Raw genomic sequence first — 72,089 nt, forward strand, 5'->3', positions numbered from 1 at the left:
AAATGAGCATGATGGGAGAATTGAAATTCTTTCTTGGAATTCAAATCAACCAAAGTAAAGAAGGAGTATATGTTCATCAAACAAAATATACAAAGGAGCTTCTGAAGAAGTTCAAGCTAGAAGATTGTAAAGTGATGAACACTCCAATGCATCCAACCTGCACCTTAAGCAAAGAAGATACTGGAACTGTAGTAGACCAGAAGCTATACAGAGGTATGATTGGTTCTCTGTTATACCTCACTGCATCTAGACCTGATATTTTATTCAGTGTATGCTTGTGTGCAAGATTTCAATCAGATCCTAGAGAATCTCATTTAACTGCAGTTAAGAGAATCTTCAGGTATCTGAAAGGAACAACTAATCTTGGACTCCTGTATAGGAAATCCCTAGATTATAAGTTGGTTGGATTCTGTGATGCTGATTATGCTGGTGACAGGATTGAAAGAAAATCAACCAGTGGAAATTGTCAATTCTTGGGAGAGAATCTGATATCCTGGGCAAGCAAAAGACAAGCCACTATTGCTATGTCTACAGCAGAAGCAGAATACATTTCAGCTGCAAGTTGTTGTACACAACTACTTTGGATGAAACATCAGTTGGAAGATTATCAGATTAATGCTAACAGTATTCCCATTTTTTGTGATAATAATGCTGCTATTTGTTTGTCAAAGAATCCAATTCTACATTCTAGAGCCAAGCATATTGAAATCAAACACCACTTTATCAGAGACTATGTTCAAAAAGGAATTTTAGATATACAATTCATTGATACTAAGCATCAGTGGGCTGATATATTTACAAAGCCTTTATCTGTTGAAAGATTTGATTTTATAAAGAAAAATTTGAACATGCACTTTGTGTCTGATTAAAAAAAAATTTGCTTGTCTCTGAATAAGAAGTTTGGTTCTGAAGTCAATTCAGAAGCATCTGGTCCATCAGAAGCTCTTAACTGAGGTTCTGAGGAAAATGTGCTTCTGAAGATGACGTCAGCACTAAAACTTCAGAAGCGGTATTCTTTGTTTCTGAATAGCAAGGCTAGTGGGATCGTTGGCAGTTACTTTTTGTAACAGCTGTCCCATTATCCAAAGGTTAGTTTTCTGAAAAGTTTCTGACGTGGTCTATTTGTATTGGAGTATAACAAAAAGGGCAATGATGTTTTATATGCTTTTAAACGTACTAACGCGCGCCCCCAATTTGTCATTAATGCTATGTTTGTTTGTCTCTTTTGAATTGCAAACGTTTTGATAAAAACACTTAAACAAACACACACAACTCACTTCATAACTCACACTTTCATTTCATCTTAACCTTCTCTGCTAAGAAACTCTCAAACCCTAGAAACCCTTTTCGTCTTCAATCAATCAAAATGGCTTCATCTAGTTCTGCACCTGGATCATCTTCAAACATGCAACAACAATAGGTTCCTGCCTACGAGATTAAAGGAAGAACCATGTCCTTGGAGGAATGGGAACTGAATATACAGTCAGAATGTCCGGTAGATTTCAACTCATTGGCTGCTCACAACTGTGACGTTGGAAAATTCTATGAAACTCAAGGCCTGGGAAGCTACTTCAACTTTTTGAACGGTCCAACTTATCAAGCACTGGTACGACACTTCTGGGTCAGAGCCAGCATTCATGATAGAGAAGCTGCAAAAATTGAAGAATCTGAGAAAGTGCTCCTCAATCCAGAACTTAAAGGAAAATCCAGAAAGGAAATGGGATTGGAACCTTTCTCTCAAACAGAGATTAGGTCAAGCATCATGGGGATTCCTGTATGCATTACAGAGGAAGTTATAGCTTTTATTCTCAGAAGGCCAGTAAAAGGAGAATACAAAGCTGGTATTACTAAGCCCAAGGATAGCCCCTGGAATGATATTGTGAATCACACACTCTACAACAAGCTCAAAAACTATTCTTATTCTGATATGTCACCTCACACTAAAGTGATGCTGAAGATTCAGAACGAGAATCTGCTACCAAAAGGTGGTGGTAGTGATCAGCCTTCTCTGGAGCACAAGATCCTCCTTCATTACTTCATCACTGGTGTAGAAGCAAATGTGCCCAGATACATTTTTAGGCACATGGTTCAACAGCTTAGAGAGAGCCAGCAGAAGAATAGGTGTTGGGTGCCCTATGGGAGGCTTCTCTCTGAAATCTTCCACCAAGGAGGGATTATCAAATTGCTGAAGGAATTGGACTTCTTCACTGATGAACAGTTGGGAACTGTTAGAGGGAAGATCATAAATGCAGAAACTCTGAGGTCCATGCATCTGATTAAGGCAAAGGATCTTAAGAAGCTGAGCACAGACTTGAAAGAATCTGATGCCAAATCAGCTTTGATGCCTAACTTTCCCCCCATCTGCAAACAAGACCCTCTAGATGTTCAGATGAACTACATCAGGGAGCATTTTGAAAGGACAAAGGAGAAAATCAGCTTGAAGGATGTGCCTGAGCAAATGTATGGAGGAGTTCTTCCTGTTGCCAAGAGCAGGAAAACAAAAAGCAAGGCCCTTTCAAAGGAAGAATACTTGGAAGAAGAAGAAGCTCAAAGAAAACCTTCCAAGAGGTCAAGAAAAGCTGATCAGGTTGAGGTTGCAGCACCAAAACCCAAGAAAGCTAAATCTGCCAAAACTGAAAGCTCAAATGTTCCTGCTTCTAAAGAAGTTGTTCTGAAGAAAAGAAACAAAGAGCCTGAGGTTCAAGCTGATGCTACCAGAAGGGAAGCTGCTCTTGATGCAATCAGAAGCAAAAGAGCAAAGGGAGAGAGAAGCGTTCAGGAGCGTATGAAAGAAGCTGCTGAACAGCTCAGAACTAAGGAAAAGAAACCAAGTCCTAAGAAAGCTAAGAAGGCTAAGAATGATAAGCCCAGTGTAATGCCAATGTTCATACCTACTGAGGAACAACTGCAATATGCTAGGGAGTATTGTGCTTCTGAGTTGGCAAAGAAGAGGTAGATGAGAAAGCAGTTTGAGAAGCAAAGGGATGAACAACTCAAGGCTGCAGGATATGAGCTTGATCCTGAGAAAGCAGCTGTAATTGCTACTCCGGCTTCTGAGATAGTAGAGGAAACTGTCAAGGAAGGAGTCAAGTTGCTTTCACAAGCTTTGAAAGGAAAGCATGCTTTAGGAGCTACTTCATCAGAACCAGCTTCTAAAGCTTCAGAAGCAGCTCATCCAGAAGTACATTCTTCAGGAACTTCCTCAAAAGCTAAGATCAATAATCAGATTCCTGACCTTCCATCTCCACCCTCTTCACCCTCATCATCCTCCACTGAATCAGATAATGTACCTCTGAGTCAGCACCTTGAAAAATTCATCAATGAATTCAAACCTACCAAACTAACAGCTGATGGGAGAATTGATTATGAGCAGACACAAATTGAATTCTCTAAACAGAGGATAGAAATCTGTGAAAGACTCAATTTGCCTTCTGATCACTTTTTTCAACCAGCTATTCCAGAAGCTGTTAGTATACAACACCCTGAACCCAACCAAGAATTACAGTTTTTCTCAATGGTTTTCACAAACTCTTTCTTTTGTTTTGTTTACTTTTTGTTGATGACAAAAGGGGGAGTAGTTGTATAGTATTTTTAGGCTCTGAGCCCTATTAAATTAACTTGTTTAAGTTAACTTGTTAATGAGCTTTGCTCTGAACCATTTTTTTGTGCTCTGAACCTTTTGTTAAATACTTCTGATATTTCATTATCTTGTGCGTATTTTTATTGAAATTTAATTAATAAGTATAGAACTCAGGGGGAGCTTACAAACCTCTATCCCAGTAGTCAACTTATTAATTAGATCAACAACAATTGAACATTTTAAATACTATTGTTTTTCATCATCAAAAAAGGGGAGATTGTTGGAACAAAATGTGTTTCACAATGAACCTTAATGAGTTTTGATGATAACAAGGTATTAAAAATTGTCAATTGGTTATTGCTAATAATTGTTCAAGTGTACAGGACCAAAAGCAAGTCAAGTAATTTCAATAGATCTTGGAAGAACAATGGAGAGCAAATGAATTCGAAGCATCTGAAGAAAACTGCGTCTGAAGCTGGAGTGCTTCTGAAGTGATGACGTCATCAGAAGCAGAAGCTCATCAGAAGCAGATGGTCATCAGAAGCAAGGTTTTCATCAGAAGCGAAATCATCACCAGAAGCTACAATTGATCCGTAAATTTAAACTGGAGATTCAAAGTAGCTGTTTAACATTTCAACCTTGTCTAAGAAGAACGAAGAATTGAAAGCGAGACATCAACGGTCATTTGGAGAAAACTAAGTACTTGTCCTTCGTTAACAGAGTTGACAAAGTACAAGTGTACAACCACTACCTCCACTACTCTGTTTTTGTCCACGCTACAAGACAAGAAAAACAGCCATGCCTGCAGAAATGTTCCTTCAAGATGGGAATGAATTTGAAGCTAATTCTTCAAAGGACTACACTCAAATCAGGCAAAGGATTACTGGTGAATGATCAAAGGAACTCAACGACTCTTTAGACGTGCTAATCATCTCAACGTCTCTTTCACGCCTCTATATAAAGGAGTGAAGACTTGAAGATTGTAGATAGAGATACACAAGTTAAAAAAGCGCCAAAACTCTGTCAATTTGATTCTACAAAGCACACTGAATTTCTGCACTGATTTGATACATCTTAGAAATTCAAAAGTCTAGAGTCTTTATTTTATTGTATTGTGAACACCACTGATTGTATATCAAGTGTTCAAGTCAAACTTATTTCTTTGTATTTTTGTTTGATAAGAAGACTCTTGCCTGCGCGCTTGAGCATTAGAAGACTCTTGCTTAGTGCTTGAGCATTGGAAGACTCTTGCGTGTGTGCTTGAGCATTTTTGAGAAGTCTCATACTTAGAGAGTATTGAGCATTTGTAATCTTTGTGATTATAGTGAAATCTCCTTGGAAGTGTAAGGATGACTGGACTACTTCTGTTTTGTGGAAGGAACCAGGATAACTGCTTGTGTCTTGCTTTTCTTTTCTCTGCTTTGATCTTTTCCGCTGCATATCTGATTCTGATCATTTCATCAGAAGCATTCACAAACTGCTTCTGAAGTTTTATCAAAAGAAGTTTTTTTAAGAGAGAAAAAGAAAACACAATTCAACCCCCCCCCCCCCCTTTTCTTGTGTTTTTCTCACCTTCAGAGGGTTTTCAGCGATAGGAGCTTCTCTAGAAGTTATGATAAACTGGTCTGCATCTAGCTCCACTTCCGCATCGCTACCTCCTACAGGTATTTCACCCTGACGATCGTTTGATTCTACCACAATCTGATTAGGAGAAGTGATCTCCACATCAGGAGTAGGAATGCTGGTCTCGACGCCTCCATCCTCTTCAGCAATAGGCGAAGCTTCTACTTGACCAAGTTGGGCATGTTGAGGTATGTCAATTTGGATAGCCTGCAGGAAAAAATACTATTTTGAGAAACGCATTTCACTACTCACAGGTGGAATAAAAACAAGAGGTTTTTGAAAAACACCTTTAGAGCGTTGTCACCAACGCAGGAATGAGCACTGTTGGGATTCGAATCTTTGCGAGTTTTTATCTTTTTTGGGCTAGGTTGGCCTAAAGATTCATCAACTACATCTATTTCGATAGCCAGAGAATCATGTTTCCTCTTCTTGCGGCCCTCTTTCAGTTTGAGAGGTTCAGAGATAGCCGGTCTTTCAGCGGCATTGGGAGAGACTTCAACCTACAAGGAAGTTTAAACTTAAAGATCCCCAACGATAAGCATAGATGAAACAAATCGAGAGTTAACTTACCATATCCTCGACAGTGTGCACTTGCTTTTCCTTGGAAGATTTTTCATAATGCTTCCTTTTTTCTGTCTTTGAAGATTTTTTCCTCTGAGACGTCTTGTCAGATTTTGACTTGGAGGTCTTTCGAGAGCTGTCCTCTTCGGGATATTCTACTTCCCCTGAAGCCAAAGGAAGAGCTACGAGCCAGAAAACATAAAACAGATAAGTAAATTCCCTCTTTTATTTAATATAAGAGATTCGAGGTTTGGGTGAATTCTGCAAAAGAAAATCGAAGGACTTCATACCTAACCCTATTTCGGACAAAATTCGAATGTGAGGATGATTTAAGTGTAGATGACCTCTAAAAGTGTACAAGCTGTGCTTGGTTGCAGTCACTTTGTCCTTGTCCCTCTTTATAAATTTTTGTTTCATTCCCATTAGACTATCACAAAACAACCATTTGGGATAGGGTGGCCTAAAGGCCAATGCCAACTGACTAGTTGGCAAAACGGGAAACTTCGTTTTAAAATGAAGTGAAAAAAGGTATTTACTGGGGGTAAAAGGAGGGAAAGACATTGAGGGAATTTTGTCATGAATTTTATCCCTTAACGTTTTAGCCGCATAATAAACTGTCCTCTTTAGATGAAGAGGGTCATGTACAGTTTGAAAGAAGTTTTGAAAAGCTTGAATTTCTCGAATATGCGTACCTTTGTTTTTCTTCGATTTCCTCTGCACAGTATGAAAAGCAAGAATCAATTCGGGATGCAAAGTATCAGGATCTATACGATCGGCTTGGCGCTTGAAATAGCACTGCCACCATCGATAGAATGTTTCTATGCATGCAAAAGATGAAATATATGGCTTTGGTTCGAAAATAAGCTTTTGCCGCTGAGCCCAACGCAAGGTAGATCTCCATACATGCTCTATGAGAGGTTGCCTCAAGTCATCTAAACACTTGTATAATGAATCTGGCTTAATCTGTACTAAGCCGAATTGTCTGGCTACATGGTTGGGTTGATAGCCATACACTCCATATGGGCTTCCAGCAGTTACTCTATTAGATAGAAAGGTGGGGGTGAGGTAAGCTTCCCAAATAGCATTAACATCTACCTCATCTTCAGTGGAATCAGTTGGAAACTTTGCTGTAAACCACGTAGGCTCGTGAGTCCTAGTGGTAAAAGGAGCCATCGAAGGTGTGAAGGATGTGCAACTTAAAAAAGCATTGTAAGCCACTGCAAATAAATATGGAGAGCTCCTGTTACCATATTGGAGCATGGCCAGACCTAAACCTTCAATGGGTCTATTGTCGTAGGCTTTCGAAAGAGCAGGGGGCAGATGTATTGCTAACTTTGTTCTGAAAGTGGCTAAGAGCCACAGTTGAAATAAACAAATGGGGCCAGGTATAATAAGGCTGCTACCAGGTTGAAAGTCTTTTATACTAGACACTGCTTGGTTCAGACTCTCATATAAAGATCCTAAGATGAGCTTACTTAAGCAGATGTCTCTCCCTTCATGCAATTGAATTGCTAAGGTTGTAAACTTCTTAGGGATTTGAATCGATCTTGAGTAGAAAATATACATGGACAGCCAATAAGTCAAAAAAGCAATATGCTCTTGATCAGACACTTTAGTACTAGAAGTGTTATGATGGTCAATTATGAAATTGCCATAAGCAGGTCTCGAGAAATCGAAAGACCATTCCGATGAATGTGTGTCAGGATCGAAGGTCTGGCCTATAGGTTTTAGACCAACTAGACCAGCAACGTCTAGCAAAGTGGGCGTGAGCATTCCACATTTTAAATGAAGACTATTAGTTGAAGGGTTCTAGAAATGAAGGGCAGCAATGATCATCTCATTATGATATTTGGGTCCCTGACGGGATAGCTGGATGAGATCAAAAATTCCCATTTTCCTCCAAAAGGAACCTTTGATTTTTTCCACTTTATCCAGCCAACCAAGGTATTTCTCATTATTTTCTATCTTAGGTTCGGTTCTAAATTTGGATTTCAAAAAACTTAGGTCATACGAACCTTTTGAAAAAATAAGGGGCGATTGTTCCTCATTACAAGGGAAAACAACATTGAGATTTTCCTGATCATCAGAGTCATCCGGCAAAGGCCCTAGGTATGCATGCGATGAATTTGGGCATGAGATAATTACCTGGGATTTCCAGATTTTGTCTTCAGTTTCTTTGATATCCGATTCTTCCATAAATTGAAGATTTCCGCGAAGGTTGATATCAGTTGGTTCATGTTGTTTTGTTGATTGAGAAGAAGAACCTTCAGCGCGCGTCATGAAGTTACAATTTTTTGGTAGAAAGCGATGAACAGTGTTGTATCGTAAGGAAGAAGGAGGATGCAGTGAAAAGAGTAAAAAATGCTAAAAGGAGGCAAAGTGAGAGTAAAAGTACGACCCAAGGTCATATATAGCCTTTGATATTTGACAGATGTCAACGATCGCATGGAACGGTTGTTTTTGATGGTTCCCAATAACAAACATGGCCCACTAAGCTTTGGTGGGGACAGTTTAAAAATAATAAACCTTTGAAATGCCTTTTCCCAAAGTAATGACGTCATGAGAAGAAGTTGTACTTCATCGGAAGCTTTCAGAAACGTCAAGTTTCTTTTGATCGAAAAAGAGTTTAAACATCACGTTTCTGGGGGGCAATTTGTTAGCCAATATTTGTGAAAAGGCTATCATTTAATGCAGTCAAAGGTTTGACCTAAGAAAGATGGACTTAGCTTTGAAAAAAGGATCTATCGAAGAGGCGCCATCAACTCAGCAGGAATCGAAGATATTAATTTTAGTTCGACGGATAAGGGAAGTTATCGAGGCGCTATCAACGTTGTGGATAAGATCAAAAGGTAGCAACGGCTCTATTCGATATTTAAATCGAATGGCTATGATTAGGCAGTTATAGGTCTATTTGTATAAATAGAAGTTTTTCTTAGGAAAAACGGGTCACAATTCAATCATACTAAAAACTTACACTCAATACTATCCGTATGGAAGCGACAAACGAGTCACAAGTTGCAAAGTATGAATATGTGCACCAATTTTCATTAAGTCTTTACAAATTCAATACATTTCTTTGAACAACTTTGCAATTTACTTAGCTTTTCGAAGTATTTTTCTTTTATTGCTATCTTTACAGGATTTCGATTGGATTCAAATCCATTGAATTCAGTTATTTGCATTTCGTTCTTGTCTTTTACTTTATCAAAATACTTTACGAACAAGTATTACGTTTACATCATACCATAAAAAGCACAATATGCTCTTAAGATTTACTGGTTGATCTTGCAAGTAAACATTATTGAAACCAGCGGTTGTTTACCAAAAATCAGTGTAAACACACGGTTACCATCCACACCTCTATTTTCTTATTCTTTCTAAAACATTATTTCCTCTTACGCTTTAACTGACTAACCAACCGATGCTTTCTCCTTACATATTCTCCAATAAATACAAATAATTAAATTAATTCTATCTAACAATAAATATTAATAAACTAATATTAGAAATTGGGGTGTTACATGCACTAGAGTGGCCATAACTTTACAATTTTAAAGTTTGAACTTCTTCAGAAGCTCCTTTGTATATTTGGATTGATGAACATACACTCCATCTTTGCATTGGTTGATTTGAATCCTAAGAAAGAACTTCAATTCTCCCATCATACTCATTTCAAATTCATCCTGCATCAACTTCGAAAATTCCTTTCAAAAAGTAGCATTAGTAGAACCAAATATGATGTCATAAATAAGATATCTTTCTTAAGTGTCTTCCTGAATAGTGTTACGTCAACTTGTCCTCTTCTAAAACTATTTTCAAGTAAGAAATTACTTGGTCTATCATACCAGGCTCTGGGAACTTGTTTCAGGCCATATAGGCTCTGTTTGGATTAGTGGTTTGAGATGGAATGAAATGGAATGGAATGATATTCCATTGTCTGGATTTTTTAAAAATGGATGGAATGGGATGGAATATGATGGGATCAATACCATTCCATTCCATCCTCTCCTCTTATTTTTCTTCCCCTCCAATTTAGGAGGTATGGGATGGAATCACTCATTGTAATTAGTTTATTACTAATATGTCCTTTCAATTTTTCAATGATCACACATATATCTATTTCTAGCTCGCTGTTCTTTATCATCTTTCCATTGACCTTCACATAACACACTCTTCCCACATTGTCTTGTTGCACATAACGTTCTCATATCATTGATTTACCTTTACTAATTAACGACACTGAAATTTTTAGGATAATAGTAAGGAGAATTTATTTGATGACACTAAACCACTTGCATTGGATTTTTCAATTGCTATTCCGTTTCTTAAAAATATGTGCATGTAAATTGATAGAAAATAATACAAGGTTATCGGTTCTTTTATAATTAAGCAAGTTATTTTTAATTGATAAAAATAATTTATATAATATTAATGTTTTTATGTTGTATTTATCTATTTAAAATAAGGGTAAAATAAAGAATAAACAAGGTATAATTCATTATATTCTATCAATTTCAATGTTAATAACTGAAAGGAGAAGAAATTTAATATAAGGTGAAAAATTAATTATTTTCATAAAAGATAATATGATTTAATTCACCGGGGCAAAAATGGAAAAATAAAAAAGAAGAAGTTATAATTCATTCCATTCCGTTCACTTTTCAAACAATGGAATAAGTAATTTGTTCCATTCCATCGTATAATATCCAAACAATGGAATGAAATATTTATTCCATTCCGTTCCGTTCCGCTCCATTCCACTCTATTCCATTCCGCTCCGCTCCGTTCTGTTCCGTCAATCCAAACAGAGCCATAGTGATTTCTTTAGTTTGAAAACATGATTAGGATATTAATCTATAATATTGACTATACAAAAATTATTGATTGAATCTACACTAAATCAAAACAGATACGACAATTGAAATTGAAGAACCATCAAAACTACATCCCTTAAAACAAACCATTAGAACTGCACAAAAAAGAAAACATCATGCAAAGGCGACAAAAAAATAAACATCGCACAAAATCATAAGAAAATATGCTCTTTGGTGTTAACCCCCTAATTATAAAAAAGTTTCAGAGTTCGGCTGAAAATCTGACAAATTCTTTTTCCATCCAAATCGAACTTAGATTCTCTTAAAAAATTCATCTTGGTGGAGCTTATTAATTTTGGAACCAAATTATTTTTGACAAAAAAAATTACTTAAACGAGTTAGTTATGGTTATCAAATCTAATAAATATATTTTTGGGCATATTTACTTGAAAAAAGGGCGCCAAAAAGAGAGCGAATTCTCCATTACTACCAAACAAACGATTCTTACATTTTTCAAATTCTTTTATTATTGAGAATTAATAATATCTTCAAATCAAATTTCTACTTCAATTCTCATCTTCTTCTTCAACTTGAATCCACCAAAACGACACCGTTTGGATCAATGGTTAAGGGTTTACACAGTCAAAACCTCCCCACCGATGTATCCCAACTCATCGATCAGCTAGAACGCCACTGCTTGGCTCCTGATGGATCTCTCATTTCCAAACCTCTCTACAACGATCTTCAACTCGTATGATTCTTTTTTATCTGTTTCTTCAATTTCCTTACTTAATTCAAACTTTTGATGGCCCATTTTTTGTTGAATTTCTGAAAAATTGAGTAAAATTGTAAAATAGGTGTTTCGTTTTTTCATTAAAAATTCAATTTAGTTGGGTGATGAAATTTTGGTGTTTGATTTGCAGGCTAGAGAGGAAATGTGTAGGGAAAAACTTCGTTATTTGGAAGCCACGGTATGTATGTTTGTGCACTATGATGATGTTATGTTGTGTTTGGATTGTGGATTGGATTTAAAAGATATGCATTATCACTGTAATCCTATGAAGCACGGATACGGACACGGTCACCGGACACGACACGGACACTGACACGCCGACACAGCTAATAATTTTAAAAAATAACATAATTCAGTGTAATTACAATTGTCGGTGTCGTGTCGGTGTCGGACACGACACGTGTCCGGCACCGGGACACGCCTAATCCAAAGAGTGTCCGTGCATCATAGCTGTAATCTAGTTTTACAGTCCTGTTAAGTGTTAGAAGAAAAATCTGTTAATCAAGTCATAGGGCTCAAGTGGTTAATGAGCTCCACTTAAGGATTCTTGTTTGGGATGTAGTAGGGCACCCTTCCCCTAGAAACCATAGAGTTAACACAAAATTAATAAATTGAAGATCTGTTTTGCCACAATACCCTACTTCTGTAACCGTATTTTAGAAATGACAATGACAATATGGAAACATAAAATGAAGGGCACACAATGAATGTCAGTGTAAAACTAATTTATAGCGTTATGTATGCTAATTGAGCTCTCATGATATGTTTGGATGGATGGGAGGACTTTGGAGGATTAAATCTATATCTTTGTATATATTTGAGTTTTCAAAAAATTGAAAGAATAACATGATAGATGATGATCATATACTATTTTAATCACGCATTATGTTTAGAAATTTTCTATAGCTTAATCTAGAAAAGAAAAATAAACCCAACCTTCCTCTACAAAATTATTTATCTAAACATTTGGTTTTTCGTATTGGTCACAGTGTTGTCAAATATCAGCCACGGTGGATTGCGGCGGCGGATTTTTTGACAACCTTCATGGCCAATTTGGGAAGGATTGTGACACCATTTTTAGCTTTCCGCCATCCTCCATCGATAACACTATTTGGTTGTATTAATTAGTTAAGTGTAGTGTGAATGCTATTCTTATTTTAGTGATTTATATTTTTGATGCTGTCGATTTGGTCGCAGGCTATTTATTCTGAGGCTATTGCAATGGTAGAAGAGTATCATCATGCCATTTCTGGCTCTAGCATTGGTGGAATTAGAGATACTGGCGGTCTTTATCCGCAGTTTGGAATAAGGAACTCTCCTCAGGTTTTGAAATATTATTTCTGGAAAGTTAGTTTGATTTTGAAACAAATATGACACCTGTGAGAGAATGTTGTTGGTTTTTTTGGTACTTAATTTGAGTCATGAACATGGAGAGAACAGTTACTCTCTTTACCAAATGCTATATGTGGTGTATTATATGGATCATCTTTCTTCATTTGATACATTAAATCATAGGTTACACGGAGGGACGTGATATTTCTATTTGAACAGGGTAATAATGAAGATATTGATTTTTGAGCGGCAGAATAGCTTGTGTGAGAATCATGTTGATTGTTCTAACTAAGAAAATTGAGTCGTGTACACGGAGAGAACAATTATAGTCTTTACCAAATGCTCTTTGTGGGAATAATGCCGAGATTATTCATTCAGTTTTTTTAACATTTTGTGAATAGAGCAGTGGCTCTGTTGAAAAACATTTAAACGCTTGGAGGAGTGTTTTCTCTCCCATTCTTTCCTATTTTCTTAATAAATGTGTTCTTTCTATTGAATACAAATTCTTGGTTCCTAACAGCGTATGATATGCACTATTATATCTTAAAGGCATACTTACATCATAGGTTACATGTAGGGAAGTGATACTTGAGCTGCATAATAACGAATATAGTGGGTGGATTTTAATTTAGATGTTACAGAATTGCGAAGCAGAAAGATTAATGTAATGGGCGCTTCCTGAAATTAAATTCGCCCGAATCAAGATACTTCCATTTATAATGAGAAACATGTCCTATAGACTAGAGTATATACTCCAATTTTCTTAGCAGAAGTTGGGGAATTCCATTTCCAGAAAAAATGGTACCTATTGATCCTGTTCAGTGTACTATAGGTGGATAGAATTTTCAGAGATTACCTACCTGAGTGCTCAATTGGTCTTAAAAGTTAGGTGTTGGTGTAAACATATTACCTCTACCCAGTTTCGTCTTGACAATTGTGCACTGACTTGGTTTGTTTCAAATATGTTGGAGTCTAATGTGTTGACCTGGTCGTATTCCCTACACTGGAAGGAGTTGGTCCATCCTTGTGCTTACAGAAACTATTCATTGTTATTAGGAGAGGGCTTAACTAAAATAAGGAAAATTTCATGCAGGTCTACATCACTCAGTATTTCAAAAGATCCGTTTCTTAGGTAGTTTTCCTTAGAGAGAGGATTGTGGAAGTATTTCATATAGAATTACATATATCATATTGCTCTATATTTGGTTAGAATATGTTCTGTTATCTCTTTTTTATCTTCTTGATTCTCGACATTTCATGCTTTTCATATTTATACATTGTGCATTATGTGATTAAACACATTTTTGGGTACCGATCGACATTGATTTAAATTAAATGTCTATATCTTGTCAGGTTTATCAGACATTAGAACATCAAATGATTGTTGCTGAAGCGGCTCAACAATTGAGACTGCCTCTCATATCTGAAGATGGAGAAGTTCACGATGATGAAATTGAAAAGCTAAGTGTAGCGTCTCGAAGCTCCCTCGACAGTGCTAGCACCAGTGGCGTGGTCAACTCAAGCATAAACTCCTCTAATTATACCACTCCAAGCAGTTCTGTTAGTGGGGTTAATTCTCTGGCTTCTATGGATCCAGTGGAACCTGGAGTTGGTGGTGTTCCCAATCGTTTTCTTGGAATTACACCGGCTTATTTATGGCAAACTCAGCGTCAGCAAACACCGTTATCTGTGGTATAATTATAATATGTAATTCAGTATATATGAAAGTCAGCGTAGCATATTTTTTCTTATGATAGTTTTTTAATTTTCAAGTGATTAGCTTGGTTATGTTTTTCATTATTGACACAACAATATTGTTAGGATATAACAGAATATCGTATGTCTCTCGCACGTGAGGTAGATGGTCGCTTGAAATTGAAATGTGATAAGTTATCAGATGCCTTTGTATTGGATGACAACGGTAAGTGTGAATTGCATATTTCTGATATAATATGGGGACATAATGGCCAATTGGCGATTTCCTTTGATTTATAATTTGGTTCTACTAGCTGATACCTTGTTTCTTGATTCAGATTCATTTTCATCTGGAAGTCAAAGTTCATCTTCACGGCTTCCAGAAAGGTTTGAGCTTATTCAAGTAGCCTAATTCTTTTTATTTTTTTGAATTTCTCTTTTTTTTCCTGGATAGAATGTTTAGGAAATTCTTATTCATTTGTAATTTGTAACTTAAAGAGATCACTTTTTGTTTTTTCATTGGATGGAAGAGTAAGTATGCTACCTAGGGCTTCTACATAACAATTGCATATATTTAAGCATTAACAGGCTACTGCCTGGTTTTGATTTTTTGTCTTGAAGAGTTGAGACATGTTATTCTCTGGATAGATATCCAACTCAATTTAATGACCGACAAAATGATGTCTATATTTTTTGATGATGTCATATTTTTAGTCATACAATTTTTTATTAGTGTGTATTGATGAAAATGACCAATCCAACTGATGTCACTAATATACTCAACACTTCAATTTTCGTGTTTAAGTTATATGGATCAAGATTTATTCATTTTTTGTATGTCCACAACTGATGTCACTAATGTGTAAAGTGCATGCTTCGGTAATTGTATGTCACACTAGAAATATATCTGCTACTAATGTTTCTTCTCTTATTTCTATTAACTTACCAGGGTGAAGTTGTTAATTGAGGATATCGAAAGAGAAGAAGCAGCGCTGAGAGATGACCTTTATTCTGCTGATAGAAAATTTGCTGAATATTATAATGTAAGTGCATAAGAATTTGGTGAAGCAAACATTTCCTAAAACTGAAACACTGAATCTCTATGTGTGCGCGCGCGTGTGTGTGTGAGAGAGAGAGAGAGAGAGAGAATTTGTGGTTTCTTATGCACATACATCGTATTTCTTTTTCGGTCTCTACGTTATATGGTGGTATAATGTAGATAATAAATGTCAATACTCTTAATCAGGTATTGGAGCAAATACTTGGGGTGCTCATTAAACTTGTCAAAGATTTGAAGTTGGATTGTCAACATAAATATGTGAGTATTTATTTATTATTTACTAAACTCCACTATGTAGATAGGAAAGACACATCTTGACTTGACTTCCCAATGTATTTGTAGGATGAGTTGCAGAAAACATGGCTCTGTAAAAGATGTGATACCATGAGTTTAAAACTGAGGTTTGTTTGTCATCTTATATTTTTCATTGTTCTTCTATATTAAAATATCGTCATCTTTTCAAACTTCAAAATAGTAAGGGTTGATAACACAACCCAGAAGGGTAGATAGACAATTTTGCTTTTAATTTTTCATAGGGTGTTTAAAATTCCAAAATGGACACGCTTTCTACTTAAATGATTAATATATCAGAAAGCAAAAGGGGATTTTGGTTCTAAAATTTATATTGTACTCCCTCCGTTTTTAAATATAAGCAAAATGGAGTATGTTATTTTGGGATTTTATCCATCCTCGGTGTCTTGTTTATGTACCTCCCACTTTGATGCTAAGTGGAAAGCATAATTTGTGTAACTATTGCAAAAATGGTAGTCAGATCATTAGTCTGAATATTTTCTGGTTTACTTCTTACATAATTACGTAACTTATGTACATCAATTATAGTATCATCAATTTCCCAATTTGTTAGTTTTGCCAGGTACTGTTATCTAATAATTTTGATATCTGTAATTGCATGTCAGGGCTTTAGAATATCAGCTCCTCCACGGAACTTACACTAACGAGTCTATACCTGCGCTTCATAAGATTAGGTATGAATGATGAAATGTCTGCAACTCTATACAGTTCCTGATTTAATTTTAATCACCCATTTCCTTTTAATTTTAGGAGGTATCTCGTCGAGGCTACTGAAGAGGCTTCAATTGCATATAATAAAGCGGTATGTTTCCATGTTTCCACATGCATGTTTTTGCATTTGGATGACATAAGACATGAATTAGGCTCTTCACAGGATGAAAATGTGACTGTAGTGAGACATGAGTTGTTGCATTAGCTCAGATCTTTTCATCCCTTTAGAGAGCATCTTGTCATTCATTATCTATTGAATATAATGGATTGATATCTTTTTAGTACAGTCCGTTTCTTTTACAGATTTTCCACCTTGATAAATATGAATAATGGATTGATTCACATGTGTTCAATCTCCAGTCCGACATTTTTGTTTTAATCTAATAGTTAAATGTTATTTATTTATTTATGATATGATGAAGTTGAGAGTATTTTGATGGATATTGCAACAACAGAAGAGATTTGGGAATCAAAATGGGTGAATCATCAACTTAGTCATTGAAAATTTAAAACTATAGATCACTGTCAATTTAGTGTACCTAAAATCATTAATATTTCAAAATATTCACTAACTTGAATTTCTTCGATCATATTAGTTCCTTTAGGATTAGTAAATTTAGTCCTTGATTGAGAATTTTCAAATTCATAGATCATTTTGAAATTTTGTTAACTTCAAGGACCAAGTTAACAATGACCACTATTTCAGGGACTAAATTAGTGATTCACTAATATATAAAGACTGGGGGAACTTTATAAGATGTAAAGTAACAGTACCTGCATCTTATAAATGTGAATTGTTTAGTGCAAAAGATTATTAATATTCTAGTGAGTGCTGTTAATATTTTCTTTTGAATTGTGGAGTCTGTGCCAACTGCCAAAGGTTGGCTGTTGAAGTCTTATCCAAATACCTGAGACATAATCTAGTTTTTTGCTCTAGAATTGAAATAATTTTTTATTTTTTTTTGAAAGAAATTGAAATAATTTTTTGAATATCGTTTTGTTAGTAGTTACATACCAACAGTGTAACACTAATCTATGGTTGATATAATTACAACTGTATCTTACTCCATTATGTTGAAAATTCGTCATGTGTATGTACCAGGCTACTCGTTTGCGTGAGTATCAGGGTGTCGATCCTCACTTTGACGACATTGCAAGACAGTACCACGACGTTGTAAAGGTGACAATAATTTATCAAATATGCACTTCATTCGCACCAAATGTTATAGATAATGTAATCAACTTTGTCTTGAAACTTTATTTGAGATGACATAATCGATGAAATAAGAAAATTAAGGATATAGTAATGGACCAACTTAATTTGAAACTAATTGAATTTAGTGAAGAAAAAAAAATAATACCATGTTTTATTATCATTTCAATATCCTGTAGAAATCATCATTTTGTTTAATGAAATTCTCACGTTGATGAAATTGTGCAGAAATTGGAGAACATGCAATGGACAATCAACCAAGTTGAAGACGATTTAAAACGTATGTGAGATGGTGTGAAAGGCATGACCCCCTCCCATAATCCTGTATTTGTCTTGTTACTTATGATAGATGTATGAAACATCATTCCCTCGCGGTGCATTTGAAGAGTTTTATTGAATTTTCCTAAAACTGTTCTTATTCCTTGATCTCTTACTGATCCATTCTTGTGTAACCAAGGTGGAGAAGAAAATTCTTCTATGATTTCCTTTTTTCCAATTCCCGTATACTACCTTCAACACAAAACACTGACAAATTCACTCAAGTGCTTTGTATTGAATTAGTGATTACGGCGGTCTTTCAGTGATTATGTTTCATGCATGCTATCAATTTTCGGCAAGTTCACACAAGCCACAATGAACTTGTAAAAGTGCGATTCTGCTTTCGGATGAAAAATGAGAGGAATAGAGTATTTTTATAGTTTATTGAGTGAAAAAGAAGAAATATTCATGGAGAAAATCAATGCTAAATTTGAAGGACATATAAAACCCTTTTGAAAAAGATAAATCCTTGAACAAGATTCTTGAGGATTTGAAGGATCGGAAAATTCTTCAAAGAAATTCAAATTTTTGTAGGATTTGTTACAATGATTACAAGAAAGAATTCCCTCAACTATGAATCTTAATACCTAGAATTTCAAAACCTTCAATATCTTGCCAATGAGATAATTTTTGTACCCACAAGAATTCCCTTCAAATATTAATCCTAGTAAAGCTTCAACCAAGCATGAACACTATTGAAGCAGAAAAACCTCTAAATCCCTTAGAGGTGAAAGACAAAAAAAATTCTTCCATGAAATACACAATTAGAATCCGTAGTTTGCAACTTAAAAACACCCAAATATAGCGAAGAGATTATTTGGAATTCTCCTATTCAGTCCTCGATCAAATGTAATATCGATGGAGCGTCCATTGGTAACCCTGGAAATTCTGCTTGTGGAGGGATATTCCAGAATCATGAAGACAATGTCTTATGTTGCTTTCTTGAACCTCTAGGTTATTCTATCTCTTATCAAGCTGAGATTTGTGAAGCTTTAAGAAACATTTGGGATAATATGAAGATTAAGCTTAGACAGATGAATTGTATTATCACTCATATATAAAGAGAAGGAAAGGTAGTTGCAGATTCTTTGGCTAATCATGGTCTTTACTTGTAAGTTTTACCAGTTTGGAATGATGTTCCCAGCTTCAATAGATTTAATTATGTAAAAAAACAAACTAGGGATGCCTTCTTTTAGGTTTATCTCTTTTAAATGGAGTTTTGGTTTAGCCCCTCCATTTTGTACTTTTCATCTATTTTAATATATATTTTGGTAGGTCAGCACCTTAGTTGCCTCCTTTTTGGTTAAAATAAATAAATAAATTCAAACTACATGGTTTAGGAAACAACCAAAACCATTTTTACTAATGCAATTTAAATTACATAATTGGGTTTGAGTTTTTGAATTTATGCTATCTTGTCACATATAACTAAAAGTGTATTTGGATAAGGTAATTGAAAATTTTAGAGAAATAAGAATTCTAAGTGATTAACATGATTCAATTGAATTGTCATTATTTTTAAATATTTTTGTTTGGATTGAGTAATAAATAATTTCATTGTCATTATTTTTGGGTTACTTTTGTAAATTATGGATGTTTTGGCCAACTTTGAAAATTGATAAATTGGGGTCAATTTGAAAAAATCGAAAATGGTGACGACCAAATTGTAATTTTGGAAAATTTTGAGGGATCAATTTGTAAATTTTTAAAATATCAAAGGTCAATTTGCAACTTTTTGATAGGGTCAAATCGAAAATTTTGAGGATCAAAATACGAAATTTGAAAAATATAAGAAGGAAGAAATTTGAAATTCGTATATATTAGGTGTCATTTGAAATTCTCTAAATTTAACTTGTACAAAATAATTCATAGATTTCAATCATTTTAAAATTTCTTAAAGTTATCATCAAAACATTATAATTGTTGTTGAAATATGGCTTAACTCATCTTTACAAAATCGGTTTGTAAGGTAAAGAGTGAATAATATTCATAAACTCTTATCAAGAGTTGTATCTATCCAATATGAAACTTGAGGTTTTTCTAATATATTTGAATTCCCTCGAAACAATCCCAAATTGACCATGATTTTGCTTGATAACAACCACATAATGGACAAATCACTTTCATAAACTCTTTAAACTTTTCCTGGTCTAGGATTTAAAACCTTGACCACAAACTAGAGAATCAAAGAGGTTCCATCTTCATTAGATAATTATATAAAGAGGAACTTATTAGAATCAATCATGATTAATGTACATTGATGTAATATTCATTAGACATTATTAGTTGACTTGTCAAATATGTAATTACATTCATCAGGTTTTATTACAAGTGTCGGATACGGACACGGACACCAGACACGACACAGACATTGACATGCCGACACAACTAATAATTTAAAAAGATAACATAATTCAGTGTAATTACAAGTGTCGGTGTCGTGTCGGTGTCGGACACGACACGTGTCCGACACCGGGACACGCCGAATCCAAGGAATGTCCGTGCATCATAACTCTCCCCTTTTCTTGCTCCAAATATCTCTACTTTGCATAGATCTCTCATGCAGTGCTCCATCAATATCTGGTTTAGTTCTTGCTTTTTATTTAGGAAAATTCTGTTTATTCTTACGAAAACATTGAGCAACGAAACGCAAGAACGACTGTGGCCGTTGATTTGCACACCATATGCGGCCTGATTTCCACCAAAGATAGATATAAACCGTTTTGGATTATTTTAAATGATACATGCAACACGTTCTTGCTTTTCTTACACACAACTCCTCCTAAACAAATAGCAATGCTCTTTTATTTATTAGAATCTGGATAAAAGGGCAACCCGATAGCTCCCGCATACGCAGAGTCCGGGAAGGGGTCCCACCATTTGGATAATGTTAGAAAAATAAAATTCCTCTATTATGGTTACGAAAAAGAAATGCTTAAATCTGCTCACAAAAGCATAATTTCCATTATACTGGTACAAATGTTCAGCTCACACTATAGACATAAGACCAACAAAATAAACTGCCAGATCAAATTAAGTTGAAACTGCCTTCATTTCCATTATACCGGTACAAATGCGTACAAAAGACGATACCAATAAAATAAACTAAAAATGTAGAAAATCCCGCAGATATAGTAATGACAGAGCTGAAATATCACAAAATAGAACATAAAACATCACCATCATAGCAACAAGTTTACCATGTAGAAGCAAATAACTAAATAGAAATTTGTATAAATTGGGTTGTTTTCTTGGACTTGTCTTTTGAAAGCACTTGTAACTGATGAGTGAAAGTATAATTCTTCTTTGCAGAGTGACTAATTTCCATTTTGTAGTCGCCGTGAAAAAGGGAGGCCTTAAGGAACCCATTTTTGTCTGTTGTCCCTGATAATATTTTTCTCCCCCACTCATAAATCAGTTTGTCGACAACATCGCCTGTAGGTAAATTCTTGAAATTGTTATCTGTCAAGCACATTCTAAAACAACCTTGTGGCGACCATGCTGTCCACATTACAATGCCTCGAATCCCTGGGTGAGAGTGTGCCTCTCTAAGAACTTGCTCTAAGTACCCTGCCTACACAAATCATTAGTGGAAAACCTAAATTATTTAATGCATAAATGTGAGAATATGATTTCATTCAACAACACATTTTATTTTAAATAGAAAAAATATGTTATAAATGTGTATAATCGTAGATTGCATAACATATTTTACTAATCGTTGTAGCATGAGAAATGATAAGCATAATTGGTGTTATCGACTTTACCTGATTTGGCTGGCTTGCAACATCTAATTCAGTGATCCATATTGGCAAACCAGTGGCAGCAAGGATATCAAGGGAGGCTCTCATGTAAGGCAAGTTAGGAGGAAAATTAGGAAAATGAGACTCGAGTCCAATTCCAAGAGGCAATTGCTTATTCCAACTTTGGATCTCTCTTATCTTCTGGATATATTTTGGCGGGGTTGATAAACCATCTCTACTATCCTCAATAGTATTATAATCATTCATGAACAAAGTGGTGTTTCCATCAACGTTGTGAACTTCATTAAACATCCTCGATGTAAAATTTTGTCCTAGTTTACTTTCAAAGAATGAGGAATGCAGATTTTCATTAATAACATCCCAACCAATTAGCTGGTCCTTGTATCTTGACACAACAGAATTTATCCTCTTTTCGACTGCATTGTTAAGTTGGTCTGCTGAGAGCGAAGGTACCCAAGAAGGTTGGTATTGAGGATCCTCCCAAAATATATTGTGGCCTCTAACAGCAATACCGTGTTTTTTTGCATACCGTAGCATCACATCGGCTTCAAAGTAGTTATCCTTGCCTTGTGTATATTCATTCGTGTACCACTTCATTTCATTTTCAAATGCGGTTACCGTGAACCTAGATGCGAACCAATAATGATATGCAGTATTGCTCAGGATGTATTTGTTCATGGCACTTCCAAATGGAAAACCATACCTCTTCATCGTAATAGATATTCTTGCATTTGGTAAAGGGCGTCCTTGTTCATCAAGTGCTTGTACTACTACGTTCTTCTTGCGGGTCTGCAAAGTCAGAATTAAACTTCTAATGCACTTTACCCTTTTTATTTAATTTACAAATACGATACCTTACCCAATCGTTGGATCAATCCAATGACCGATAAATAGGATTTATCCAATAATTGAGGTTCAACTGGACCTATCGAAGGTTGCTAATAATTAAATAATGTTTACCTTTTCAATATTTTGTTCTTGATGAGACGTCCATTGTTTTTTTGTGAAAGGTTGCAAGGAAATGTTGTCGATCCAAATTTCAACAGAAGTATTATTGCTCTACAAAATTCAGTATTTTGAAGAAGTAAAGAGAAATTTGGAAATTAGTGTCATATGAATAAATGCTACAAAAATAGAGCTATACTACAAAATCATAACTATGAAGAAGAGTGACAAGAATTGTACCTCAAAATAGAGCTCAGCTACTTCTGTTGCGTCCGCTGTGAGACCACCCTTAAGCATAGACCAACAATTCGGCTCAGCATAAATGGCACCACCAAATTTAAATCCTTCAGTTGTTTTGACCATTGCTGTTACCAGGACATTCGCCTCACTCACTTGTATCCAAGCTGCATAATTTTAACCCATAGTTCAATCGAATTCTTTAACAACAAACTTAGAGAATGAATTCTTCAGACAAAGATGAGTTAAAACAAAAACTGGCAATGAATAGAGAGAACAATCTCCGGCAGAATTATGGAAGATTAAAAAGATAAAGAAAATGATTAAAACTAAGGAAGATTAAAAGATAGTCTCAAAATTGCGATTTAGTGTTGCATGGTCACAAGACCAATTGCACAATACTTAGGCGCACACGTAAAAGAAACACTTTTTCTAATAATAAATAAGTTGATATTACTCTTTGTCGTGTTTGTTCTTTTGTGTGTACTTAAGCACTATAATTTGGTCTTTCGGAAGTGCTATATGGTGCGACATATAGCACCCACGAATCGCACGACAGCGTACCCATCACGTGCACTTTCCATTTTTATCTGTTATTTTTTATTTTATTTTTACTCAATCAACAATAAAATAAACAATAAATATTGAAATAAAAAAATGCTAAGGAGAAAGCATTTATAAGTCCTTGTCTCTATCGCATCACCGCTTGGCATAGCAGAGCTTTGTGGATACAATCTCACAACTTATTTTTACTGCTGTCTTCACCATTGTTGTTGTCGCCCTTGTCTTCATTTCTGCCATTGTTGATGTCTTCATCAAAGATACCAAATAGAACTACTACTCCATACTCTCATATTACAGCAAGTTTCATTTTGTAATAAGATTCTAAATCATCACATCACTTTGCCTTTGATTATATAAAAAGTATTTTCTCACGATCAAAAAAAATATAATAAGTATTTTCTGCGACATTTAAAATGGCTGAGTTTTGCCGCACTGACGTTGAGTCACACAGTTGGTACAAAAGAATCTAAGGACAAACTGGACATTTTGTATGAAATATAAGGGCCTCATCAAGACGCCAGATCTTTCGCGGGATATGCACGACATTTGTGCCGTGCTATTCATCATTTTCCCTGGTCTTTTGACGATGCGAGTATGAGAGGAATTATTCTTAGCCTTACTTAGATCAAATTTTCGATCGTGAAGACTAGAATAAAATGTCGCGTGACCATCTATGGTTTTATGGTCCAGATCTACTCCTCTCACACTCTCATATTATACACTCTAGTATTAAGTAAATCTAGTTAGGTGCAAGGAACAATGCAGAATTTATTTATGGTATTTGAGTAAAAATTTTACCTGATAAAGAATAATGCAATCCATTTTGTAGGTAAATTTTCTGTGCGACACTATCATGTGGTTGATTTCTGTTATTGGCTACCACATATTTGTTACCCAATGATTCTCTATGTTCTATTCTTGCATTCCCAAATGCTGTCCATCCTTGTAGTCCATCATTCAGTTCTGGATTTTTAATGATTCCACCATTATACTGAGGCTTTTGCGGGTGTGCCAAACACTGTGGATGATACCAACAATTTGAATAAAATTTTATTTTCTGCAGTTTGTTACACTCCAAAATGTAAATGTTAGTGAGAGAGCTTACTTCAATGCTGGCACTATGATCATAGGATAATGCTTCAGCTTCAAAACCTGTGGTAGCATACTAATATTATGCTTGCATTCATAAAATCATAAGTAAAACTAAAATACAACACTGTAATATAATGCTCACACGAAATCGAACCCTCGCAGAACACAAACATACTTTACGTAACACTTGAAAATGATCACGGTTTGTTGTTAGTCTCTACATCTTCATTTAACACACGAATATGTAGTCATTGTTATTTTATATATATGCATGTGATATATTTATATGTAAATGTACTAAACTCGAATCAGATGTAAATGTAGAGCTAAATTGTAATTCAAAAACATATCAGAATCGCTAATTAAAGATAAATCCTAACAATATTCTCGACAGAATTGTTAATTTGGTTAAATTTTTAAAATATCGATTCAAATTGTCAATTGAAACTAGATAATTAAAAAAAAAAAAAGAAGATTTTTTATTGAAAAATATTTTTTTTAGTACAAAACAACTTAGCAATTTTGTTAGCTTAGCAACTATTGATTTTACTATTTGGTGTACATTAAGAAATCATAACCTTGGTGGTTACAAACCTGCAAGTAGGATGACACACAGCAGAAGGAAAATATTCATGTTTGTGTCTATAAAAACAAAAATTATGGGAGTTATAAGATTTTTGAAAGTGATATTATAAGTTAGGGTGAACCATCGTTTATATAAGGCATTATGTATATGGAACCATCGTTTTTATAATAATGATGATGATGATGATATGTGTCCAACTAGTCACAAATTGCTGCACTTAATTTTATTTAAACGATCCTTATATTCAATGCATTGATATTTTTTTTGGTAAAAATTCAATGCATGTTTGTAACTGCTATAGTTAATTTCCATCCCAATTTGGCAATAATTTATACTTGGAAATTTGTTTTGATTTCTTTAAAGCGAATATTTAGCCGTTAATTCGTTATGGCGAATAACTTCCATTGATTTGATTTTAACACCTACCATTAAATATAAACATATTATATTTTTCTTTTCTTCGTTCTCGGCTGATACAAAGAAAATAACGATTTGTAATTAACTACATTGATTTAGTACCATTAAATTTTTTTGACAAGCCAAGATAAAACTTATATGGGTCCTGCTAACCGGTGTCTCCGGGGTACTGGTTAAGCATACCATAAATGAGAATTATTAACTTAAAATGAAACTGTTTTTGACTTTATTATAAATTAATTACACAATTTCAATGCATTAACTACTATATAATTTCCTTTTTTATATCCTTAACCGATGCCCGGGGACACCGGTTAGCATTTCCCAACTTATATTAACAAAATGCTCTTTCTAACTAGCACAAGAGTGACGGAACAGAAAGCAAACAATGTTTATAGAGTTCATCTGCAAATTACAAGTGCTGGAAAACAAAATTACATGGCAATGTCCAGATTCATTTACGAGTTTACTAGATCGATAATTTTCATTTTTTTATGTTCAAAAATTACTATAGATACAATGTCACATTCAGTAAAGATTTAAGATACATGTATAGGTACTCAATGTGTCCGAGCTTGTCCCACAGATGTATTAGAAATGATACATTGGGATGGATGTAAAGCTAAGCAAATAGCTTCTGCCCCAAGAACATAGGACTGTGTTGGTTGTAAGAGGTGTGAGTCCGCTTGTCCGACGGATTTCTTAAGTCAAGCCAAGGGATTAAGCCGCCAACAATGATAGCGAAAAGCAAAAATTACATGTTTCGCCTTCAGCCACCAAAAAGAAAGTAGCTTCACCTTATCCACTAATTTATCAATCGATAATGCCTTGTCGTTAAAAATTTTGTTATTACGTTCTTTCCATAACACCCAAGTGCACGTTAGCCAAATTAAAATAAGAATCGATTAAGGCATCTGTGATTGCCTCCCAATTGACCAAACTGCAAAAAATGCTAAGACAAAAACATAGGATCGACCCCTGAGTGTAACCAATGATGCAACTGATACCAAATGGTGCCAAAAATAGGACAAGAAAGAAATAAATGATATGTCGTTTCCTCCATCCTGCATCCACCCACGCATCTCTGATTATCATGATGAAGAATGTCGCGCCAAAGAAGATTGTCCTTTGCAGGAAGCTTTCACGAAGAATACGCCAAGCAAAAACCGTAACTTTCAAAGGCACCTCCTTATGCCAAATCGAATTTTGTGTAAAGCCATGTTTTAACATCATAACAATGACTTGAAAAAAGCATGAAAAAATTCATTATCTAGATCAACCTTTGGACCACACCTATATTATAGGGTTAAAAATCTGAAGAATTTCAAATTACAGAGTTATAATATCTATTTTTTATTTTACAGGGTCATTTTTCAGACATTGTGTATTTTTCAGGGTCAATTTGAATAAACCCTTTTTAGTATGATCGTACAATACCTATTCATTCAGTCTTTTTCTGCACCCGCAATATTATGTTGTGTGCCAAGTTCAAAGTATTTTGATCTAAATTAGACAAACATGGCAAATTACCACAGCTATAGAGGCATGATCAAGAAAATAAATTACCTGATTAAACTGAAACTTAAAGCCTTTATTTTTCCATTATATTGAAACCAAAAATTGTAGAAAATCTCACACTTATGACAAAGAATAAAAGTGAAGCATCACAAAATAGAACATAAAATGTCACCATTGTAAGCAACAATTTTAACATGCAGGAGCGAATAATAACTAAATTCAAAGATCTATAATCTGTCTTGTTTTCCTGGACTAGATAGAAAGTTGTAAAAACTAAACATAGTTGCAGCTACCGCCAAAGATAAGAGTTTTTTTTTTTTTTTTTGAAGAAGCTAAACTAACCCCTCAAATTGGCACTAGAGAAAATCGAACTTGAGACTTTAAGGAGGAGCACACTCCCAGGTCCCAAGCCAATACCACTAGGCCAACCCAAGTGGGTTGCCAAAGATAAGAGTTATTTCATTGACCTGAGTAAAAAAACTCGATCAAATCCAGCTCTTTCTTAACATCAACTCCAAGCATAGTATCTTCAACAATTTGCATATCATCTAGCAGAGAATCAATACTACACCCATCTTGAAACAAATTATCATCGAAACAAATATCTAGGATATCGTCTTCAAAATCACCGCTTGATAGCAAACACTGACTGTCATTGGCTTTCTGAGACTGAGCTGATATTGTGCTTTGGTTGGTTAGCAAATACTCACTGTCACTGGCTTTAGTTGAAGATTTTCTTGTATACTCTTTTGGGGGATTTTTGTCTAAGTTCAAGCTCTTGATATATTCTTGTAGAAGAGTACTTCCACTAGGGTAATTTCTTTTTGAATATTCTCTTCTCTTTGTTGCATACCAATGGTTTTTAATTGAGTTTTCAGTTCTCCCAGGTAACCTTTTGGCAATCTTTACCCATTTGTTTCCCAATTCTTCATGAGCTTTCATCAATATTTTTTCTTCTTCCTCACTCCATATGTCCTTCTGCAATAAGCCACAAGAGGATAGTTAGAAAAATTAAATTTATATTCTCTAATATTCATTAGTTGAAGTGAAAATGAAAACATATAACATGTGAAATAAATGTATGCCAGATATCTAACTCAACAATAGTATTTGAAACACCCCAAATATCACACATTCATTCAACACTTCATTTTCTCTCTATCTTTTTTCCTTTTATCTGATCATCAATATATTACGTCACGCTCTCTTATCTCTCTCAAGAGGATACACCATTGACATGTCTACCAAACATTTTTAGCTAAAATGCACTTTTGGCCCCCTATGTTTGGCCCCGTAGCAATTTTGGGCCCCTGTTAAAAAAACTAACTTTTCAGCCCCCCAATTTCACCCCCTTTTGCAACTCAGTGGCCCCTTTCTATTTTGAACGGGTCAATGGAGTTCGTTTGAGAGAGAGAGGGAGACTAGAAGATAAGATGAAGATAGGGGGGAAATATGTAACCCTAACTTTTCACCTTCTATTTGTATCTAAGTAAGTGGCCAAATGGGCATTGACCCAGTCAAAATAGAAGGGGGTCAGTGAGTTGCAAAAGGGATGAAGTTGGGGGGCTGGAAAGTTAATTTTTTTCTTAACAGGGGACCAAAATTGCTACGGTGCCAAACATAGACGGCCAAAAGTGCATTTTAACCAACATTTTTCTATGTAATACTATGTGTGTATTTGCATGGCAGACCCAAAGGTAAGGATAGTGCCACTAAAATCCTCACTTTAGATCCATCATTACAAATTTATTTTTTAATAAATTTTACAAAAAAAAGACGTAATATTTATTCAAATAAAAAAATCGCATATATTCAGCTTTCATTTAGGTCTCACTTACTAGTAAAGGTTATTAGGCCATCCTTGTCTATTTGCATAGAAATTCTACATCATTATTTGTATTTTTTATACCTATAAAAATTCTAGATTAAGGGAGACATACACCATGCTAGGTTAGAGAAAACGACCAATTTTAAGATGGTATTTTTATTTATTTTATTATAGCCTACAAGAATTTCAAGATTGAACCTAGGTCACTAGCTAATGTACAATCGGAAAATCTAATCATATAAGTTTTTTTTATTAAGGTCTAAAAAATTCAATAAAAGGTCTAAACACAAGTACACATGAGAAATACTAAAAAAAGGAATCAGGGGGGTCTAAATATGAACCTTAATATCTGGCCTTAGATGATTAATCCATCGCTCTCTACACTGTTTTCCCATTCTACCAGGCAATTTCTGAGCAATATCAGTCCATTTTCTCAATCCATATTGTTCAACCAAATTTATCAACAACCTGTTTTTACATACAGAGACATATATAACCTTCTTAGATCAAAATTCCAAATTGGTAAAAAATATAAAACAGCGACAGAAAAAGTAAAATGAAATTTTTATATGTACCTATCTTCTTCTAGTGTCCATTGTCCTTTTACAATGTTGGACTTATTGTTTCTGGTCATGCCCACTCTTTTGCAATAACTCATTTAAGCAATGATCTCCAAATCTGAAATTTTCCATAACATAAGCATCACCATTACCAATATCTACATTATAAACAAATGAATACCCTTCTACTGTAATATTTTAGGCAATTTGATCACGTCATTTAAGTCTTGTTTCTATTTTTATTTTATTTTTACGATTTTGTCTTTGACCCAAAATCACATTTAATTTACTTCCAAAATCACATTTTGTTTTGCATCTGATCCCTGCACCAAAAATATAGTTTTACAGGAAGGAATGACATTTCAAGTTTATTTATGGAAATTGATATAATTTTTTTTTCTCAAAATAATAAAGTTTATTAGTGGAAAAATCAATGCCAATATTCCATTGACGTGGTTAATGAATTTATTTGTTGAAAAAACTTTCTGTAACTAAACAAAGTTATTATAATTAATGAATTGTTAGACAGTATATTCCTATAATCCACACTACTTTGAACTCTCAATTATTTATCAATAAAAATTATATATACATTTGTATAAATAAAAAGATTAATTAATTAAGTGAAGGGTTAATTAACCTTTTTGCTACAAAAATAAAAGTTAATTAATTAAGTAATTGGTCCCTATAAATATCAACAAATTCATTTTTAGTCCCTACAAAAAAAATGTTACTTTTTAATACCTATAACATTTTCCTTTGGCATTTTAGTCCCTATAAAAAAATTCCTTCAACAAATTTTGTCCTTAAATTGCTAGTAAAATTTTTTATGGGGATTAAAAAGTGTCAATTTTTTGTGTAGGAACTAAAAACAAATTTATGGACATTTAATATTTATAGGAATCATTTATTTAATCAATCTTTTTATTTGTACAAATGTATATACAGATTTTATTGATTAATAAATGAGATATCAAAATAGTGTGTATTGAAATTAGGAATATACGTTTAAAATTTTGGTTTAGTTCATGGTGGTCAAGGCCCTTGTTTAAAACGCTAACTTTATTTTCTGATTTAGTTCGTGGTGGTGGTGGTGGTGGTGGTGAAGCCCCTTGTTTTATTTGAGCATTGGCTAATTGCTTATGTAACATTGATAAATTGTAATTATTAGAGGTCTCCTTGGTACACTTGTGCTTGAAAGATTTCATAAATCTATATACCATTTTTTATTGTTGAAAAAAAAAGGAATATACGTTTAACAATTAATGGATTATAATATTTTTTTTAAGGAATTGATCAATATAACTCTGTTTAGTTACAAAAAAAAAATTCCACAAATAAATTCATTAATCACGTCAATTGAATATTGACATTGATTTTCCACAAATAAATTTGTTTTTTAAGGAAAAAAAACTTATATCAATTTCCATAAATAAACTTGTAATGTCATTCCTTTCTGTCAAAGAATTTTTTTTTAGCAAAATCAATGCAATGATCAGATGCAAAACAAAATCTGATTTTGATAGTAAATTAAATGTGATTTTGCGTCAAAGATTAAATCGTAAAAAAAAATAAAAAAATTAAATGACGTGATCAAATTGCCTAAAAAATTATGGGGCAATTATTAATAGTAGTAGATTAGGCACACGGAAGATACCACCAAAGAAAAAGAGAACACCTTTCTTCCAAAAAAATAAAAAGAGAACATCTCCAAAAAGAGACACGGGGGAGAACATTTTACATGTAAAAATATATATAAGAAAATTATATTATATAAACTACACGAATGAATCTTTAAATATTTATCAGATGTACTAGAGATTGTTTATGTTATGTCTTGAAACTGATTTTAAGGGTGGTATTTATAGCTTATTATGAGCTTCTTTAAGCGTAACTTATGCCCTAAGTAAGTTGGGCTTTAGGTCTCTTACCTGACTTCTAGAAACATCTTGAAACCAGCTAAGGCTTTAAGATGTATTTTATTAAATGACTATTTTTATTATTTAATAGAATAACTAGGAATTAGAATTTATTTGGAGTTTTGGGGTTAATTAAGAATTAAGTGAATTAAATGGGAGTTAATTAGATATTGGGAGGTTATGTTTACTGAGAAAATTAGAACCTAGGAGTTAGAAGCAGTTTTCACGTACAAACAGAGTTTTTGGAGAAAAACCAAGAGAAGAGCCAAGTGGGGAGAATCAGATTCTATAGAGTTTTGTTCATCAATCTAAGGTAAGGGTGAGGCTAACTCTCAATGGTTATAGTCTATATAATTCTGATTTTGTTTTAGCAAGGGGTTCTGGTTAAATTGGGAATTGGGTTTAGGTTTTGATCATTGATTTTTGAATTGAAAAGTGTAGAAACCATGACAATTGTGTTAGATTGTGTTCAGGTCATAGGCAGAAACTTATAACACTTCTGTAATCAGTTTTGGGGATTGAATCGGGGAAAATTGGGACTTTTGGTGAAAAACTGTAGAATTCACGTAATCAGACCTGACACAACTCGCAATGGCGAATAAGCTGACTTGCCTGGCGAGTAAGCCAATCCATCGCTCGCCTAGCGAGCAAGATCGCTCGCCATAGCGAGTACCTGAGGGAGAAAATGTGATTTTTCAAAATGTCGTTATAGGACGTGGGTTGGATGGTTTTGAGTGCCTGGATATGTATAGAGAGGATTGGGCAAGTTTTTGGATGAAAAAGGGGACTAGGGAGCTTAAAAATGAGGATTTAGTGTGAAAAATGTCAAAACTCCTGAGAGTAGCTATTTTCTGCTCGCCACGGCGAATGATGTAATGCCCTATTTTAATATTTATTTATTTTATTGAGTTTAGAGTCTATTTTTATGACTTATGCGATTTATATGATTTTTGTGATGTGTTATTGATTTATTAAGTGGCTTATTTTATTATTTAATAGAATAAGATTTGAAAATAAAATAATATTGAGATGTGGGGCTGTTTTGGAATTTAGAAGAGTTTAGTGGAAATAGAGGAAATAAGATAAAGTTGATTGAGGAGAGATATAAGGAGAACACTAGGTTTAGAAAAGTTTTTTTACGTGAAACTGCTTTTTGGAGAAAAAGGGAGAAAACAAGAAAAGAAGAGAACCAAGAGGGAGAGAGACCGCTGATCATCAATACTAAGGTAAGGGTGGGACTAACCTTCAGTAATTCTGAGTACGTAATTCTGAAACTGGATTTAACAGGTTGTAGTTTTGAGAATTTGGGAATTAGGGTTTGAATTGCAATTTGATTGTTGAGAGATTATAATTTGAGAGAAATAACCTAGGGTAAAGTGAACCATAGAATTGAAAGGTGAAAAGAGTGGTTAATCAGGTAGGGTAGTGATGGATTAACGTTTTAATGATAGGGTAATCATATGGTGATGATTATGGACGATTTTGGAGAGTTTAGAGTCAAGAAACAGAGCCAAGGAGGCTCCCATGGTAGAAAATCGCAGAAAAATCTGTGATTTCAGCATGTATGATGCTGTCGAAATCGTGAGGCGATTTTGACAGAAAATCTGTAATTTCAGTATGTCTGATGCATACCCAGTTGCATGTTCTTGCGTCTTTTTCACACGTTTCTGTTTTGAATTGACCTTTGGTGTAAACATGAAAGTTTTAGATAATTGTGTTAGCTTTCTAGTGGTATTGGTTTGACTTGAAAATGATTTTGGTTTTTAAGATATGATGAAAATACTCCAAGTAGGTCTTAGTGAAATCTTAGGAAAATTCAGTCTAACCATTTCTAAGTTAATCCAAAACTTATGGGATAATTTCAAACCTCAAAACTAGAAGTACTACGAGTTCAATTAAGGTGTTTAAAGAGTATTTAACCCATGTTGTGAGTCGACCCTTGAGTTAGGAATGAATTTGCTAATGATGATAATGAGGTTCAGAGAGGATGAATAAGATGATTAATATTGATGTTTTAGTTTGATGATTAAATGTGAAAATATTTATATATTGTGAAAGACGTTGACATAAAGTTGTAATTGTTATATATGATGATTATTATTGATGGTGACTTGCTGCATATGTTTAAATGATGTTGTCTTGCTGTTGTGATGAATTAATACCATTTAAGATGTCTAAGTTGTTAAGTTGTAAGATGTTGATCCAAATTATTGGAGTCATATGAGATGTCTAAGTTGTTAAGTCGTAAGATGTTGAGTCCATTGCATACTCATTTAAGTTGAGGGCTTGATACCCTGTAATGTATATTTATATATATTATGTTGAGGGCTTGATGCCCTGTAAGTTGACGGCTTGATGCCCTGTGAGCTTATTTACGCTTATACGTTGAGGGCTTGATGCCCTCGATTGGTACCACATGCATGATTAAGAAGTTGAAGTTGCATATGTTGAGTTTAAGTTGTAGAAGTCACATTGTCGTGGTCGTTAAGTTGTTATTTGTCAATGAGTTGTTAATAGAGAACTAGGTGAAGTATTAATATTTATTAATCGTTGTTGTTTATGTCGTTATGAGATGATGTTTATGATGTGTTTTTTATGTTGTTATAAGATGATGTTTATGATGTGATGATTTATGATGTTATATGATGATGATTATGATTTGATTATTATGTGCTATATGATGATGTATATAGTGCGATGAATATGAAATTAATAATGATTAGAGGTTGATTGAGTTATTAATGAAGCATTATAAGAAGAGTTAATGTTATTAATTGATATGAAGTTTAAGTTGTTAAATGCATTTGATGAATTATATGCTTATTATTATTGAATGTGAAATTTCACCCCTTCTGCTTGGAAATGTTGCTCTTCGTATGGGTAACTTGCAGGTAATCAAGTCTAGCTGTGAAGTGAGTAGATTCTCTCACGTGTCTCTTAGGTGCTCTGATACGTAACGGGATGTGAATTTTGTTGTTGCTTTCTATTCCTTACGTATTATTTTATGAACTTTCATGAACATGTTGTTGGAATAACTTTAAGAGATTTTATGTTGATGCCTTGGTGCCAAAGATGTTTAAAAGTTGAATAAATTCTGCTGCGATGTAATAAATGATATGTTGTTGAATTTGAAGGATAAATAGTTATTTTATTCTGTTTATGATTTTATGAAAAGAAGTGTGACATTCCGTTTATGTTGAAATACTCTGATTTATATGTGAAATTTTTAAGTTGGAAAAACGGGGTGTTACAATTGGTATCAGAGCAGGTCGGTCCGTCCGGCCAAGAAGTTGAGTCGTTTGTGTCGTGTCACAGTTGAATACTGTCGTTGTGTTTTTCTAATTAATGGCTATGTTTTATTATGTGATCATGTTTGACTGACTAACTTTAATGTGGTTTATGTGTATTGTTTGAAGTTTCTATTTTATTATATATAGTTATCATATTTAAGCAATAATTGAATTCATTTTCTTTTGTGCTTTGAATTTCGAGGACGAAATTCTTTTAAGGGGGTAGAGTTGTAACGCCCTATTTTAATATTTATTTATTTTATTGAGTTTATAGTCTATTTTTATGACTTATGCGATTTATATGATTTTTGTGATGTGTTATTGATTTATTAAGTGACTTATTTTATTATTTAATAGAATAAGATTTGAAAATAAAATAATATTGAGATGTGGGGCTGTTTTGAAATTTAGAAGAGTTTAGTAGAAATAGAGGAAATAAGATAAAGTGGATTGAGAAGAGATATAAGGAGGAAACTAGGTTTAGAAAAGTTTTTTACGTGAACTGCTTTTTGGAGAAAAAGGGAGAAAACAAGAAAAAAAGAGAACCAAGAGGGAGAGAGACCGCCGATCATCAATACTAAGGTAAGGGTGAGACTAACCTTCAGTAATTCTGAATATGTAATTCTGAAACTAGATTTATCAGGTTGTAGGTTGTAGTTTTGGGAATTAGGGTTTGAATTGCAATTTGATTGTTGAGAGATTATAATTTGAGAGAAATAACCTAGGGTAAAGTGAACCATAGAATTGAACGGTGAAAAGAGTGTTTAATCAGGTAGGGTAGTGATGGATTGACGTTTTAATGATAGGGTAATCATATGGTGATGATTATGGACGATTTTGGAGAGTTTAGGGTCAAGAAACGGAGCCAAGGAGGCTCCCATGGTAGAAAATCGCAGAAAAATCTGTGATTTCAGCATGTATGATGCTGTCGAAATCGTGAGGCGATTCCAGTGATCGTGAGGCGATTTTGACAGAAAATCTGTAATTTCAGTATGTCTGATGCATACCATGTTTCATGTTCTTGCATATTTTTCACACGTTTCTGTTTTGAATTGACCTTTGGTGTAAACATGAAAGTTTTAGATAATTGTGTTAGCTTTCTAGTGGTATTGGTTTGACTTGAAAATGATTTTTGGCTTTTAAGATATGATGAAAATACTCCAAGGATGTCTTAGTGAAATCTTACGAAAATTCAGTATAACCATTTCTAAGTTAATCCAAAACTTATGGGATAATTCCAAACCTAAAAACTAGAAGTACTATAAGTTCAATTAAGGTGTTTAAAGAGTATTTAAACTATGTTGTGAGTCGACCCTTGGGGTAGGAATGAATTTGTTAATGATTATAATGAGGTTCAGAGAGGATGAATAAGATGATTAATATTGATGTTTTAGTTTGATGATTAAATGTGAAAATATTTATATATTGTGAAAGACGTTGATATGAAGTTGTAATTGTTATATATGATGATTATTATTGATAGTGACTTGCTGCATATGTTTAAATGATGTTGTCTTGCTGTTATGATGAATTAATACCATTAAGATGTCTAAGTTGTTAAGTTGTAAGATGTTGATCCAAATTATTGGAGTCATATGAGATGTCCAACTTGTTAAGTCGTTAGATGTTGAGTCCATTGCATACTCATTTAAGTTGAGGGCTTGATGCCCTGTAATGTATATTTATACATATTATGTTGAGGGCTTGATGCCCTGTAAGTTGAGGGCTTGATGCCCTGTGAGCCTATTTACCCTTATACGTTGGGGGCTTGATGCACTAGATTGGTACCACATGCATGATTAAGAAGTTGAAGTTGCATATGTTGAGTTTAAGTTGTAGAAGTCGCATTGTCGTTGTCGTTTAGTTGGCATTTGTCAATGAGTTGTTAATAGATAATTAAGTGAAGTATTAATATTTATCAATCGTTGTTGTTTATGTCGTTATGAGATGATGTTTCTGATATGTTTTTTCTGTTGTTATAAGATGATGTTTATGATGTGGTGATTTATGATGTTATATGATGATGGTTATGATTTGATTATTATGTGCTATATAATGATGTATATAATGCGACGAATATGAAGTTAATAATGATTAGAAGTTGATTGAGTTATTAATGAAGCATAATAAGAAGAGGTAATGTTATTAATTGATGAAGTTTAAGTTGTTAAATGCATTTGATGAATTATATGCTTATTTTTATTGAATGTGAAATATCACCTCTTCTGCTTGAAAATGTTGCTCTTCGTATGGGTAACTTGCAGGTAATCAAGTTTAGCTGTGAAATGAGTCAATTCTCCACGTGTGTCTTAGGTGCTCTTATACGTAACGGGATGTGAATTTTGTTGTTGCTTTCTATTCCTTACGTATTATTTTATGAACTTTCATGAACATGTTGTTGGAATAACTTTAAGAGATTTTATGTTGAGGCCTTGGTGCCAAAGATGTTTAAATGTTGAATAAATTCCGCTGCGATGTAATAAATGATATGTTGTTGAATTTGAAGGATAAATAGTTATTTTATTCAGTTTATGATTTTATGAAAAAAAGTGTGACATTCCGTTTATGTTGAAATACTCTGATTTATATGTGAAATTTTCAAGTTGGGAAAACGGGGTGTTACAAATGACTTACTCGCCATAGCAAGTAGCCATTTCTTTGAGCTCGCCCTAGAGAGCAGTGCACTCGCCTGGCGAAGTTGCACAGTGGCTGATGTCACATTGTGTTTTTCGCGTATTTGTTTGCATACATTGTTTTTGTTGGACTTTTGCGTAGAATAAATAATTATGATTAATTATGTTATTTTTACCAGAGCTGTTGATTTGAATATGATTGATTGTTGAGTTATGTGTAATTGCATTTAAATAAAATATACAAAGTTGTTGAATGCCATTGTCAAAAGTTGTTGTGTCACAAGTTGCCCATGTTGAGGTATAAGTCATATTTAAATATGCACTATTGTGTAGTAGATGTCGTTGTCCATGTTGTCATTGTTGTAGATGAGTTGTATGTTGATATACACAAAGTTGAGTCCATTGCATACTCATAAATTATTGAGGGCTTTTGCCTTGTGAATGCCTTGTCGTTCAAACTGTTGAGGGCTCATGCCCTGTGAATGCTTAATCATTCAAACTGTTGAGGGCTCATGCCCTGTGAATGCTAGTTCATTCAAATTGTTGAGGGCTTATGCCCTGTGAATGCTCGTTCATTCAAACGCGTAAAAATGGCACCACATGCATGTGCATTGTCGCATTTGTCGTTGTTTTGTCGTTGTGTCATTGCGTAGTCGTTGTGTCGTTGCATAGTCGTTGTTGTTGGTTGAGTTGTTGTTGTTGTTGTTGGTTGAATTTGTAGATGTTGTTAATGATGATAAAGTAAGAAATATGACTGTAGAAATATCTGCTGTTTACTAGATTGTTAAATACAGTTGATTAATTATATACCTATTATTATTGTTGTTTGTGAATCTCACCCCTTCTGCTTGGAAATGTTGCCCTTCGTATGGGTAACTTGCAGGAGATCCAGAATAGTTGTTGTTAGTTGCTGTTGTGAGTGGACTTTTCCTCACATGTGTCTTAGGTGCTCTAATACGTAACAGGATGAGAAATATTGTCGTTGTATTCATCATTTCTTATGTATCATTATGAACCTGCTGGTGTTGGATTAAATCTTTAAAGATAAATATGTTGAGGCCATGTGCCAGATTTATTGAAAGTTGTTTAATGTTGAAAATAATTTCGCTGCAATGAGTTGATATGTTTTACCAAAGCTATTATTTAATAACTAGTATTTTATTCTATTTATGAATTTTTGAAAAGCAGTGTGACATTCCTTTTGTGGATTAACTCTTATTTTATTTAATATTTATGTTGTTGGGTTAACGGGGTGTTACAATTGGTATCAGAGCAGGTCGGTCTGTCCGGCCAAGTAGTGAGTCGTGTGTCAGTTTATACTGCCTTGTTGTTGTCCTGATTGTTGTTTGTTGTGTAGAGTTTTGAGATGGCTGGAAGAAACGATGTTGCTATTGCTGCTGCACTTGAAGCTGTAGCTCAAGTTGTGGGACAACAGCCGAATGCTGGTGCTGGTGTAAATGATGGAGCCAGGATGTTGGAAACTTTTTTGAGAAATCATCCACCAACTTTCAAAGGAAGGTACGATCCTGATGGAGCTCAAAGGTGGCTCAAAGAGGTTGAGAGAATCTTCAGGGTCATGCAATGCAGTGAGGTTCATAATGTGTGTTTAGGTACCCACATGTTGGCCGAAGAGGCAGACTGGTGGGTGGGTGAGCTTCCTATCCTTGAGAACGGAGGAGAAGTTGTGACATGGGCTGTGTTTAGGAGGGAGTTCCTGAAAAAGTACTTTCCAGAAGATGTCCATGGAAAGAAAGAGATCGAGTTTCTTGAATTGAAACAGGGAGATATGTCAGTAACTGAGTATGCTGCAAAGTTTGTGGATCTTGCTAAATTTTATCCACATTACACTGCCGAGACTGCTGAGTTCTCCAAGTGCATAAAGTTTGAGAATGGTCTGCGTGCTGATATTAAGCGGGCCATTGGTTATCAAAAGATCAGGTAATTTTCTAAATTGGTGAGCAGCTGTAGAATTTATGAGGAGGATACGAAAGCCCGTTATAAGGTTATGAGTGAGAGGAGGAACAAAGGTCAGCAAGGTCGTCCGAAGCCCTACAGTGCTACTGCTGACAAAGGGAAACAAAGATTGAATGATGAGAGGAGACCTAAGAGAAGAGATGTTCCTGCTGAGATTGTTTGCTTCAAGTGTGGTAAGAAGGGCCACAAGAGTAATGTTAGCAATGGTGTTGAGAAAAAGTGCTTCCGATGTGGGAAGAAAGGGCATACGATAGCGAAATGCAAGTGTGGTGATATTGTTTGCTTCAATTGTGACGAAGAAGGTCATCTTAGTTCGCAGTGCAGGAAGCATAAGAAGGCTTAGGCAGGTGGAAAGGTGTTTGCATTGACTGGTATGCAAACAGTTAATGAGGACCGACTTATCAGAGGTACTTGTTTCTTTAATAGTACTTCTTTAATTGCTATTATTGATACTGGTGCTACACATTGTTTCATTGCTGTTGATTGTGCATATAAGTTAGGTTTGGTTATGTCAAGTATGAGTGGAGAAATGGTTGTTGAAACTCCAGTTAAGGGTTCAGTAACTACTTCTCTCGTTTGTTTGAGTTGTCCATTGTCTATTTGGTAGAGATTTTGAAGTTGATCTAGTATGTTTGCCATTGACGGGTGTGGATGTAATCTTTGGGATGAACTGGTTGGAGTATAACCATGTTCATATCAATTGTTTTAGTAAAACGGTGCATTTTTCTTCTGCTGAGGAAGAGAGTAAAGCTGAGTTCTTGACTACTAAACAGTTGAAGCAATTAGAACCTAATGAGATCTTAATGTTTTCTTTAATGGCATACTTGTCGGTGGAGAATCAAGCTGTGATTGATAGATTACCGGTTGTGAATGAATTTCCAGAAGTTTTTCCTGATGAGATTCCTCATGTGCAGCCAGAGAGGGAAGTTGAATTTTCAATTGATCTTGTTCTGGGTACGAAGCCTGTGTCGATGGAGCCTTACCGTATGTCGGCCTCTGAGGTAGCTGAGTTGAAGAAACAGTTGGAGGATTTACTTGATAAGAAGTTTGTAAGACCAAGTATTTCACCTTGGGGAGCGCAGGTGTTGTTGGTTAAGAAGAAAGATGGTAGCATGAGGTTGTGTATAGATTACCGTCAGTTGAATAAAGTGACGATAAAGAATAGGTATCCACTTCCGAGAATTGATGGTTTAATGGATCAGTTAGTGGTGCACGCGTGTTCAGCAAGATTGATTTGAGGTCGGGTTACCACCAGATTAAAGTGAAAGATGAAGATATGCAGAAAACGGCCTTTAGGACACGATATGGACATTATGAATATAAAGTGATGTCTTTCGGTGTTACTAATGCGTCTGGTGTGTTTATGGAGTACATGAATAGAATTTTCCATGCCTATTTAGATTGGTTTGTAGTTGTGTTTATAGATGACATCCTGATTTATTCTAAGACTGAAGAAGAGCATGCAGAGCATTTAAAAATTGTGTTTCAAGTGTTGAAGGAAAAAAAGCTGTATGCCAAGTTTTCCAAATGTGATATTGCAGTGGACCCGTCAAAAGTTGATGTAGTATCACAATGGGAGACTCCGAAGTCAGTTACAGACATTAGAAGTTTTATCGGTTTGGCTGGTTATTACCGCATATTTATAGAAGGATTTTCGAAGTTGGCACTTCCATTGACTCAGTTGACCTGTAAAGGTAAAGCTTTTGTGTGGGATGCTCAGTGCGAGAATAGTTTCAATGAGTTGAAGCAAAGGTTGACAACGGCTCCAATTTTAATTTTACCGAAGCCAGATGAACCTTTTGTTGTATATTGTGATGCGTCCAAGTTGGGCTTAGGTGGTGTGCTTATGCAAGATGGCAAGGTGGTAGCTTATGCTTCAAGACAGTTGAGAATTCATGAGCGGAATTATCCTACGCATGATTTGGAGTTGGCTGCTGTGGTTTTTGGTTTGAAAATTTGGAGGCATTATTTGTACGACTCCAGATTTGAGGTGTTTAGCGATCACAAGAGTTTGAAATATTTATTTGATCAAAAGGAATTGAATATGAGGCAGCGAAGGTGGCTTGAACTGTTGAAGGACTATGATTTTAGTTTGAATTATCATCCAGGTAAAGCTAATGTTGTTGCAGATGCTTTGAGCAGGAAGACGTTGCATATGTCTGCTATGATGGTTAAAGAGTTTGAGTTGCTTGAACAGTTTAGAGACCTGAGTCTCGTTTGTGAGTTGTCGCCTTAGAGTGTGAAGTTGGGTATGTTGAAGATCAACAGTGAGTTCTTGAACAGTATCAAAGAAGCACAGAAAGTTGATGTTAAGTTTGTGGACTTGTTGGTTGCTAGTAATCAAACTGAAGATGGTGACTTCAAGGTTGATGATCAACGTGTGTTGAGATTCCGACACATAATTTGTATTCCTTATAATTATGAGTTGAAAAAGTTGATTTTAGAAGAAAGTCACAGAAGTAGCTTAAGTATTCATCCAGGAGCTACAAAGATGTATCATGACTTGAAGAAATTGTTTTGGTGGTCCGGATTGAAACGTGATGTTGCACAGTTTGTATATGCATGTTTGATTTGCCATAAATCTAAAGTTGAACATCAGAAACTTGTTGGGTTGTTGACACCATTGGATGTGCCGGAGTGGAAATGGGATAGCATATCCATGGATTTTGTGACAAGTTTACCGAATACTCCAAGAGGGCACGATGCCATTTGGGTAGTTGTTGATAGATTGACGAAGTCGGCGCATTTTATTCCGATTAATATTAGTTTTCCGGTGGCTCAGTTGGCGGAGATTTATATTCGTGATATTGTGAAGCTGCATGGTGTTCCATCGAGCATTGTGTCGGATAGAGATCCAAGATTTACTTCTAGATTTTGGAAAAGTTTGCAAGAGGCGTTGGGTTCTAAGTTGAGGTTGAGTTCAGCTTATCATCCGCAAACATATGGTCAGTCGGAGAAAGCGATTCAGTCGTTAGAGGATTTGCTGAGAGTGTGTGTACTTGAGCAAGGTGAAGCTTGGGATAGTCATCTACCGTTGATAGAGTTCACGTACAACAACAGTTACCATTCGAGTATTGGTATGACACCGTTCGAAGCTTTGTATGGTCGGAGGTGCAGAACTCCGTTATGTTGGTTTGAGTAAGTGTAGTGTTGGGACTAGATATAGTTCATCAGACTACAGAAAAGGTCAAATTGATAAGAGAGAAGACGAAAGTGTCGCAAAGTCGGCAGAAGAGTTATCATGACAAGCGAAGAAAGGACCTTGAGTTTCAAGAAGGAGACCATGTGTTTCTGAGAGTCACTCATGTGACACGTGTTAGTCGTGCTTTGAAGTCTAAGAATTTGACTCCACGGTTTATTGGTCCATATCAGATATCTGATAGAGTTTGGACAGTGGCATATAGAGTGGGTTTGCCACCACATCTTTCGAATTTGCATGATGTGTTTCATGTGTCGCAACTTCGGAAGTATGCAGCGGATCCTTCGCATGCTATTCCAAGAGATGATGTGCAAGTTAGAGACAACCTTACAGTTGAGAATTGAAGGTCGTGAGGTGAAGAAGTTGAGAGGCAAGGAGATACCTCTAGTAAAAGTCGTTTGGGGAGGAGCGGCTGGTGAAAGTTTGACATGGGAACTGGAGAGTAAGATGCTGGAGTCTTATCCAGAGTTGTTTGCATGAGGTAATATATTCGAGGGCGAAATGTTTTTAAGTTGGGGAGAGTTGTAACGTGTAACACCCCGTTTTCCTAACTTAAAAATTCCAAACATATAATCAGAGTATTCAACACATAACGGAATGCAACACTTCATAAAATCATAAACGAGATAATTAACTAATTATCCTTCGGCATAAATCATCAACATATTAGCAGCGAATTAAATTCTTTATCATAAATAGTCTTGGCACGCAGGCCTCATCAAAACATCTCATAAATTCAGTTAAACAACTTACCATTTAAATTCATAAAACAAATACGTAAAGGAATAAGAAATAGCCACAAAAGATCCCATCCCGTTACGTATCAGAGCACCTAAAAGGACACAGTGAGGGATAACCACTCACGACAGCAACACCAGCTACTTAAACTTGATCACCTGCAAGTTAGTTATACGAAGAGCAACATTTCAAAGCAGAAGGGGTGAAATTTCACAAAACAATAATATTAAGCATATAATTCAACAATTATATTTAACAACAAGAAATCATCATAATATTCATCATAGATAATAATGTATCATTTATCACTTCATACATAGTTCATATAAATAATCACAACTTCACAACTTGTCATCTTTGACTCGACAAATGCAACTATGCAACTTAGACCTCTTATATGCTTGTGGTACCAATCCAGGGCATCAAGCCCTCAACGTAATAAGTATTAATATACTTCTAGGGCATCAAGCCCCCAACGTAATTGAGCTAAAGCTCCAGGGCACCAAGCCCCCAACGTGGTGAGCAAGGGCTCCAGGGCGTCAAGCCCCCAACAATGAATGCTAATGCATGGTCACAACATCTTAACAACTTAGAACGACAACCTCTTAAATAAGTCCAATAATTTGGAACATCATCATCATCAACTTAGACCGACTCATGCAGCTTAGTTAAATAACAAATAGCAACATAGGCAGTATCCAAATCATCATGATATAACAATATCGAATGCAAGTCATCAACATTTCAAATATCAAACATAATTCATGTAATGTATATACAATTATATAACATTATAAACAACATCAATTCATATGCATCAGTCTTACTGGAACAACAACAGCAAGATAAACAACTTAGTTTCTAACCTCTAAGATCAACTCACATCAACTCGTGCGACAAAGATCGCATTTTACATAAACAAGTCATTCTGTAACTAGTTAGCTCACGAGGCGAGAGCCTCTGCTCGCCATGGCGAGTTCAGGTACAATTCACGAAAATTCATTCTAAAATCTTTCCAGGTTCAATCTCATTCTCCAATCTTTCCTAATCATTATTAGACATGTTCAGGCACTCAAAAACATCTAAGGATCAACTCAAAAGTCAAAATTACGAAATCTGGACAGCTCTCTGGTCATGCTCGCTATATGACCTCATTTTCAAAAACAGCTTATTCAAAACAACTTATTTATGCAAAACAGCTTAATACGATCTCATCACATTTTATTCAGGATTGCATTTATTGAAAGTGGGTCGAATTTATAAACATAACAAATGAAAAAACAATCATGGTTTGTTGAAATCTAAACCTAACCGACAAAAAGAATATGGGGTTTAAATCAGAAAAGTGGTTAAAATGGTTTTTTGATCATGTGGGAAACCCTTTCTTTAAATTTCAAACATATCAACATTGATTGATATTTCAAGATTAAAACTTTAAACAAACTAATATGCCTTATAACATAAAACTAACAACAACAAAAAAAGGTTTTTCAAAAGAAATTTTTGGTTGAATTTATGAAAAAAATGCGTTCTTTCATGGTTTTGAATTTATATGGTTTTTTTGATCATGTGGGAAACCCTTTCTTTAAATTTTAAACATATCAACATTGATTGATATTTCAAGATTAAAACTTTAAACAAACTAATATGCCTTATAACATAAAACTAACAAAACAAAAAAAGGTATTTGAATGTAGAAACCGAGACAAAAAGAAATTTTGGTTGAATTTATGAAAAAGATGTGTTCTTTCATGGTTTTGAACTTTTTTTGTTTCTTTGATATTCTTTGAAATTGTGGGATAAGGACGATAAAAGAAAATTATGTAAAGTGAAAGAGGAGAATAATGGAATAGAGAAAGATGAAGAAGAGAGAAATGCTGAGGCAGAGAAAATTTACCTATATTTGCATCTTCTTGATGTACAAATTCTGAAAAAGAATTGCATCCCAGATTGCGTGTAAAGTGGTGCTCCTCTCTTGATCGACAACGCAACAACCAAACGTTTGTTCGGTCACTACGCTCGCATTTTGGTGGACATGGATTTATCTCGCAAGCTCTTTCACAAAATAGTTGTTGAGAGGGAAGGGTTTGCTTTTACGTTGGAAGTAGCATATGAATGGTTACCGGATTTTTGCACTCATTGTCAAGCCATAGGGCACAATGTGACTGCTTGTAGAAGGTTGTACCCTCGTAAGGAAACAATCGCAGCTAAGGAGAAGATTGCACAAGGGAAGAAACCAGTCCCCGTCATGAAGGAAAATTGGGTCCCAGCCCAAGACAACCAGGCAGGTATTGGTTCATCCACTGCCTTTGGAGCAAATAATCAGGAGGATGCAGCAGCGGCAATTCCTCAAAAGACTTTGGAGGTTACTGTTCCTGTTCAGATCATTGACAACCCGACATTCGAAAAAGAAACAGAAACAGAAACATTGCACAAGGAAGCAGGAAAAACAACATTGGACCAGACAGAAACCGCAACATGTGACAGAGAAGAGGAAACCGCCACTATGGACATCCAATTAGAAACCACAACATTGGAGCAGGAAATAGATACAAGTCAGCACAAAGATACAAGTATTCCTCTCCAAATTACCCTTGAAGCCGCAGAAGGGGCAACATTACAAGGTGCAGCAGAAGTTACTAAGAATCGCACAAACTAGCTGCCTAGCACTTTAATACATGTGTTGGAGGAGATAACTGTTGATGAGAATATAGGCAAGGCTGATGGTGGAAATGACTTCGAGCAAGTTACAACTGAAATTGGCCTACAAACCCAACACGCAGCAAACACTGGTACTGATCACGCAGAGGTAAATATATCGTCTCAGGTCCCATATGTTCAGCCTGAAGCACACATCAGTAAAAACATACATAATGGTCTGGATTTATGGGCCAGAATTCGCGAATACGACCAACGAATGGCTGATGAAGGCTTCATGCAAGTCCTCTCAAAGTCACAAAAGCAAGCTCGTAAAAATCAAGTCATTGGCAAGCCGTATTATCAGACTCGTGCAAAGGGAGGTCCTCCTCCATCTTCCCAATGATTATGTTATTTTGGAATGTCCGAGGAAGCCAAAAAGTGAAGATGGATATGCCAATGTTGAGGAAGTACTCTCTAGTTTGTGTTTCTCATCACAACCTCTATGTCTCACTAATTTCTCTGGATTATTCAATGATGATTTGTTGAAAGGATGCTTCTCTCTACAAAGAAATCAAAGAAAGAAGTGTTATCAAAGAAAATGATTTGCTTCAACTATGGTACTATTTGGTTAGACACGCTTTCAGCTGAGTTGTTTATGGATTTCTATTGTGACATAATTGGTCTACCCAATTATAGAGTTCCTTAATCTTTTATTTCTTTTGTTCTGTTTTTTTTTTTTTTTTTTTTAGGGTATTGGCCTAGTCCCCCCTCCTTCTGTAATTAATTTTCCCTTTTTTTAATAAAATTTTTCTTCGAGTTTGGCGACAAAGGATGGCGATGTCTCGGGGTGCCAAACTAGTTGGGATGTCGACGATGTCTCCTGATGCACGTCCTTTCTCCTTGCTTATAAAAAAAAAATATATTTAAAATAATATTTAAAACAACTATTAATTTTTTTTTAAAATCAAAACAACTATTAATTCTTAAAATATTACTTTTTTTGTAAGTACGACCACATAGTACATATTTTATTACCTCTTTTGAACGTGAGATCCGTTAGTTACTTAGGCTTTGTTTGCGAGTTGGGTTTTGGAGGGGAGGGGAAGGGAAGGAAAGGCTTATGGAGTGTAAACCCTTGTTTGTGAGTTTTAAAAAAACAAGGGAAAGGTTTTGGGAGGTTTTGAAGGGCTTCATTTGTCCAATTTTAAAGTTCCCTCAAATTGGAGGGTTTTGGGGGGTTAAACATACAAATTGACAATTTTGCCCTCTTAATAATTCAAAATTCCAATTTTAGACATTACAAAATTTATTACAATCTTTTTTAAAAATAACTTATTCAAAACAACTTATTCATACAAAACAGCTTATTACGACCTCATTTTCAAAAACCGCTTATTCAAAACAACTTATTTATATAAAACAGCTTATCACGACCTCATTTTCAAAAACCGCTTATTCAAAACAACTTATTTATACAAAACAGCTTATTACGACCTCATTTTCAAAAATAGCTTATTCAAAACAACTTATTACGACCTCATTTTCAAAAACCGCTTATTAAAAACAACTTATTTATACAAAACAACTAATTACGACCTCATTTTCAAAAATAGCTTATTCAAAACAACTTATTTATACAAAACAGCTTAATACGATCTCTTTTTCAAAAACAGCTTATTCAAAACAGCTTATTACGACCTCATTTTCAAAAATAGCTTATTCAAAACAACTTATTTATGCAAAACAGCTTAATACGATCTCTTTTTCAAAAACAGCTTATTCAAAAAAGCTTATTTATACAAAACAGCTTAATACGACCTCATTTTCTAAAAGCACTTATTCAAAACAGCTTATTTATACAAAACAGCTTATTACAACCTCTTTTTCAAAAAGAGCATATTCAAAACAGCTTATTTATCCAAAACAGCTTAATCCAATCTCTTTTTCAAAAACAGCTTATTCAAAACAACTTATTTATACAAAACAGCTTAATACAACCTCATATTCAAAAATAGGTTATTTATACAAAACAGCTTAATACGACCTCATTTTCTGAAACCACTTTTTCAAACCAGCTTATTTTTACAAAACAGCTTATTACGACCTCTTTTTCAAAAACAACTTATTCAAAACAGCTTATTTATACAAAACAGCTTATTATGACCTCATTTTCAGAAACCGTTTATTCAAAACAACTGATTTATACAAAACAGCTTATTACGACCTCATTTTCCAAAATCGATAATTCAAAACAGCTTATTTATACAAAACAGCATAATATGACCTCATTATCAAAAACAGCTTATTCAAAACAACTTATTTATGCAAAACAGCTTAATACGATCTCTTTTTAAAAAACAGCTTATTCAAAACAGCTTATTTATACAAAACAGCTTATTACGACCTCTTTTTCAAAAATAGCTTATTCAAAACAGCTTATTTATGCAAAACAGCTTAATACGATCTCTTTTTCAAAAACAGCTTATTCAAAATAACTTATTTATACAAAACAGCTTATTATGATCTCTTTTTTAAAAACAGCTTATTCAAAACAGCTGTTATTAAATAAGCGGTTTTGAATAAGCGATTTTTGAAAATGAGGTCGTAATAAGCTGTTTTATATAAATAAGCAGTTTTGAATAAGCTTTTTTTGAAAAAGAGATCGTATTAAGTTATTTTGCATAAATAAGTTGTTTTGAATAAGTTGTTTTAGAAAATGAGGTCCTATTAAGCTGTTTTGTATAAATAAGTTGTTTTGAATAAGCGGTTTTTGAAAATGAGGTCGTAATAAGCTGTTTTGTATAAATAAGTTGTTTTGAATAAGTTGTTTTTGAAAAAGAGATCGTATTAAGCTGTTTTGCATAAATAAGCTGTTTTTGAAAAAGAGGTCGTAAGAAGCTGTTTTGTAAGAATAAGCTGTTTTGAATAAGCAGTTTTAGAAAATGAGATCATATTAAGCTGTTTTGTATAAATAAGCTGTTTTTGATAATGAGGTCATATTAAGTTGTTTTGTATAAATAAGTTGTTTTGAATAAACGATTTTTGAAAATGAGGTCGTAATAAGCTGTTTTGTATAAATAAGTTGTTTTGAATAAACGGTTTCTGAAAATGAGGTCATAATAAGCTGTTTTGTATAAATATGCTGTTTTTGAAAAAGAGATTGGATTAAGCTGTTTTGCATAAATAAGCTGTTTTGAATAAGCTCTTTTTGAAAACAAAGTTGTAATAAGCTGTTTTGTATAAATAAGTTGTTTTGAATAAGCGCTTTTAGAAAATGAGGTCGTATTAAGCTGTTTTGTATAAATAAGTTGTTTTGAAAAAGAGGTTGTAATAAGCTGTTTTGTATAAATAAGCTGTTTTGAATAAGCGCTTTTAGAAAATAAGGTCGTATTAAGCTGTTTTGTATAAATAAGTTGTTTTGAATAAGTTGTTTTTTAAAAAAAGATCGTAATAATTTTTTTTCTTAAGATAAGCTGTTTTTTAAAAAGAGGTCGCAATAAGTTATTTTGTATAAATAAGTTGTTTTTAAAAAGTGATTGTAATAAGCTTTTTTTTTTTTTCATAAATAAGTTGTTTTGAATAAGTTGTTTTTTAAAAATAGATCGTAATAATTTGTTTTTCATGAGATAACTTTTTTTGAATAAGTTAAAAGTTAAATTACGAAGTATAGCAATTTAAGTTAAAAAAACAACTTATTCAAAATCGCTTATTTATACAAAACAACTTATTATGACCTCTTTTCAAAAAAACAGTTTATTCAAAACAGCTTAATACGATATCTTTTTCAAAAACAACTTATCCAAAACAGCTTATTACAACCTCTTTTCAACAAACAACTTGTTCAAAACAGCTTATTTATACAAAACAGCTTATTATGACCTCTTTTCAAAAAAACAGTTTATTCAAAACAGCTTAATACGATATCTTTTTCAAAAACAACTTATCTGAAACAGCTTATTACAACCTCTTTTCAACAAACAACTTGTTAAAAACAGCTTATTTATACAAAACAACTTATTACAATATCTTTTTCAAAAACAACTTATTCAAAACAGCTTAATACGATCTCTTTTTCAAAAACAGCTTATTCAAAACAGCTTATTTATACAAAACAGCTTATTACGACCTCATTTTTAAAAACCGCTTATTCAAAAAACATATTTATACAAAACAGCTTATTACGACCTCATTTTCAAAAATCGCTCTTTCAAAACAGCTTCATATGACCTCATTTTCAAAAACAGCTTATTCAAAACAACTTATTTATGCAAAACAGCTTAATACGATCTCTTCACATTTTATTCAGGGTTGCATTTATTGAAAGTGGGTTGAATTTATAAACATAACAAATGAAAAAACAATCATGGTTTGTTGAAATCTAAACCTAACCGACAAAAAGAATATGGGGTTTAAATCAGAAAAGTGGTTAAAATGGTTTTTTGATCATGTGGGAAACCCTTTCTTTAAATTTTAAACATATCAACATTGATTGATATTTCAAGATTAAAACTTTAAACAAACTAATATGCCTTATAACATAAAACTAACAAAAAAAAGGTTTTCAAAAGAAATTTTTGGTTGAATTTATGAAAACGATGCGTTCTTTCATGGTTTGGAATTTAAATGGTTTTTTTGATCATGTGGGAAACCCTTTCTTTAAATTTTAAACATATCAACATTGATTGATATTGCAAGATTAAAAATTTAAACAAACTAATATGCCTTATAACATAAAACTAACAAAAAAAAAGGTATTTGAATGTAGAAACCGAGACAAAAATAAATTTTGGTTGAATTTATGAAAAAGATGTGTTCTTTCATGGTTTTGAACTTTTTTTGTTTCTTTGATATTCTTTGAAATTGTGGGATAAGGACGATAAAAGAAAATTATGTAAAGTGAAAGAGGAGAATAATGGAATAGAGAAAGATGAAGAAGAGAGAAATGCTGAGGTAGAGAAAATTTACCTATATTTGCATCTTTTTGATGTACAAATTCTGAAAAAGAATTGCATCCCAGGTTGCGTGTAAAGTGGTGCTGCGGCTTGTCAATCTTGTTTGAATAGCAACAATCAAAGATCGCATACTCTCTTTCTTTGCTCATTGTGTGCAGGTTGAAGAAGAAGTGTGGGTGAAGAAGTGTAGCTTGCGTGGTAAGAAACAGAGTACTAGAGTTTTTGACTTTTTTTTTACCGTTGAACTATTGTGAAGCTTATTAAGTATTAAATTTTGGGCAAGTGTTGTTGGGATTTTTTTTGAAACTTCTTGTTGGAACGAATGATTATTTTTGATTTTTTTTTTTTGTCGATTGAATATCCATATTTAATCTGACTTACAAATTGTAAAATAACTGCTATACTGACCAAAGGGTACAACTGTCATAATCCCAAATAGTTCATTAATAGAAACTCATTAAATGGATCTCACATTACACATCACTTATTTATAATATTTTAATAAAAGTACCTACGGACTCCAATGAAAAGTACTTAAATTGGCCTCATTAACTTTCTATCTTTATTTTTATTTATTAAATTATAAATTATCTCGTAATATTTAATTATAATCCTTTAAAAATTAAATTATAAAATATTTATTTATTCGCATGAACTTAAATTTCTCCCACATTTGCTAGTGATTTGAAAATGGAAAAATTAACATTACAAATTTTACATTCTTTCGTTAAATATAATAATAATAATAATTTGCATGAATTAAATTTTATTTAAAATAATATTTAAAACAACTATTAATTTTTTTTTTTAAAATCAAAACAACTATTAATTCTTAAAATATTACTTTTTTTGTAAGTGCAACCACATAGTACATATTTTATTACTTCTTTTGAACGTGAGATCCCTTAGTTGTTTAGGCTTTGTTTGCGAGTTTTGAGGGGAAGGAAAGGAAAGGCTAAGGAGGGGAAGGGAAGGAAAGGGAGGGAAGGGAGAAAGGAGGGAAAACCTTCCCCTTGTTTGGAAGTTAAAAAAGCCAATAAGGTAAGGAGATGTATGGCTTATGTTATAATTTTACTATTTTAACGTTTTTCCTCTTAAAATCAATACATTGTTATACTTCGTAATTTAAAAAAACTTATCTCATGAAAACCAAATTATTACAATCTATTTTAAAAAAACAACTTATTCAAAACAACTTATTTATAAAAAATAAAAAAAAAAAAAAAAAAAAAAAGCTTATTACAATCACTTTTTAAAAACAACTTATTACGACATCTTTTTAAAAAACAGTTTATCTTACAAAAAACAAATTATTACGATCTTTTTTTAAAAAAACAACTTATTCAAAATAGCTTATTTATACAAAACAACTTATTATGACCTTTTTTTCAAAAAAACAATTTATTCAAAACAGCTTAATACGATATCTTTTTCAAAAACAACTTATCCAAAACAGCTTATTACAACCTCTTTTCAACAAACAACTTGTTCAAAACAGCTTATTTATACAAAACAGCTTATTATGACCTCTTTTCAAAAAAACAGTTTATTCAAAACAGCTTAATACGATATCTTTTTCTTTAACAAGTTATCCAAAATAGCTTATTACAACCTCTTTCCAACAAACAACTTGTTCAAAACAGCTTATTTGTACAAAACAACTTATTACAATATCTTTTTCAAAAACAACTTATTCAAAACAGCTTAATACGATCTCTTTTTCAAAAACAGCTTATTTATACAAAACAGCTTATTACGACCTCATTTTTAAAAACCGCTTATTCAAAAAACATATTTATACAAAACAGCTTATTACGACCTCATTTTCAAAAATCGCTTTTTCAAAACAACTTCATATGACCTCATTTTCAAAAACAACTTATTTATGCAAAACAGCTTAATACGATATCTTCACATTTTATTCAGGGTTGCATTTATTGATAGTGGGTCGAATTTATAAACATAACAAATGAAAAAACAATCATAGTTTGTTGAAATCTAAACCTAACCGACAAAAAGAATATGGGGTTTAAATCAGAAAAGTTGTTAAAATGGTTTTTTGATCATGTGGGAAACCCTTTCTTTAAATTTTAAACATATCAACATTGATTGATATTTCAAGATTAAAACTTTAAACAAACTAATATGCCTTATAACATAAAACTAACAAAAAAAAAAGGTTTTTGAAAAGAAATTTTTGGTTGAATTTATGAATAAGATGCGTTCTTTCATGGTTTTGAATTTAAATGGTTTTTTTGATCATGTGGGAAACACTTTCTTTAAATTTTAAACATATCAACATTGAATGATATTTCAAAATTAAAACTTTAAACAAACTAATATGCCTTATAACATAAAACTAACAAAAAAAAAAGGTATTTGAATGTAGAAACCGAGACAAAAAGAAATTTTGGTTGAATTTATGAAAAAGATGTGTTCTTTCATGGTTTTGAACTTTTTTTGTTTCTTTGATATTCTTTGAAATTGTGGGATAAGGACGATAAAAGAAAATTATGTAAAGTGAAAGAGGAGAATAATGGAATAGAGAAAGATGAAGAAGAGAGAAATGTTGAGGCAGAGAAAATTTACCTATATTTGCATCTTCTTGATGTACAAATGCTAAAAAAGAATTGCATCCCAGATTGCGTGTAAAGTGGTGTTGCGGCTTGTCAATCTTGTTTGAAAAGCAACAATCAAAGATCGCATACTCTCTTTCTTTGCTCATTGTGTGCAGGTTGAAGAAGAAGTGTGGGTGAAGAAGTGTAGCTTGCGTGGTAAGAAACAGAGTACTAGAGTTTTAGATTTTTTTTTTAGCGTTGAACTATTGTGAAGCTTATTTAAAGTATTAAATTTTGGGTAAGTGTTGTTGGACTTTTTTTTGAAACTGTTTGTTGGAACGAATGATTATTTTTTTTTTTTTTTTTGTCGATTGAATATCCATATTTAATCTGACTTTCAAATTGTAAAATAACTGCTATACTGACCAAAGGGTACAACTGTCATAATCCCAAATAGTTCATTAATAGAAACTCATTAAATGGATCCCACATTACACATCACTTATTTATAATATTTTAATAAAAGTACCTACGGACTCCAATGAAAAGTACTTAAATTGGCCTCATTAACTTTCTATCTTTATTTTTTTTTATTAAATTATAAATTATCTCGTAATATTTAATTATAATCCTTTAAAAATTAAATTATAAAATATTTATTTATTGGTATGAACTTAAATTTCTACCACATTTGCTAATGATTTGAAAATGGAAAAATTAACATTACAAATTTTACATTCCGTCGTTAAAAAATAATAATAATAATAATTTGCATGAATTAAATTTTATTTCAAATAATATTTAAAACAACTATTAAATTTTTTTTTAAATCAAAACAACTATTAATTCTTAAAATATTACTTTTTTTGTAAGTGCGACCACATAGTACATATTTTATTACTTCTTTTGAACGTGAGATCCGTTAGTTACTTAGGCTTTGTTTGCGAGTTTTGAGGGGAAGGAAAGGAAAGGCAAAGGAGGGGAAGGGAAAGAAAGGGAGGGAAGGGAGAAAGGAGGGAAAACCTTCCCCTTGTTTGGGAGTTAAAAAAGCCAATAAGGTAAGGAGATGGAGGGCTTATGTTATAATTTTACTATTTTACCCTTTTTCCTCTTAAAATCAATACATTGTTATACTACGTAATTTAACTTTTAATTTATTCAAAAAAACTTATCTCATGAAAAACAAATTATTACGATCTATTTTTAAAAAACAACTTATTCAAAACAACTTATTTATAAAAAAAAAAAAAAAAAGCTTATTACAATCACTTTTTAAAAACAACTTACTACGACCTCTTTTTAAAAAACAGTTTATCTTACAAAAAACAAATTATTACGATCTTTTTTTAAAAAAACAACTTATTCAAAATAGCTTATTTATACAAAACAACTTATTATGACCTCTTTTCAAAAAAACAGTTTATTCAAAACAGCTTAATACGATATCTTTTTCAAAAACAACTTATCCAAAACAGCTTATTACAACCTCTTTTCAACAAACAACTTGTTAAAAACAGCTTATTTATACAAAACAGCTTATTATGACCTCTTTTCAAAAAAACAATTTATTCAAAACAGCTTAATACGATATCTTTTTCAAAAACAACTTATCCAAAACAGCTTATTACAACCTCTTTTCAACAAACAACTTGTTAAAAACAGCTTATTTATACAAAACAACTTATTACAATATCTTTTTCAAAAACAACTTATTCAAAACAGCTTAATACGATCTCTTTTTCAAAAACAGCTTATTCAAAACAGCTTATTTATACAAAACAGCTTATTACGACCTCATTTTTAAAAACCACTTATTCAAAAAACATATTTATACAAAACAGCTTATTACGACCTCATTTTCAAAAATCGCTATTTCAAAACAGCTTCATATGACCTCATTTTCAAAAACAGCTTATTCAAAACAACTTATTTATGCAAAACAGCTTAATACGATCTCATCACATTTTATTCATGGTTGCATTTATTGAAAGTGGGTCGAATTTATAAACATAACAAATGAAAAAACAATCATGGTTTGTTGAAATCTAAACCTAACCGACAAAAAGAATATGGGGTTTAAATCATAAAAGTGGTTAAAATGGTTTTTTGATCATGTGGGAAACCCTTTCTTTAAATTTCAAACATATCAACATTGATTGATATTTCAAGATTAAAATTTTAAACAAACTAATATGCCTTATAACATAAAACTAACAAAAAAAAAAAGGTTTTTCAAAAGAAATTTTTGGTTGAATTTATGAAAAAGATGCGTTCTTTCATGGTTTTGAATTTAAATGGTTTTTTTGATCATGCGGGCAACCCTTTCTATAAATTTTAAACATATCAACATTGATTGATATTTCAAGATTAAAACTTTAAACAAACTAATATGCCTTATAACATAAAACTAACAAAAAAAAAAAAAGGTATTTGAATGTAGAAACCGAGACAAAAAGAAATTTTGGTTGAATTTATGAAAAAGATGTGTTCTTTCATGGTTTTGAACTTTTTTTGTTTCTTTGTTATTCTTTGAAATTGTGGGATAAGGACGATAAAATAAAATTATGTAAAGTGAAAGAGGAGAATAATGGAATAGAGAAAGATGAAGAAGAGATAAATGCTGAGGCAGAGAAAATATTCCTATATTTGCATCTTCTTGATGTACAAATTCTGAAAAAGAATTGCATCCCAGATTGCGTGTAAAGTGGTGTTGCGGCTTGTCAATCTTGTTTGAATAGCAACAATCAAAGATCGCGTACTCTCTTTCTTTGCTCATTGTGTGCAGGTTGAAGAAGAAGTGTGGGTGAAGAAGTGTAGCTTGCGTGGTAAGAAACAGAGTACTAGAGTTTTAGACTTTTATTTTACCGTTGAACTATTGTGAAGCTTATTTAAAGTATTAAATTTTGGGCAAGTGTTGTTGGGCTTTTTTTTGAAACTGTTTGTTGGAACGAATGATTATTTTTTTTTTTTTTTTTTATAAATAAGTTGTTTTGAATAAGTTGTTTTTTAAAAATAATCACCTGCAAGTTACTCATACGAAGGGCAATATTTTCAAGCAGAAGGGGTGAGATTCACAAACAACGATAATAGATATAAAATTCATCAATTGAATCTAACACCCTAAATATCAACAATACTTCAAAATAATTAAATATTTCATGATCAACATCATTATCAACATATTCAACTTCAATCAACAACAAGAACTACTACTTGAACAACTTCAACCTTCTGATCTCTGCTTGAACATTCTGATCTTCGAGCAACATTCTGATCTAACATTATGACCTCAGTGTTAGATCATGAATTCAAATGTCCTTTGATCTATTGATTCTTGGTATGATTTAAACCTTGTTCCTGTCTTAGTAAAACACTCAAGAGCACAAGTTAAATACCAATGAATTAATCAAAGTCCATTAATTCTTTAATCATATTTGTTTATTATCTTTAAAATTAATTAAGGGATTTTGCCTCAACATGGAGTTCATTGCATAATCATAACTGTTGAGGGCTCATGCCCTGGAACGCATTGCCGTTCAAATGGAGAGGGCTTATGCCCTGTGAATGCTAGTTCATTCAATTGGTGAGGGCTCATGCCCTATGAATGCTTTAACTGTTCAAATTGTTGAGGGCTCATGCCCTGAAATGCTTTGTCATTCAAACGTGTTAAATGGTAACACATGCATGTGCATTGTCGCATTTTGTTGTTGAGTCATAGTAGTGTTGTCATGTCATTGCATGAGTCGTTGTTGATGGTTGAGTAGTAGTTCCTGTTGTTGATTGAAGTTGAATATGTTGATAATGATGTTGATCATGAAATATTTAATTATTTTGAAGTATTGTTGATATTTAGAGTGTTAGATTCAATTGATGAATTTTATATCTATTATCGTTGTTTGTGAATCTCACCCCTTCTGCTTGAAAATGTTGCCCTTCGTATGGGTAACTTGCAGGTGATCCAGAATAGTAGAAGTGGTGGCTCAAGTGTCATAGGGCTCTGATACGTAACGGGATGGGAAATTGTTGTTTTATTTTCATTCCTTATGCATCAATTTTTGGAACATGTTGTTGGAACCTTTATTGTTGTTGAACAAATTGTTGATCGATAATTATGTTGAGGCCTTTGAGCTAGAATTTATTGATGTTAAGTGATCGAAAAATATTCCGCTGCAAAGTATTGATTTATCTATTAAAGTTGATTTTAATATATAGCATTTTATTCTATTTAAGAAATTTTGAAAAGCAGTGTGACATTCCCGTTTGTTGTTGAACTCTGGTTTATTTTATTTAATATTTAGCTGTTGGGTTAACGGGGTGTTACAGTTTTTAGAGACTTCGGGGTGAATTCGGTTGAAAAGTATGCTGGATTGTGCTGAAATATGCTGGAAATTGGTTGAAATCAAGCTCAAAATCAACAATTACTAAACCAAAACACTAGATATTCAAAATTAACCGAATCAGAATTGAAATTTACGAATTGAATAAACGAATGAAAGAGGAACGAGATCCGTTACCTTCAGCAACTTCGAGCCACAACACCATTGTAACAAAAACTGTTATAAATCATGGAATCCCATGGATAAAGATCATAATGATCAGTAAGAAAGAGAACATAAGAGTATTCATGTGGAAGATACCCATAGAGACTTATAGTGGAATGAACTTTATTTGATAAATGATGAATGGAAGTACAATAGTCGAAAGTTATTTATAAGGGTGAGTTAGTGTAACTAACTCCTAACTACCTAACCAACCAACTAACTATAGTTCTCATATAAACTAACTATGGTTTATTCACTATACTCTAATAGTCCCCCTCAAACTCAAGATTGAGAAATTCACCAATTTGAGTTCCAAACATAAGAATGAAGGAGAAACGATGTACTGCTAACTGAACGGGATTTAACAAAACAACTTGTACCAATCGTGCTTTCAAAAAATGCTTTTCCATAATTTGATGCAAAATAACTGCTTCAAAACATGCTTCTGTGAGGTGAAGCAAGAAAATGCCATAATCTGCAAAACGTGCTTCTTCCAAAAACAGCTTTTCTAAACACTTAATCAGAAGAACTTCTGCATAACGCTGCATAAAGCGCTTCTGAATCGACTTACAAAAGAAACAACATAACCGTAATTTCGTAAAATATGATTCTGCAAAGGATTATGCGAACATGGACCAAAACAGCTTTTCCAAACACGCTATTGAAAGCGCTCTTCTGCAACGCTCTTCTGTAAAAGAAACGCGATTTCATCGAAAACAGCTTTTTCTGGCAATAACTTATGGACCTGTTTAGAATCAGAGAATGGAACAACAAAACAATACAACATGCTGATTTTTCCAGATCGTACTACGATTTTTTCCAAATGGGAACTGCCAGATTTGGTCCGAAAATCGTGCTGCGATTTTAACAAATTCCCAAACATCAATTTTGATTCACTTTCAAAACATTAATAATATACATTCATTTCCTATAGATATATGAAGAATAAGTGGCATAACAATATAGTCGATCACGATGCTTTCGTGATTTTAATATTCACAATATTTAGCATTTTCGTCAATAATTACACGAAATGCACTTCTTCTCCTTCGAACATACAAAAACCTTTCATCCACATTGTACTACTGCTGTTTAGTATTTCTCTTCTGTCATATCAATTTTCTTGTTTTTAATTAATATCCAAGAAAAATAATCTTGAGTATGTTAAGTGGTTCAAAAACATTGTTTTGGAATTCCTTTACTTGTTCTCTTATGGCCATGCCCATGTCTTCATTTTTATTCAAAACTGTGTACTATATAATAAGAGGAAATTGAGGTACTGTAGATCCTCCATTAATCCAAAATTGAACAAGTTCAAAGTTCTAAAGAATAGCATATACAGATTCGAAACTTGATTTGATAAATGATTCATTAAACTTGGTTTATAAATTAAATGAGTTGAACTTGAGCTGAAAATTAAGTTATATAACCAAGACGTAAAAAACAGCTAGACACATGAGCGGAGGAAGAATAAGACATATAAAATAGTTTGGTTTGAATAGTCCCACATCGAAAGTTCTTAACCAACCTAGAGGAAGATTTGGTTATAAAAGCAACTACTCGGTGATGTCCACTTAATTCATAATAATTAAGTTCTATAGAGTAATTTACGGTGCATTGATTTTTGAGCTTTTTTAAATAATTTTTTTCGAAAAACATCCTTTAAAATCAATGTACCCAATAATTAGTAGTATTTTTTTTTTTTCAACTCCGTAACTTGCGTCAGAGTTTGTGGTGTTATTTTTTATGAAATTGTGTTTTCCTATGATACTCTTAGCCATTTATTATTTCACTCTATTATTTCTCTCCACAATATATAGGTAAGAGAATTATTGACAAACCAATATTTAATGTTGCATTTAAACTTAAATGTGACAAGTCAAGTGGAACAAATTAAAGTTAGAGTAAATTACACTCTCATCCCTTCAAAGATGCTTGAATTACACTCCACTCCCCTCTTATGTTAAAATATACACTCTCCTCCCCTCTTATTCAAAACATATTAGAAAATATTTCACTCCCCTCCTTTGAGAGAAGCTTCAATTACATTCCTCTCCCATCTTAAGTTAAAATCTATGCTTTAGTCCCTCAATAATTTTTTTTTTCTTCTAATAATCTAGCAAAAAAATAATCTAGCACACTTTAAAGAAAAATAGCATTGCGGATTCATTTTAATATAATCAAATTTTGAATACATATCTTTCTCTATTTCTTATTTACAATTTCATTAACATATAGTTTTAAACCCTATTACAAAATATGAAACAACCCAAAATAAAATTAAAATATGTGAAAAATTACTAAAGTCGATTAAGTATGGTTATTTAAAAGCGAATTTTGTACTCTAAATTATAAAATTAATTACAAAATATTTAAATTTAATTATCATTGAGATTTAGATTATAAAGAAACGAATTTATATTTTTTAAATGGTGATTCAAAGTTAATATATATTAAAAAAATATTTATTTATGTTAAAATAGATTAAAGTGTTGTTCATATTTAATTATTAAGGGAGGGGGTTATAATTCAAGCATCTTATAGGGGAGGGGGAGTATAAATCTTATTTTTCAAGGGAGGGGAGTGCATATTTTAATATAAGAGGAGAGGGGAATGTAATTCAAGGATCTTTGAAGGGAGGGGAGTGTAATTTACTCTTAAAATTATTCTCCAAAAGCAACAAGTATTGTGAAATGGAGGGGGTATCTTCTTTAACTTATGTATTTTTTTATCAATTTTTTTTTTAATTTATGTAGAGCATAAGCGGCAGAATCTATGACCGACTTTGAAACCACATATTGAGTAAATAGTCAATTTCCCCCCTGAAATTGTAAGTTTCATCAATTACCCCCCTGAAATTAACAAAACTTCAATTATCCCCTGAAATTTCACAACGTTAGTCAATTTACCTCCTCCGTCAAATTTTTCTGTTAGTGAACAAGACGTTTTGCAAATACCCCCCCGAAGTTTTGCACTTATGTGCAAAATGTTCCCCGAACTTAAAAATTTATATTATTTTTTTTCTTAAAAACAAACAATTAATAGTTAAATATTAAAGCTAACGGAGTTTGGAAAAACTACATACATATATACATCAAAATAGGGAAAAATGTGTATTTTTAAAGTGACAATAATCGTTATTTCTAATAGACAAATTATTATTTTTAGAGGTTTATAAACAAATTAATAATCATATTTAAATTTATATTTTCTCCTTCACCATCTTAGTCTTTTAACTCCTCCAACTCCTTCAACAATTTACTTAAACCATTTAAACTACACAATCCCCAATATTAATCCACAAATCATCCCATTTTGGAGCCTATTTTGATGTATATATGCATGTAGTTTTTCCAAATTCCAAAATTAATAGTTAGTTTTAATATTTAACTATTAATTGTTTGTTTTTAAGAAAAAAATAATATAAATTTTTAAGTTTGGGGGGCATTTTGCACATAAGTGCAAAACTTCAGGGGGAGTATTTGCAAAACGTAATGTTCACTAACAGAAAAATTTGACGGAGGGAATAAATTGACTAACGTTGTGAAATTTCAGGGTGTAATTGAAGTTTTATTAATTTCAGAGGGGTAATTGATGAAACTTACAATTTCAGGGGGGAAATTGACTATTTACTCATCACATATTCATCCAAGGAGTCTGGGTATCCTCCATTTACCCCATTTAGGGTCATGGATGAATGACATCTGGTAAATAAAGAATTCAATGGTTCAGATTAAAAATAATGAAAATAAAATTAAAATTAAAAATGTTTGTTAACTAAAAAAAAAAAAACAATTTCTCTTTTCTCTCTTCTCTGATCTCTCATCATCATCTTCCATAGCCACTCCACCGCCGTTGTCACTTCTCTCTCCATCAATGGCAGTGTCTCCCATCTCCCCTCTCTTCCTCTCATCTCCCTCTCGCCACCGCCGTAACCAATTCAACCATTGTTGATATCCACTTTCACACTTGATTCATTCCTTTCCTCTACCGTCGGTCCTTGCCAGTTTTGAAACACTCCGACGATAAATTGGGGCAAATCAGGATGATAAATTTCAGATCTTAAAAGTTATCATGTTAACACACCGGCGATGGAAAAAACAAAATAACAAAAAAGTATTAAACCATAAAAAAAAAAAATAAGGGAAGAAAAACAGTGGAGGGAGGTTATGGATGGTGATGAAAAAACGTGTGTGAAAGGGAAGAGGAAAGGTGAAATATGGAGGATAAATTACATTATTATTTTTTGGATTAACAGTGCTTTACCTCTTGTAATATAGGTTATTTTTTGTTTTCTTCCTGAATTTTTTTATTTTTATTTACCCCTTATTAAATATTTTTTTTTTTGGAATACCCCCTAATAGGTCATAAAAAAACGAAAAAATTTTGAAAAAAAAAAATAAAGTAGTTTTTTTTGCCACGTGTCTTGCATCCAAGATCCTAAATGGGGTAAATGGAGCATATACCTGAACTCTCATCCAAGTCATTCAGTATGTATCATCTTTTTATATATCCAATATTTTCTCCATTTTTAATTGATGTGGAACTTAAACACTCACACTTATAACCAAACAATTATGTTAACAACGACACATGAGTCTACACATTGTTAAAATTGGGGGCCTAACTCAACCTTACAAAACCGGTTTGTAAGGTGAGGATTGCCTCGTCTTTATATTTTATTCTCAAGAGTCTTCTCATCTATCCGATGTGTGACTTGGATTTCCCCAATACACATACCATATTGAGACACAAAATATACTTCATTTGATTATTTCTTTAGCCATAATATTGTGTTCAAAGTCGGTATGTGAACTCTTGTGACCATGTAGAAATTACCCGAAGCAATGATGTTTATTAGAAGAAAGCAACAAAACTGAAGGAGAATTGAGCTTTGCAACTTAGTTTGAGATAGTTTGGGGCACAAGTTACTTCATTTTCATTTGAGTTTCTTGTGCATTTAGATTTCATTTCAGTTGCATTTAGTTTGTTAGAAATTAGTTATGATCAGGTGTTTCAAGCTTCTATATATACCTCAAGTTGTAACAGATTTCATTCAATGAATAATAATCACTTTTTTCCATTTTTTTTTTTACTTTTTCTTGCTTATGGAATTCTCTGAGTGTTCAATTTCCTCATAGTTATCTAGTTCTAAATCCAAAATTGAACAATTATTCTATATGAAACGATGGCCATTTTAACACAAAAATGGAACAAGTTCAAAGTTCTACATAATTCCATTCACAAATTCGACACTTGAACCATTTCAACGATACATTTCAATTAATATTATATACACTACTTCCAAAATATTATTTTTCTTTAATGAAAAACAAACCAATAATTGATTATGATACTTTGGTAAAATAACATCTCTCTTTATTTTAATTAATGCATTTCTTAATATGTGTGTAAAAACTTTAAACGACATTCATTTTAAAACAGATGGAGTAGAAGATTTGCTGCTTGATTAAAATTAATTAACATTATATATTCTCTTTACACAATTTTTTACAACAATTAAAGTTAGAAATAATCCTTTATAATATGAACTTATAAGTTCAATGACGTTGAAAGATATATCAACCTACAATGAACAATGTCGGTAAAGATTGAGAATCTTAACTATTTTTTTGAATTGTCACTACAAGCTAATTTTATATTTAAAACAATATATTTAATCATTAAGATTTAGATTAAATTTTGTTTTAATTTTTCTTTAAACAAATCAACATGTTGAGTTTTATTTTAAAAATAAGGATTCAATTTGTTTGTTAAGTTCACATATTATTAGAGTCAATTCATTTATGGTCTGTGGTAATCTATAATTTTTAAAATGTTTGAAATATATAAGTTTTGATCACCACATGTTAAAGAATATTGAGACATGAATTTTAAATTTTCTTTGAGGATATTGTATTTCTGAGATAGATATCGTCAAAGAATAATTATTAATATTTTGGTTAAGAGTACTGTTTTTGTTCCCAACATGCTTGGTGGGCTGGTCTCTTGTTATATATACATTGCTGCTTCAAAAAACAAAACAAAAAAAACTGTTTTTGTTTCCAATAATATTGAAATATATACTTTTCATTTTAGATTCTTTCACTTTTGCTTTTTCATTAACCTTGTCAGCAGTATCTGCATATGTGACACGCTGACAATACAGTGTAATGTTTCCCTACTTTCATTAGTGTAGATGAATTAAAAAAGCCACTGTTCAATCTAAGTTAAGCTAAGCTTATCGTACTGAATGAACGCATGAGTCATGATATCATGTTTTGATTCATGGGATTAGGTTTTAGCTTCAAAACTGTTGTTTCTAACTTAATATAGGTCCAAATCAATACAACTTTAGAGACTACACAATGTAGATTATATCTCCTTAATCTTACTTTAACTACTGCAATGCGTAAACCATGTTTGCTAATTAACTTACATTTGGTAGCATGTTTCATTAAATGTGAAAGTATACTTTGTTCCTTAAACATGCATTTCAAGGCTAAACTTTTTTTATGCTTTCATATATAGTCGATTGTTCATTTGCCTTTACAATGTTTTAATTTGATTAGCTTAATCAAAATTTGAACAAGTTCAATAGTTTAAAGAATAGCATATACAATAATTCACCACAAGACATATAAAAGAGCTCGAAATATGAGTAGGAGGAAAAACAAGACACCAAAAATAGTTTGGTTTCAGCAGTCCCGCATCGAAGTTGCCGAAACAAGCAAGAGGAATATTACCAACAAAAGATCTTTTAGGGGGTGTTTGTTTGAGGGTTACAAAATTTATTCTTCGGTATCAACTTTCTCAGGAATGTGTTATCAATTTTAGCGGGCGTTTGTTTGGACACAAAGTAACTCTTTTCGAACTGAGTAATTCGGATTATAATAAATTTTGATCCATTGAGTTTTGACTTGATCCAACAACATTAAAAAATTTATTTCAATTAAATTTTTTGGTGTTCGGTTGCAGTAAAATATCAATGTACCTAATATTGCGTCCCTAAATATTTTATATGGTTATTTGGCCTATGTGTCATGATTAAAAACGCTGGAGCCAATTTGATCATAGTTCAGTTAGGTGAATATTTAAAAATCAAAATACCTTCATCTTTAATTTTTTAAATTAAATATTTAAAAAATAAATTAAGCTACGTGTGTACATTACTGGTTTGAAATTAATATAAAAAATAGATTAAATTATGTGTGAACTTGATTAATTTCATAAGCTATTTGTGTACAAAGCAATAATTCCTTTAATAATTTAATTACTTTATCAAAGATTGCTACCATTTATACTATAAAATTAGATTTTTTTCATTTCATACTTTATGTTAAGGTTCTTCGAAGTTTAGTAGCCTTACATAACAAACATTGACACGTAACTACATTTGGCTAACTTTTTTTTTTGGTGGTGTCTGAGGTTTGAATCCCAACCTTGCATATATCATGCATTGTCCCTACGAACTGAACTAAGTTTACGAGGACCTACACTTAACTAACTATAATACAAAGTAAAGATTCCTATCACAATTCTATTATTTTATCAAAGATTATTACCTCTTATACTGCCACTTTATTATTGTGAATGAACAATTTGTCTTTTAGTCAATTGTTCATTTGCATTTACAATGTTTTGGGATGGTTGTTTAGAGAGAGCAGATGAAATGATGAATTGGAAAAATCACCGTTCAATCTAAGCAAAACTAAGATTATAGGCGCACTTTTAAAGAACAATAAAATTATCACCAAATAGATAAAAAAAACACGACAATGGATGCAATGCAGTTATGCCACATAGAAACATGAGCAGGAGGAAGAAAAGACATATAAATTAGTTTGGTGATGATAGTCACACATCGAAGGTTTTCAAAGAATCAAGAGGAAGATTTACCTATAAAACATTCTTGTATACAAAAGGTTGGGACTCAATAACTCACATTTGTTGTCCTCTTAATTGATTAAACGGTTCACTTATATTTTTTGGTTCATTAATTTTTGTGAAGATAAATGGGCTAAAATTAATGTTATTAATTAATTTTTTAGCCGATAAGTTTCTCAAAAATCAATACACCGAAATAACTATAGTCTTTAGAACATTTGAACCTTGCTTTCTATGTAAATGAATGCATGATATGAACTTCATCCAATAGTTCGTTGAATAATTGATTTATTAAATTTGGTTAATAAATTGAATAAATAGGGAATTTATTTTGTTAACTAATTGTGATAAACATGAGTTATATAATTTGATTTGTTTAGTTCATGAACTAACCAAATTATGTATAAACTTTAATTATTTTAAAAAAAGTTAAATACTTTAACTTTTATTTAATTTATTAAATTAAATATTTAAAAAGTTCATTGAACTATATTCTTCATATAATAATTCTTTTGACTTTGTTGTAATTGACTTTTGAATTATACGAATCAAGCAAATAAGTTGAACCTAAACGTTAACTTTCTATTCTCAATTTTTTTTCTCAGTTTCTTTTTCTCTGTCACAATCTATTTTTAACCGAATTTCCTTTGAAACAATTTGATTTGTTTGAGGAATTAAAATTATTTGAAACACGTTGAAGTGATTGAAACATATAAAAAATCTTAGCACCAAGATGCATAAAATAACTAGAGACATGAGCAGTGGAAACAAGACATATAGAATAGTTTTCCCAAACATCCGTTGAACCTTGTTTTCTCTATGAATGATTGCATTATGCAAATTAATTAAATAATAGAATATAGCAATTATCAGCACCAAGAGATAAATAGAACAACTTGAAACATGAGCAAAGGAAGAAAGAAGTAACACCTTGGAAGTTTAGTTCAACAGTCCCACATTGATGGGCTTCAAAGACCAATAGGAAGTTTTACCTATAAAACAACATTTTATACATGTGTGCTAAATAAATTGTTCCAACCTCAATGTTTAATCTAACGGTCCGATTTTTAGCTAGATTTATTTTAATTACTTTTATTATGTGTTTATTCATCATTGGGTGTAATTTCATGGGTTCCCGTGTTAGAAGGGTATTTTAGTCATTTGGACTTAAGGGTATTTTGGTCATTTTGTAAGAACGGGTAAAATTATAATTTTGGTGGGAACTACTTTTAGTGATTAGTGAGAATAGTTATTTTACTAAGTTACTAGAGTAAAATTAAGATTTTACCGTTTAGTGACCGTTAGTGATATTTTACCGTTTTTAGTGAATTACCGGTTGGAGTGTAGAAACATTTTTGGTTTGAATAGAGATGGGATAAGTCCATTAAGTGGAGGGTTAGGCCCAATAAGGAGACTTAATATAAAAACCTACTCTTATGAGAATTTCCTCACACTTTCCTTCATAAGATATTTTTGAGAGTGAATAGAGAGAGAAAGTGGGAGCAAAAGGAGAAAATGGTAAAGAGAAGAGGACTTGAAGAATCAAGGGTTGGGAGAAGAGCTAGGAGCAAAATTGAAGCCTAAACTAGAGAGATTAACCTACTAAGGTAAGGGGGTTAAAATTCATCATAATCACTTATTGCAATTTCAATTATTTGTATGAAAAGTGCTTATTTGGGTGAATTGATTAAGTGTTCATATGTGATGAAATTCGTACTCTAATTATGATGACATGTTTAGATGTATGAAGTTATGAATAATTGAATTGTGTTAGTTGAATTACATGTTTAAAGTGTATGAAAATGGGTATGTATGAAAATATGTTCAATTGGTGAATTATGTATCGTTGTTGATGAATTGTGATATGTTTCATGATCAATTGTTGCTGTTGTTGTTTAGTCATGATGTTGATGATAATTCATGGCTTGGGTTTGTATAATTATTGGTTTGTTGTTGAGAAATGAGATGTTGTTGGTGTTTTGGTGAAAATGATGAATTGGTCCAATTGTCAAGTGTTTTCTGTAACACTCCTATTTCTATTAAAGCAATTAAACATGCGAATAATACATTTATTCAAGAAATAAAGGCTACACCACATTCAAAATTCAAAACCAATAAATATGTATATAAACCACAACAGTTGTTGCGGAATATAAACCAGAGTAATCCAAATAGCAGTTAACATGAATATTTCAATTAATCATCATGCATTTGATCAATAATTACCACACATTAATACTTACATCACACCCCCATATGTAACACTCTAATTTTTATTTAATTATTTTTTTTTATTGTGTGGTGTCTTTTATTTGATTTTGGTGATTTATGTGGTGTATATATAATTATTATATGATTATTTTATTAAATAATTAAAATAGGAGAATAATAGGATTAATTAGAATTTGGGGGTTATGAAATAATTAGTATAGTTAGTAGGGAGTTAATTGCTAATTAAGGAGTGGGGGAGGTTACACTTTGGGAGTTAAGGAAAGAAAAACAGAGAAAACGTTTTACGTGAAAACAGTCAAGTTTTGGGAGAAAAGCTAGTGCAAGGGAGAGGAGCTTAGGAACCATTTTCTGATGTGTTTATTCTGCAATTCCAAGGTAAGGGTGAGGTTTACCGCAATTATATAGATTCTGAATGTTGATTTTGTTCTAACAGGTTTATGTGAGGATTGGGAGAAATTAGGTTTTTGTTGATTAAGGAGTTTTGGGTGTAGGAATCATGGAATTGAGGGTAGAAATGGGTTCTGGGTGCATAAAACCTTTCATTGCATATCTGTAAACTAATTTGGGGAGTGAATTGAGGAAAAATGGGATTTTTGGGAAAAATCTGCATTCTGCCCGTACAGAAGTTCATCTCTCGCCTCGCGAGTAGCCATTGCTCGCCATAGCGAGTGAACAACTTCATCGCTCGCCTCGCGAGTGATACAGCTCGCCATGGCGAGTAGCCTTGTGAAAATCTGGATTTTGAAAATGTTGTTATAAGCCGTATTTTGGGTAGTTTCGTGTACCTAGATGATTTTTAAGAGGACTAGAGCAAGTTTTAAGTTTAAAAGATGATTAGGGAGCTTAGAATTGAGGTTTGAGTGAGAAAAATGTCATTTTTCCCGAGAGCACCATATTTTTGTTCGCCTCGAGTTCGCCTCCAACTCGCCATGGCGAGTACCTGATTTCCTGAGCTCGCCATAGCGAGCAGATGCGCTCGCGAGGCGAGCTGCCCAGTATTTTTGTTTGTTGATTTCTGTTGTTGTTTGGATGGTTTATTTTGTTGAATTATTGCATGGCTTGTATGCTGATATATATTTCCCTGGATGCTTTGGTTGGTTGTGATGAATGGATGCTGACTGAATGTATGTTGTACATAATTAAAATTCCCTTAAAGGTGTAAGTTGGATGATGAATCATATATATGTATATGTCTAGGTTGGTTGGTATGTAGATATACTCAATGGGGATTAGTTGCATAAACATAACAGTGGGAGAGCTTCGGCTCTGGAATGCTTAGTCGTTCAAAGTGGTGGAGTACTAGTTACTCAAAGTGGTGTAGTGGTGAGGACTTATGTCCTGTTGAGAATGCTTTAACCATTCGACAGCGGTGTGGGTCACGGCCCTGATTTTTGGTACCACATGCATGGGTGTTTAGAGGAGTCTTAGTGGAGTGGTGATAAGTTGTATATATTGTTGAGAGGTGTATGAATTAATATTGTGATGAGATGCGAAAATGATGTTATGTAAATGATAATAATGTTGATGATTTATGATAGGGTGTTAGATTCAATTGATGTATTCTTTATCTATATTTTGTTGTGAATCTCACCCCTTCTGCTTGAAAATGTTGCCCTTCCTATGGGTAACTTGCAGGTGATCCTGAGTAGTTGGTGGTGGCTCAAAGTGTCTAGGACTCTGATACGTGGGATGGGATTTATAGTTTAATTTCTACCTATGTATCAAATTTTGGAACAAATTAATGTAGTCCATGTTTTATGTTGAATTTTCATGTTGAGGCTTAATGCCAAGATTATTTTGGATAATGGAGTTTAATTTAAAGAATATTCCGCTGCAGTTTAATGAAGGATGTTGTTAAATAGTTTTAATCTATATAAGAATTTATATTTTGTAGTGTGACATGCCGTTTAATGTGGAACTCTGATTTTATAACTATAATTAAATTGATTTTGGAAAACGGGGTGTTACACCATATCTCACATCAATAATCATCAATCACATGAACAATTATCAATTCACAAATATTCATTCACAATCGCCAATCACAATTATCATGAATAGTTATTAATCACATTTCATGAACAATCACCAGTCACATATATCAAATAAGACTCATGTTATGATATGCACTTATTGACACATAAATGCATGTGATACCAAATCTCCAAAAGGTCGTCACCTTCGATGATAAAAACACATCGTATGTAAGGGTTCACACCCGCCTTACATAATCTCTGAAGTAAAAGAGCTCAACCCTTTTACAACTACACGACTATGATGCATGGACATGTAATAAGACTCGATAATGCGACAACAATCACAATTTTCTCCACAATATATAGGATAACACCCAATTATATTGTTCATCTCCACATCATTTGCATTATCAAGAAAACATGCCCATTCATAATTAAATCATAGTATTCATCATTACACATCAACATGATTATCAATAATCAACGATGTCATTCAACATCAACTATCACATATAGTTTCACCAATTCAAACATTCCTTACATCTTAAGTAAGATAGCATACACTTCTCATGATAATTATCATATCCAAAATACAATCATTCATTCATACAACTTTACTTAGTCATACAAGAATGGTCACAACAATTCATAAGACAATACGACACAAAGATTCACTAGACCCCTTTTTCACAAGGTTAAATCTTTCATAAAAACACCCCTAGATGATTAGGATAAAGTCCCAATACTTAGAAATAAGTTTGGAAAAAATTGGATCAAAGAAAATTGCATTGTTAAGGTTTTTAAAAAGACAGCATCGTGGCACGTTGGTTTCCCATCGTGGCACAATTTTTCCAGCATCAGAAGAACTGAAATTCTGGTCAAAATCGTGGCACGTTGGCCCCGTATCGTGGCACGATTTTGGTTTGACAGACAAAATCAGATTTTCAACCTCCACGTTTTCGCTCATAAAAATCAAACCGTTAATCCGTTTTTGATGTCGTTTTCACCTACTTGTTCACGACACTTAGCCCTATCTTAATGTACAGAAAAAAAATCAAGTTTCAACATTTCCAAATTCATTTTCCAAAGCCTTACACAACACTCATTTTCCAAAACGGTTAACAAATGAATATTTACCCGAAACTCAATTTTCTCAAATGACTCGACTAACACAACTACGACATAAAAACAGAAATTCCAACAAGTTTAACTCATCCAACTACATAGACAACTCAGTCATCAACTTTGTATGTCAAATTTCACTTTGGGTTCTTCACATGAACATCTAGCACAACTTCACCAATACAAAAACTTATTTCATAAAATGGAATACTCATGATATCATTCAACAACAACAAATATCTACTTCAACAACATTTCATTTAGACATGAATTCAACCATAATTCAACAACACAATATCCCAATCTAACAATTGAGCAAAACACATAAGTATCCATTTTCACCAAACCAACAACAACAACTTATTTCACCACAACAAATTATGAATCATGCATACCCAAACCATGAATTAGCATTCATAACATCACTTAACAACAACAACATCTATTGATCATGAAACTTATCACAATTCAACAACAACCATGCATAATTCACCAATTGAGCATAATTTACAAACTACCCATTTTCATACATCATGAACTTGCAATTTCATCATCAACAATTCATTTAACATCAAATTAACATATTCAAACATATCTCTACAACATAAGCACGAATTTCAAAGATTGGGTTCATGATAATCACTTATTCCCATAATCAACTATGCACAGAACAAGAGAAAAAGAATTAACCAAATGATTATGATAAATATTAACCCCCTTACCTTAGATGAAGATTAATCCCAACTTAGACTTCAATTTAGCTCCTAAGCTCACTCCAATCCTTAATTCTTCAAGTTCTTCTCTCTAACCCTTGTTCTTCTCTTCTCCCACTTTCTCTCTATACCTCTCTCTAGAAAATATCTTATGAAATGAATGAAGTGATATTTTTCTAAGAGAACTCCTTA

At 33.0% G+C, this 72,089-nt stretch overlaps 3 protein-coding genes across 4 annotated transcripts; 1 reads left to right on the top strand and 2 right to left on the bottom strand.

The window, feature by feature from the left end:
• The first annotated feature begins 11,132 nt into the window (after nucleotides 1-11,132).
• On the top strand, nucleotides 11,133-18,231 carry LOC25494703 (AUGMIN subunit 4). The gene is made up of 13 exons (XM_013598427.3): nucleotides 11,133-11,329; nucleotides 11,502-11,549; nucleotides 12,569-12,694; nucleotides 14,057-14,395; nucleotides 14,525-14,624; nucleotides 14,737-14,785; nucleotides 15,348-15,441; nucleotides 15,645-15,716; nucleotides 15,801-15,859; nucleotides 16,376-16,444; nucleotides 16,521-16,572; nucleotides 17,584-17,661; nucleotides 17,923-18,231. Exons 1-13 carry the CDS (start codon nucleotides 11,201-11,203, stop codon nucleotides 17,980-17,982), a joined length of 1,275 nt encoding a protein of 424 aa, XP_013453881.1. The 5' UTR covers nucleotides 11,133-11,200; the 3' UTR covers nucleotides 17,983-18,231.
• A 2,716-nt stretch (nucleotides 18,232-20,947) lies between these two features.
• Nucleotides 20,948-25,314, bottom strand: LOC25494704 (endo-1,4-beta-xylanase 5). 2 transcript variants are annotated; one of them, XM_013598428.3, is made up of 7 exons: nucleotides 25,209-25,314; nucleotides 24,628-24,674; nucleotides 24,321-24,540; nucleotides 22,962-23,125; nucleotides 22,737-22,835; nucleotides 21,780-22,565; nucleotides 20,948-21,586 (listed from the first exon to the last, which is right to left on the bottom strand). In XM_013598428.3, exons 1-7 carry the CDS (start codon nucleotides 25,246-25,248, stop codon nucleotides 21,230-21,232), a joined length of 1,713 nt encoding a protein of 570 aa, XP_013453882.1. In that variant the 5' UTR covers nucleotides 25,249-25,314; the 3' UTR covers nucleotides 20,948-21,229. The 2 variants fall into 2 exon arrangements, with proteins under 2 accessions (XP_013453882.1, XP_039690099.1); XM_039834165.1 differs by lacking the exon at nucleotides 25,209-25,314 and adding an exon at nucleotides 24,757-24,861.
• Nucleotides 25,315-27,594: 2,280 nt separating this feature from the next.
• Nucleotides 27,595-29,621, bottom strand: LOC25494705 (transcription factor MYB98). The gene is made up of 3 exons (XM_013598429.1): nucleotides 29,539-29,621; nucleotides 29,305-29,431; nucleotides 27,595-28,113 (listed from the first exon to the last, which is right to left on the bottom strand). The coding sequence occupies exons 1-3, from the start codon at nucleotides 29,619-29,621 to the stop codon at nucleotides 27,595-27,597; spliced, it is 729 nt and encodes a 242-aa protein (XP_013453883.1).
• Nucleotides 29,622-72,089: the final 42,468 nt, after the last annotated feature.

Source organism: Medicago truncatula, chromosome 5, assembly GCF_003473485.1.
Source record: "Medicago truncatula cultivar Jemalong A17 chromosome 5, MtrunA17r5.0-ANR, whole genome shotgun sequence".
Lineage (NCBI taxonomy): Eukaryota > Viridiplantae > Streptophyta > Magnoliopsida > Fabales > Fabaceae > Medicago > Medicago truncatula.

Excerpts from the sequence above, each read along its gene's own strand:
- LOC25494703 (XM_013598427.3), top strand. The coding sequence starts at position 11,201 with ATGGTTAAGGGTTTACACAGTCAAAACCTCCCCACCGATGTATCCCAA. Across the intron at positions 12,695-14,056 it reads GAATAAGGAACTCTCCTCAG|GTTTATCAGACATTAGAACA; the intron begins GTTTTGAAATAT and ends ATATCTTGTCAG. Across the intron at positions 15,442-15,644 it reads AATTTGCTGAATATTATAAT|GTATTGGAGCAAATACTTGG; the intron begins GTAAGTGCATAA and ends ACTCTTAATCAG.
- LOC25494704 (XM_013598428.3), bottom strand. The coding sequence starts at position 25,248 with ATGAATATTTTCCTTCTGCTGTGTGTCATCCTACTTGCAG. Across the intron at positions 24,541-24,627 it reads ATCATAGTGCCAGCATTGAA|TGTTTGGCACACCCGCAAAA; the intron begins GTAAGCTCTCTC and ends TATCATCCACAG. Across the intron at positions 22,566-22,736 it reads AAGAACAAAATATTGAAAAG|ACCCGCAAGAAGAACGTAGT; the intron begins GTAAACATTATT and ends CTGACTTTGCAG.
- LOC25494705 (XM_013598429.1), bottom strand. The coding sequence starts at position 29,621 with ATGAGTTATTGCAAAAGAGTGGGCATGACCAGAAACAATAAGTCCAAC. Across the intron at positions 29,432-29,538 it reads TGGACACTAGAAGAAGATAG|GTTGTTGATAAATTTGGTTG; the intron begins GTACATATAAAA and ends ATGTAAAAACAG. Across the intron at positions 28,114-29,304 it reads ATCTAAGGCCAGATATTAAG|AAGGACATATGGAGTGAGGA; the intron begins GTTCATATTTAG and ends GGCTTATTGCAG.